This window comes from Halichoerus grypus, chromosome 11 (assembly GCF_964656455.1).
Source record: "Halichoerus grypus chromosome 11, mHalGry1.hap1.1, whole genome shotgun sequence".
Taxonomy (NCBI): Eukaryota; Metazoa; Chordata; class Mammalia; order Carnivora; family Phocidae; genus Halichoerus; species Halichoerus grypus.
This window is the reverse complement of record NC_135722.1, coordinates 28,707,141-28,779,229: the sequence shown is the minus strand read 5'-3', so window position 1 is coordinate 28,779,229 and position 72,089 is coordinate 28,707,141. Positions and strand designations below refer to the sequence as shown.

At 38.6% G+C, this 72,089-nt stretch overlaps 1 protein-coding gene across 4 annotated transcripts; it reads left to right on the top strand.

Annotated features, from left to right (window-relative positions):
• The first annotated feature begins 32,726 nt into the window (after positions 1 to 32,726).
• ARL14EP (ARF like GTPase 14 effector protein) lies at positions 32,727 to 69,350 on the top strand. Of its 4 annotated transcripts, none has more exons than XM_078058278.1 (5): positions 32,727 to 32,851; positions 44,517 to 45,020; positions 46,667 to 46,794; positions 48,031 to 48,265; positions 69,332 to 69,350. In XM_078058278.1, exons 2-4 carry the CDS (start codon positions 44,598 to 44,600, stop codon positions 48,257 to 48,259), a joined length of 780 nt encoding a protein of 259 aa, XP_077914404.1. In that variant the 5' UTR covers positions 32,727 to 32,851; positions 44,517 to 44,597; the 3' UTR covers positions 48,260 to 48,265; positions 69,332 to 69,350. The 4 variants fall into 4 exon arrangements, with proteins under 4 accessions (XP_077914404.1, XP_077914403.1, XP_035932688.1 ...); XM_078058277.1 differs by lacking the exon at positions 69,332 to 69,350 and adding an exon at positions 57,694 to 58,035; XM_036076795.2 differs by lacking the exon at positions 69,332 to 69,350 and having other exon boundaries at positions 48,031 to 51,808.
• The last annotated feature ends 2,739 nt before the right edge of the window (positions 69,351 to 72,089 follow it).

Sequence of the window (72,089 nt, the reverse complement as noted above, 5' to 3'; positions counted from 1 at the left end):
AGACATTAAATCGCTCAGCAATTTAGAAGAAAAGGCATACAACTGCTCTTGAATTTTAAAATATATTTCTCTGAAAAATTACCTCTGAGTTGGAGGAGACCCTGAGGCTATTGTGATGTACCCCTTCATGTGTGCTGTAAGTGATGGTAGCGTTCCCCAGGCTTTCCAGGGTTGAGAAAGACAGCACTCCTGTTGTTCAAAATATTTAAAGTGAGTGATTAATCATGAGCTCTGTCATAGGCATATGAAGCAATGAAGATGGAAACACTGAAAAACCAAGTGGCTTTGTGGAGGAGGTGTAATCAACCCTTGATTAATTCTGCTAATGGAAAGAAGTGTTGTGGATAACACAAACATCATTAAATGCCAAATGACTACCAGCCTGAGTTTGTCCCAAAAATATAAGTTGAAATTTTAAGATATGAAACACATTCTTCTCCCATGGAACTGTTACCCGTGGGGACGGATCTAAAATTTAATACAAACATTACCTTCAAAACAATAATGCTTGCAGTGTTAAAGAAGTTAGAGTAACAACATTTGACAAAGGGAAATACATTCCAGATACCTTGCTTCTAGAATAAGCATAGTTTTCTATATATTGCCCCAATGCGTATATTCCCTAGCCTTAACATAGAGGGACTAAAAATATAAAGATGAAAACTGTTGGAAAATAAAAATCCTGCTGAAGTTTCCAAAAGTCAGGGAGGATAGTTGGGTCTGATAAACACAGAGCTAAGTAATCCAAGGTTATTAAAGATTTTTCTTTTACACGTATACAAACAGGGCTACACTGCATATACACTCAACACAGGGAGAACAGGCCTCTATTCACCAGCCATTTTTATCCAGCCTTGCAGAATGAAATGTTCATTCAAGCTTTCAACAAATAACATTCAGCAGGCATTATGTCCCAAGCAGTGTTCTAGATATGGAGGATGGATGGGTCAACAAAACAAACCTTGTCACTGCCCTCATGGACTAAAGCACCCAACAACTCTTACCATATAAATTCACAATAAATATAACTATTGTTTTCCTTTCCCCTCAGCTTCTCTTAGCTTGTTTACTCTTCTGCTAAATGGGAATAATGATATATACCTTAGAGCATTAGTAAGATTAAGAGTTCTAATAAAATTCCAAAAAATGTTGATTGATTCTGAAATCTCCCTGGGCTGAGCAGCCAGCTGCTAAAATATCAATTTATATTAAAAAGGAGGGTGAGGGGGCGCCTGGTGGCTCAGATGGTTAAGCGTCTGCCTTCGGCTCAGGTCATGATCCCAGGGTCCTGGGATCGAGTCCCACATCGGGCTCCCTGCTAGGCGGAGAGCCTGCTTCTCCCTCTGCCTCTGCCTCTCTCTCTCTCTCTCTCTCTCTGACTCTCATGAATAAATAAATAAAACATTTTAATAAAAAAAAAAAAAGGAGGGTGAGGTATAAGCATTTAGGGCAACATGCTAGCTGTCACTTCCTCTACAATGGGAAGTGCAAATAAAAGAAATCAAATCTAGTATAAAATCCATGGGGAAAGATAGGATTTTAGGAGTTTAACTAATGGTTGTCAATATTTAAGAACATGAAAGAAGTGAAGTGAAAGGGCATCAGATTCCCAAGGAGATTGTTCTAAGTTTAGTGCCAACACAGAAGAATCCACAAAAGGTTGCAAAAATGTCAAAGAAACACAAAATTAAAAATGATACTTGATGACACCAAGTGAACTTTGAGATTTGGGAAAGAATGCAGGAAAATGCCCAGTCAGTGAATCAGAGATTATTCTCAATTATTTTTACTGGATCCCTTATTATTCATATTTATTGGTAGGTTTTTATCACTGTGGAAATAAGAATCACAAGGTTTTGACAACCTACACACAAACATCCAAGCCTCTAGAATTCTACGTGGAGAATTTTGTTATTTCTTATTTGGGACCATGTATATGGAAAATGAATTGCCCAGATTTCCACCCCACTTGTCTTTCTGAGCATACAAATCAGTTATATTCTCACTGATCTAGTACCCAGTTGAAATAAACACATATATAGTTGTTACGTTCATGTGTAAAAAAACACAGGCGAGGACAAGAAAAGATTTCTTTAGCCTCCTCTTTGTATACATGAATTAAAGTCCAACTGGAGGGCACCTGGGTGGCTCAGATGGTTAAGCATCTGCCTTCGGCTCAGGTCATGATCCCAGAGTCCTGGGATTGAGTCCTGCATCGGGCTCCTTGCTCCTTGGGAGCTGGCTTCTCCCTCTGCCTCTCTCTCTCTCTCTCTCTCTCTCTCTCTCTCTGTCTCTCATGAATAAATAAATAAAATCTTTAATTAATAAATAAATAAATAAATAAATAAATAAATAAATAAATAAATAAAGCAAGCCCAACTGGAAAAAGGAACATATACCAAAAGCCAGAAATATTCTGAAAAAGAAAATGAGAAAGTTTAAGCTCACCCTGATAGACATGGTAAAAAGCTAAATTAGTTTGGGACTGAAGAAAAAACATAAACATCAATAGAATGTAAGAGAGAATTCAAAATTGGATGTGAATCCATTTGATAAATAAGTATTTCAAATAAATCATCAAAAGAACAGATTATTCAATAAATCACGTCGAGGCAACTAGATAACCAATTAAGAAAATGAAAGAAGACAAAACCAGAGAGGGAGACAAACCATAAGAGACTCTTAATCTCAGGAAACAAACTGAGGGTTGCTGGAAGAGAGGGGGATGGAGGGATGGGGTGGCTGGGTGATAGACACTGGGGAGGGTATGTGTTGTGGTGAGCCCTGTGTACTGTGTAAGACTGATGAATCACAGACCTGTACCCCTGAAACAAACAATACATTATATGTTAATAAAAAAAAGAACAAAAAAGAAAAGAAAGTCAGATCCGTATCTAATTTGTAGCAATTAAATAATTTCCAGAAAGATCTAAGATTTAAACACTTAAAAAAATAAATCCATGTGGTCCCAATAGTTTATTTTTGCTTTTGTTTCCCTTGTCTGAGAAGACATACCTAGAAAAATGTTGGTATGGCTGATGTCAGAGAAATTACTGTGAGTGCTCTCTTCTAGGATTTTTATGGTTTCAAGGTCTCACATTTAGGTCCTTAATCCATTTTGAGCTTATTTTTTATGTACGGTGTAAGAAGGTGGTCCAGATTCATTCTTTTGCATGGAGCTCCAGTTTTCCAAAAACCATTTGTTGAAGAGATGGTCTTTTTCCCACTGCACATTCTTTCCTGCTCTGTCAAAGGTTAACTGACCATATAATTGTAGGTTTATGTCTGGGCTGCCTATTCTGTTCTATTGATCTATGTGTCTATTTTTGTGCCAGTACCATACTGTTTTGATTACTATAGCTTTGTAATATAACTTAAGTCTGGAACTGTGATACCTCCAATTTTGTTTTTCTTTTTCAATATTGCTTTGGCTATTCAGGGTCTTCTGTGGTTCCATACAAATTTTAGGATTATTTGTTCTAGTTCTGTAAAAAATGCTGTTGGTATTTTGATAGGGATTGCAGGAATAAATCTATAGATTGCTTCGGGTAGTATAGACATTTTAACAATATTTGTTCTTCCAATCCATGAGTATGCAATGTCTTTCCATTTGTTTGTGTTGTCTTTAATTTCTTTCATCAATGTTGGGGTTTTTTTTCAATATTTTATTTATTTATTTAGACAGAGAGCATGAGCAGAGGGAGGGGCAGAGGGAGAGAGAGAATCTCAAGAGATTCTGCACCCAGCACAGAGCCCGAAGGGGGGCTCAATCTCACAACCCTGAGATCCCGACCTGAGCCGAAATCAAGTCCAACAATTAATATACTGAGCTACCCAGGTGCCCCTCATCAGTGTTTTATAGTTTTCAGAGTACAGGTCTTTCAAAGTACAACTTTTTCAAAATAAAAAGCTTCTACACAGCAAAGGAAACAACCAAAAAATAAAAGACAACCCACTGAGTGGGAGAAGATATCTGCAAATGACATATCCAATAAAGGGTTAGTATCCAAACTATATAAAAAACTGATACAACTCACACCAAATAAACAAATGACCCAACTAAAAAATGGGCAGAAGACACAAACAGACATTTCTCCAAAGAAGACATATAGATGGTCAACAGATATATGAAAAGATGCTCAACATCGGTCATCATAAGGGAAATGCTAATCAAAACTGCACTGAGATATCACCTCACACCTGTCAGGAAAGCTAAAATCAAAAACACAAGAAACAACAAGTGTTGGTGTCTTGGCATTTGCAACAATGGATAGATCTAGTGAGTATAATCCTAAGAAAAATAAGCCAGTCAGAGAAAAACAAGTATCATATGATTTCACTTATATGTGGAATGTAAGAAACAAAACAAACAAAACGGGGGGAAAAGACACAAACCAAAAAACAGACTCTTAACTATAGAAAACACATGGTTATCAGAAGGGAGTTGGTGGGGCTGGGGGGCCGGGGGGGGGGGCAGGCGTTGAAATAGGTGAAGGGGATTAAGAGTACCCTTACCTTGATGTAATCAAGATTACCCCTGAGTAACATTTGGAACGTTGAATCACTATATTATGCACCTGAAACTAATATAGTAATGTATGTTAACTACACTGGAATTAAAATAAAAAATATAAAAATATATAAATAAACCCCTGAGGGTTCTAGAAGAAAGAATCAATAAATGCATTCAAAATCTTAGACTGGAAAAGACCTTTCTAAGCAAGATACAATTTAGAAGTCATATGACAACATCAAAAAATATTCATTAAAAAAATAATATTCAAAAAAATAAAAAATAAAAAATAATACTCAAGACTGAGGGAAATATTTATAATACATATGTGAAAGGAGTAATTTCTTTAACATAGAAGTTACATGAATCAAGTTTAAGACAATCTAATAAAAATAAGCAAAGGATATGAACATATAATTTTTTAAAAATAAAAACAAATGGTCAGTAGGCATGGAAAAATTCATAATTCATAATTCAAGAAATGCAAACCAAAACTAGATGTTATTTCTACCTAGAAGATGAGCAAAAATTTTTAAAGTTTAACCATGACCAACACTGACACTGTTGGTAGAAGTGTAAATTTATGCAACATTTTGAAAGCAATTTGAAAACACCTAAAATTTAAAGTGTACGTAAGCTTGGACCTAGTGAGCCACTGGAATTTATCTACAGCCATGCTTGCAAAAGTTAACCAAGATGGATATATAGGGTTTTTACTGTAGCTGAAAATGGAAACACATGTTTCAGCATTATAGTTCTTACTAAATAAAATACGACAGACCCAGACTATGAAATACCATACAGCCCATAATACAAGGATGGAGATCTATATTAGCTGTTAATGGAAAGATTGCTAAGCCATATCGTTGAGTTACAAAAGCAAGTGCAGAATAATGTATAAAGCATGATCCCTTTTTGTGACTAAAAAATAGAAAAATTTCTATATGCTGGTGAATGCATAACTTCTTCTCTGGAAGGAAGGATGAAAAACTACTAATAGTACCTGTGGACAAATGACTGGAAGTCATTTAGAATCTTTCTATACTATCTGGGCTTACTGTAAGCAGGTCAAACCTCATTTTTTATGTCAGAGCATTATGGGCAATTTCCTAAAATATATTTCACCATAACTTTAAAAATAAACAATGTTATTTAACATTAAGATATGTCAGTTATTTGGAACTCAATAAATCATCCACCTAGCAGGATAAGGCTAAGAAACCTCTATCTAGTCATACATGTGGCTGCATGTTCCCAGTTCCTATTTTCAGCTGACCATGAGGAAAAAAGGAACATAGATAGGATTTTTTTTTGTTAATAAGGAAACTGGTAATATATACCCACACTTTAATTAAGATATCTGAAAATACAATCATATACCTATGAGTTTGCCTATAGAATTTCCTTAATAAAAAATTCTACTGAGATCTAAGGAAGTCCTAAATCTAGAGTCCAGAAAGGTCTCTGCACAAAGGCAGTTGTGTGAGTTATGCTTAGGCTGAAAAACTGGCCCACTATAATAGCAAGAGTGAGTGAACAGTAAGTATTTAAAGTCTGAGTGGAGCAAAAAATTAAAAAATAAAATGGCATTTTCTTTAACAAATGAATTGCAACAAGGAAAATAAAGATGGAGGGGAAACCAATAGATTAAAAGAGACTTACATGATATATTCACTGCAATAGACTAATAAAAAATTACCCTCTTCTTCACCCACCCTATGCAATTTAACTTTGTAGTCCTTTCCAATCTGACACTGTGACTTGGCAATGTTACTTGCTTTGGCCAAAAGAATGAGACAGAAATGATGGTATGCCACATCTAAGCCCAAACTTCAAGAGACTTGCATGCTACTGTTTGTCTCACTCCTTTGCCATTGCTATGGGAACATGCCTGGGATAGCTTACTGGATGGTGACAGCATATGGATTAGGGCCAAATCATCCAAATCACCCCAGGTAGGGCCGGTCCACATAGCCAACAGCCAGCCAAACCCAGATATGCAAATGAGCCCAGACAAGATCAACAGAGTTGCCAAACTGACATAGATGTGTTGTGTTAAAAATAAACAGACCCCAAATGGAGTCACTTTTGCTAAGCTCCACCAGGACTTAATACCTGACTTACCTGAAGTTTCCGCCTCCCCCAGTTGTGGAATTTTAAACCAGTCAGTCTGAAATTTCTTAATCAGCACTAATGAGGTAATATGCATGATAAGATCCCCGGCCTTCTCCTAAGGGAAGGTAACCTTGCCTGAAATAATCCACTCTTCTAACTTTCTCGTCCTATCCTCCTCCTGCCTATAAAAACCTTCCATTTTGTACAATTCAGATCTTCTCTTTGCTAGATGAGATGCTGCCTGATTACTGAATCGAATAAAACCAATTAGATCTTTACATTTACTCAGTTGCAATTTGTTTTTTTAACAATTAGCAATAACTTCTTGTTTGTTTTTACCTCAGAAGTATTGTGGGTTTTGTTATAAAGCACTACTGAATGGGCGCCTGGGTGGCTCAGTTGGTTAAGCACTACTGAAGAAAAAAACAAAATAAAATAAAATAAAGCACTACTGAAGTAATAAATGATATATCCACCAAATTGCAATATAGAGATCTTACGTTTTGATTTGAACAAACTGTTAAAATAAACCTGAGTCAACTGAGAAACCTCAAACAGTGACTGGGTATTTGCTGACATTATGGAAATATTCCCTTTTTTTCCTCCCATGCTGACATTACTGAGTTGCAACTCACTTTTTTGCAGTATGATAATAGTATTGTAACTATATATCTTAAGAGTCCTAATCTCTTAAACATACATACTAAAATGATATGATGCCTTGGATTTGCTTGAAAATAATTTGTGGACCGGGTGATGATAAGGATGGGGAAATGATGTCTCCTAAGTTGATAATCATCAAAGATGGGTGATGGCTATTTGGGGCTTAATACCATTTTCTCTACTTTGATGTGTCTGCAATTTTCCATAATTGAGAAGACATGCAAAAACAGGCTTGCACCAAAAGCAAACAACCAATACAACAGTACATCAGGAGAAAAAATATATAGGTTAGTTGAAATCAAACTGGTTTGCATTAAATATACCATTTATTCATTTTATTATTTTTTTTAAGATTTTATTTATTTATTTGACAGAGAGACACAGCGAGAGAGGGAACACAAGCAGGGGGAGTGGGAGAGGGAGAAGCAGGCTTCCTGCTGAGCAGGGAGCCTGATGTGGGGCTCGATCCCAGGACCCTGGGATCATCACCTGAGCCGGAGGCAGACGCTTAAGGACTGAGCCACCCAGGCGCCCCTCTAAAAAAAATATATGTGTGCCTAGTATTTGTCAAGTACTGAAATATAAGAATGAACAATACAGACAAAATACTTGCTCATAAACGAACTTACATTTTAATGGGGAAACAGATAATAAATAAATAAGTAAATACATTATATATCAGACAGTGATCAGTGCTATGGAGAAAAATAACGTGGGGAAGTGGTATTGGGGATGCGAGGAGTCAGGAGAAAGTAGTTTTCAGTCTTAAAGAGGGTGGCAAAGAAGGGGCTGGCCAATAATGTAGCACTTGAGTAAAGATGAGAGGGAAAGTAAATGCCTGGTAATTTACAAAATAGAAGGATAATAAATTTCCCATACACTTAGAAACACAAGCATTGGCCTCTCATAGGCTGCAATGCACCCTTCAAAGATTTTCATACTTCAGTCTGGGCAATAGGGATCTTTTATTTTATTTTATTTTTTTTCGCTTGCTTCATTCTCTTACTGGCCATATTTCAAATATTTTAAACTCCTCAGGAAACCTTGTTGTAGCTCTTTATGTTCTATATTCATTTATAAAGATATTTGAATAACCCTAATAAGTTGCATTTTATAGAGAATGCAAACCTAAACATGGAACTGCACACTCTGTCTATATCAAGAATGTAATTAGTATCCTTCATTTCAATTGCTACTACACAAGACCAAATTACTGTCCATACTGAATTACTGTAACAGCCTCCCAACAAGACACCCTGCTTCCACCCTTTCCTAGAGTCTATTCCCAAAACAAGAGACAGAATGAACTCTCTTAAAAAAAAAAAAAAAAAAGATTTTATTTATTTATTTTAGAGAGATAGAGAGCATGAGCAGGGGGAGGGGCAGAGGGAGGAGAGAGAGAATCCCAAGCAGATTCCTCACTTGGCGCAAGCCCAACACAGGGTTCAATCTCACGACCCTGATATCATGACCTGAGCTGAAATCAAGAGTGACATGCTTAACCAGCTGAGCCACCCAGACACCCCCAGAATGAACTTTCTAAAATATAAGTCAGTTTCATCACTCTTCTTTTCAAAACTTTCTAATACCTCCCTATTTTAGAGAAACATTCAGAGTCCTGACGACGTCCTAAGAGGCACTACTAACACTGTATCCCCCATCATTCACCTCTAGCCAGTTCCTACTACCCTTATCCTCACTCACTCTGTTCTAGATGCACGGACATCCCTCACATTTCTCACTCATCCCAGACATGCCTCCAACTTGGGTATTTTGTACCTCTGCCTGGAGAACTTTTCACCAGATAGCCATATGGTTAACTCCCTCTTCAAGTTTTTGCTCAAATAATATCTTCTCAGTAAAACAGTACCCTTTCTCCTCTTCTACAAACTTGACCTTGGGTTAACATTTTCCCACCGTTCCCTTGAAATCTGATAAAGGTGTAAGAAGAGCTGTGCTACTAAGCAACTGTTCTTATGGTAAAAACAACTCCTGATTGGTAAATAGCATCTGGATTGAAAGTTATGTATATGAACTATAAATTCCTGTTTGGAATCTATGGCTTCTGATGTCCCTGAAAGGGTTAACTTTTGTAAGTAAGCATACCTCTTGAAGGAACATGTTCTCATTCTCTCATGTAACATGTGAGATACCGGTCATATTTGGAACCCAAGGCTTCTAAGCCAGAGTGAATATTGTACTTACCCAATTAAATCTCCCCTCCTCATACCTGAGCTAAAACTTGGGTCGGGGTGCAAAAAGACTGGCTCCTGGATGACCATACAGATTGTTTCAAGAACTACTCCCACTGAAGAGAATACATTTGACTTCTTTGCTGGCATGCTATTTTTCCTGACCAATATCTCCACAAAAGAAGCTTATTTTAAGTCTGGCCGATGGTAGTTTAGTTGAACCTAAGGCTTCCAAGGGGTAATCACACCCAGAGCTGAAGAATAAACAGGCTGGAAATCAACCATGAAGCAGACAGACAGGAATGTGGAAGAACTAAAGAGGCCCTGAGAGAGATATATGGGCATGTGGACAGCCCAGAAATGAAAGACTAAAGCTCAGGAGCTAAAGTCTGCAGGCACTAAAAGGAGCAACTGAGAGTAAGCTCATCTGCACAGCTACCCTCCTGTTACCCACCCACAACTAGGATGTCTGCATTCTGCTTCCTGGCCTTTGGAGCAAACTTTTAAACTCCCTACTACTGCTTCCTGCACCTGCTGGTGGAATTGACAATTGTCTGCACCTGGCTGGAGTGGAGGCCATAGCCAATCAGCAGCAATTCCTGGGCACATCCTGAAAAAATATAGTGGCTGAGTCAGCCTTAAACCAAGCCAGAGCACATCATACCAATGCAACTCTAGCAACAGGTGGATCATGTGAGAAACTGTGGCTCTAGGTCCAGAATGTTGGGTCTGGGGACTCAAGATCTAGCTCTCAGAATTCCACCTCCTCCTCCCCTGCTTTCTTTTCTGGCCCGATCCCTCATCACCCACCCTCCATCCAGAGATTCTCTGGCCACCATAAAGCGGGGGTGATGTTCTGATATGTTTTTGGCTTAATGTCTCAATTTGTATGAAGGGAATTTTTGAAATTGGATGGAAAAACAATATTTCTGACTATATTTTGAAGGCAAAGGCAAAAGCCAACCTGTAAAATCTCTCTAGCATTAGCCCCTGTGGTTATATTTCTATTTTCACTAGGAAGAAGTTTATAATATTCAGGAATGTTTTGGAGGGTTTGGTTTCTTAATCAGCCAATATGGGGCATGCCAGCAAGGGAATATCCCATTTCCATAGACCCTTCACAGTATGACTCCCATCTGCTTCTCTAGCCTCATCAACCTCCACTCCAGAATCATCCTGTCCTGCCTACTCCTGACATGCTGCACTTCTCACCATTGGTTCAATACATTACCCTTTTCACACCTCTCTGCTTTGTTAAATATTATTTTCTCTGCCTGGCATGAATTTTCCATCTCACTTTCTCTATTTGACTTGGAAAAGGTCCCTGTAGGCTAGCTGAGTCTCTTGACCTAAAGTCATCTTTGCTGTAGGTGGCCCTCTCTCTAGCAAGTGCTTCTTCCTCTTTGCCTTCAGACCTGCCCACATCTTCATTACATGTTCCTTGAATTATTCAATTTTTGTGCATTCCAACTTTTTCTACTGGGACTCTGACCAACAACATTTACAAAAATCTATTGAACATTTTTACTTGTCAGTTTTTTTACAAAGATTATACTTGCCTCAAAAGTGAAGACTTAATTATTTTATCTATTTGTTCAGTAGTTTAACAAGTATTTACAAGTTCCTCCACTATTTCAGGGATTGTGCTAAAACCCCAGGGATAAAGTGACAAGCAAGAAAGAGCATGCCCTCATGGAATTTATTGTCTACTAGGGTTCATTAAAAAACTTTCTTGGGATTTCTTAATTTGGAAATATCACATCAAATATTTTTAAATGTACCAGTAAAAGTTATGAAAGTAGTCCTACAAATTTGTGTTGGACATTATTGGACACAAGTAGTACATGTAACTCATAAATTGTTATGATTTTATAGCAATTATGCTTATTGAGGACTTTAAAATTAGGAAACAAACTTTTCAAATGTAATGAAATGTTTATGAATACCCAACTTAATAATGAAGTCAACATTTAATTATTTATTAATTTGGATTTTATTTTTAAATTTCAGATATATTAATTTGAATTTCTAAATGTGGATTTTCAGTTTTATTTTCACATTTTGGAATTTTTGGTAGACATAATAATAGTCACCAACATCTGGCCCTCCTTGCCTCTGGGCAAATAGAAAGCTGTACTTAGCAGTCCCTACAGTTGAGCAAAGCCATGTGATTAATTAGTCCTGCCCAAATGAAAGGTGAGTGACAAGGCTGAGAAAAACCTGTGCCAAGTTCAAGCTCTCTCGCTCTACCTTGGCAATCAGGCAGCCTATGTTTTCTACATAATGCAATGTAAGAGATGGTGGAGGTCCTATCAGCCTGGGTTCTCAAAGGAATTTGTGTAGCACAGAATGCCCTTTCTCTCATCATTAGCCAGCAATGAACACGTAACATATGCTAGAAATAAAGTCTTGTGCATTAATGCACTAAGACTTGGGAAATAATGGTTACTGCAGCACAATCTAATCAACGCTGACTAGTACAAAGCCCCATTTTGGTTTTTTGGCTTTTTACAGGTCTTTTATGCCCTGCCTTCAGGCCTTAGACACTCTACCAACAATACCTAATAAAGGAAACAACCCTAAGTCTAGGAGGGGAAACAGGAGATCAAAAGAGAAGTGAACATAAAGTTTAATAAATGCAATTCATTCTACAAAGAGTTATTGAGCTCATACTATATGGAATGAAGATGAGGTCAACTTCCCCTAAGTCTCCTGGGTGGCATGAGAGTGTTAGGGGATACTGGGACAGATTCAGAGTTTACTAAGTTGGAGAAAGAAGGATGGATGCTCTATAGATAAACATCAGTGTCCACCACAGGGCAGCAAGTTCAAAGCTATAATGGCTTCTTTTACCAATGGTCCCAAATAAAATACAGATAAGACACTTCTGATACTAAAGAAATGATTATTTCTCTAGGAAGATAAACGGAGACACTGCACTGGTTGTTTTAGTCTCCAGGCTATTAAGAGAGGTTGAGGAGGATGGGCTCCTATAAGGAAAAAGAGGTCATTCCATTAAATAGAGGAGAGCCCTTTCTCTTCAAGTGGGGTTTGAGAGAGAAAGAACCTGGCTACTTGAGAGATGACACTAACCAGGAAAAAAACAAGAGAAAGAACACAAGAAAAAAGTGCTTAAAGCTTCTGGCCTATTCTGTCTCTCTTTGGCTGCTACTGATTCTATAGTTAAAACATTACCTCGCATAATGTTCCCTGAGAAGCTGAAAGAATGAGGCTCAGGCTCTTTTTTTCCGTTGATATTTGTACTTTAAAAAATACAGTTATTTATATATTGCAACAAAAGCAGGCAACAATCATTTTTTAATTGGCTCAGCTGAGGTCAATTTACCATAAAATTCACCAATTTTAAGTTTATAATTTAAAGAGTTTTAAAGGCATAAAAGTTGTGTAACCAGCACTATCATCAAGATACAAAACATTTAAATCACCCAAAAGAGTTCCCTATTTTCCCTTTGATATGGACTTTCTTTCAAATGTGGCCTTAAAAATGTTTGCCATCCTCAACTCCTCGAGTAGACTCTCATTAGACTGCGTCAAAGACAGTAATTGCATACCCATTGCTAGTGATTGGTTTGGGAACAAATATGAAAATCTAATTAATTCTGGCCTAGGACAGGACTGCTGTAGACTTCTAGGAAAGAATGGCCATCCTCTTCTGGTCCTAATGCAGTAACTGATACTAAACGAGACATCTCATAATAAAAATATGGAAAACTGGACAAAATTTATGAAAGAACAGTTTTCAGACTTTAGACAACAGGTACTACAGGACTGTGATCTCTTATGTTTACCCCCAATTTCTACCCAAAGGAACTGTCCAGACTACAAAGCAAGGAGGTATAAGCCATGCAGAGAAGGCTAATCTACAGAACTGAGAGACAGAAACCAGAGTTTGAGAGGCTGAGCAGCTGAAATCTGTGAGGCAAAGAACCAGAGAAAAGGGAACAGAACTAAGCAGAGAAAAAAATGCCAGAAATCTGCATCAGGATCTCGAGTCTTGGTTGATTCTAAGATGTCACACAGCTGATCAAAAAGCAACTACAATGAAAAGAGCAAATATCATGTTGCTATAAGCTATCTACTGAGAACATCTGAATTATGACCAGTCACAGTAGAAACTTCATCAACACCTGAGACATTCAATAGAGACACCAGAAAATCCACATCTTAGTCTATTTTTCTTAGCTTCCCTTTACGGCCTTCCAACTTAATTACTACAGGACATGTTTTAGTTTTCCTTGCCAGAGAAATGAGCAGTTTTCTTCAGCATCAACATTGTTTTATCCACCCTTAGATAACAAGAATAAATTCCTTGAATGGCAACAAATTCCAAAACCAACAGAGAAAGGAAAAGAAATCTTAAATAGACATAATTATTAACAAAATTTCTATTGTAATTAGAAACGTTCCTACAAAAAAAAATGCGCGTCCATTTTCTTCTTCACTCAGATGGAGAATTCCATCAAACATTTAAGAAAGATACAACACCAATTTTTCACAAACTCTCATGAAACAGAAGAAGACAGAACACTTCCCAAGTCATCTCATAAGGCCAATATAACCCTGAAACCAAAACCTGCCAGACATTATAAGAGAAGAAAAGTACAGACCAATAACCCTCAAAAATATAGATGCAAAAGTTGTTAACAAAATATTAACAAATTGAATATATCAATACAGGAAAAGAATACTATATTACAGTTTACCTCAGGAATGGAAAGTTGGTTTAACATTTTTAAATCAATCAGTATAATTCACCACATTAAGATAATTTAAGATTTTATTTATTTATTGGGGGGCACAAGAGGGGAGGAAGAGCAGAGGGAGAGGGAGAAGCAGACTCCCCACTGAGCAGGAGCCCACACAGGGCTGGATCCTGGGACCTGGAGATTATGACCTGAGCCAAAGGCAGATGCTTAACTGACTGAGCCACCCAGGAGCCCCCACATTAACATAATTAAAGAGAATAATATGATCATCTCAATAAATGCATTAAATGAATTGAATAAAAACTAATATCCATTCATAATACAAACTCTCAGAGAGGTACTTGGGTGGCTCAGTTGGTTAAGCATCTACCTACCTCCCCAGGTCCTGGGATCAAGCCCCACACTGACCTCCCAGCTCATGAGGGAGTCTCCTTCTCCCTCTCCCTCTGCCATTCCCCCTGCTTGTGCGCACGCACTCTCTCTCTCTCTTTGCCAAATAAATTAATTTAAAAAAATCTTTATAAAAAAGAAAAACTCCCAGAAAACTAGAAATAGAAAGAAACACATCCTGATAAAGAACATTTACCAAAAAAACAAAACAAAAAAACCCTACTGCTATGTAATTCTTAATAGAGAATAAATAAACATGCTGCCACTAAATCAGAAAAAAACTAAGTCACCTTCTGTACAACATTTAATAAATGTTCTAGCCAGTACAATTAGTCAAGAAAATAACTGCCAGAAAAGAAATATACAGTTGTTAGTTACAGATGACACTATTATGTAAATAGAAAATTCCACACTTTTACTTATTCCTTCCCTTAGTGGTGACCACCTTGGTTGCCTTTGAATGACAATGGTGATGAATATCCTTAGATGCACATGTACAAAAATTTCTGGGTGATATGTACCCAGAAATGGGATTGCTGGTTCTTAGGGTACAGTCATATTATTAATTTAATGTCCAGAAATATTGCACCGGTTTCCATTCCAACCAGCACTGAATCATGTATTTTGAATTTAAAGTTATTTAAAATGTATTCTGCCATTTAAAGTGGTAGAATAATCAATTGAAATATAATTTTTTTGTTTGTTTCTGGCTACTCTCCAGCTACACTCATAAGGAAGAAAGGAAGGATGTCATCTCCACCCCCCAGGGAGAGGATCAGGACTTGATTTCTCAGGCTGGGCCAGAACTAAGGAAGAATAAATAATCATGTTGTGTGTCAAAGACCGAAGGAGAAGTTACCAGGCAGGCAGGAATCCACTACCAAGAAGATAGCCCCTACAAGTGATGTAATGCATGATGACTAACATAACATAATAAAATAAAACTAAAAAAAAAAAAAAAGATAGCCCCTAAAAAGGGTTTTATGCTTCAAAGGTCTGGATCCATTTAGAGAATGAAAGAAGCTTTGGAAAGGAGAGCAGAATAGGTTTTAAGGAGTGTTATCTGGCAGGCTGATAGTTGTTGATTTTCTAGGACTGCAAATTTGCCCTGGGTGTCAGGACTGACCTGCCTAAAATGTCTGTATAGTGCAAGGACTATAGAAGGCTCTGATTAGGTAAGAAGTGCTACACTCCTGGGAGTCTAGGTGAGGGTCTCTCTGGTTAAACACAGTACAGTGGAAATGAAGCACACACTGGAGCAATTAACCTTCGATAGACTCTCGTGTTGGCCTTTAAGGACCTTATAAGTCCCCAGGGTTCTTGTAAAAGTCAAGTGAGGGAAAGAAATCTGTGAAATAAAATGCCTGATAATGAACTTTCAAGCAGTCTTAACAGATGGAACCAGATTTAGCCTCATTTTGACCCCTACCTCCCAAAAAAGGAAGTCCACCAAGGCGTAGTCTAAGAATCTCTTTTCATATCTCTGCACCTTCCTTCCCTTATTGATCTCACAGATTTCTACAGCTTTAAATGTCATCTATATGTGGATGACTTCTATTTTTATATCCAATTAGTGAATGCACACACTCACACTGCATGTATTCCCTACAACCATATCTTCTTTTTCTTTATTGCATTTCTCATTGTTTGTTTTAACATGTTTGCTCTCTATCTTCCCAACTAGGTTGTGTATTAAGCAAAGCAGGAACCACATGTATTTTATTTATCAAATACATACCTTTTTTTCCCTAACCCAATGCCTGATACAGAGTACACGATTAATAAACACAATAAATGGATGTGTTGTTTCCCTAGAGTTATACACCAATCCATCTTTGAACACTTCTTAAAATCTTTTCCTATATGTCATGCCATGCCTACTCTCTTTATTAATAATCCTGGAACAGAGGGGTCTCTGTGACCTTTACCCCATCACTTTCCACTCTTATCTCTGATGCACAGAGGGTGACCTCCTCCCATAAAAATGCAACAATGTTAATGCTCTAGGACTGACTTACCATTCAAAAGATTTTCTTTTGCCTTATAAGTGGTCCATTTAAGGAAATAAAGGTTCACCATTGCTATTCAAATACAGAGTCAAATAGGTTTCCTGGGGCAGCAAAATTTACCAGAACCCAGCAGAGTGTGAAGAAGGGAGAGAACAGAAGCAATGAAAGGACAAAGGTCAAGACGCTGAAAAAGAAGATATTTCTTGGTCCTTATCTGATGATTATTTTTTTTTTCCATTTTTAAATCATTTTACTGTTTATACCATAATCACATTAAAATTGGCAGAACCCCCATGACAGACAGGACAGAGACCTGTCATGCAAGGAAAAGTAGTGAAGGTTTCGTAAAGCTTGAGAGAAGTACCCTGGTACTTCACAGAGACCTCAGACAACACAGTGCCACGGTGTAGGAACAGGTGGGAACACAGGCTGCTACACCAACTGCTGGCCTGAGGCCACTGCTGTTTCCTAAGGGGGATTTCCTAATATGCTTAGTAAGCAGATCACTACTGCTTCTGCCGAATAAATTCTACAGGTTCCTGGACAGTTTGGACTGAAAGGGAACCCAATGGCAACAAGAAAGAAATGATTAGGAGTATTCTCTCAACTATGAATCTGTTTCTAATAACCATTCATAAGATTAGATTCTTTTTTCATAATACCTAGACTCCTCCATTTCCAAATGTTTCTAGACAGAGTTATAGCCTAAAATGAATCCTCTGGTTCTCAATCAATTAGAATCATTCCCCAACTATCACTTTGCTAACATCTGACTTAGGAACTACAGGGTACCCACAACCATAATTTGATTTCCCATCATTCTATTTCAGATTAGAATAAAACATCACAAAGAATAGGATTAATAAGAGCACTAGGAGGCTAGGGAATAAGAAGACCAGTGATGGGTAGTCTGGAATCTGCATGGAAGTAAGGATCTGGGGAGAAGTTTTCAGGTCCTGTTTTCAGGGTCATAGAACTATCTTCCAAGCCACCAGGTAAAACAAAAGTTAATGCCCAGCATCTTCTACTTGGCTCTGCATGGTACTCTCAGCTTAAAATAGCTACGATAGATAATAAATGCCATGGCATTGCTAATGTATTTAATAAAAAGAGTCCTCATCTGTGATTTGCCCATCTATGTCCAGCCAACTAAACTTTGCCTGAAGCAGAGAACATGCTGGTGGTTATTAGACTGTTACTAATCCTTGTAGGCTTAGCTCATTAAAAATGATTTTGGAGCCTCTCCGTACAACAAGCATGACCTGTTGTCACTATTTCTATTTTTACTGCTTTGGGATATCACCTAGCAAGGCTGGATTGAATTATAGCAAGTGACTACAGCTAAGTGTGAGGGGATGTGAAGAACAGAGTCTTCCTAGGCTTTTGCTACATTCTCAAGAATAAGTGGGAAATGATGCTGAGGCCTTTAAAGTCAGACCTGGATTTTCCAAAGGAAGTTATTTAACCATTTTGAGCCCTGGTTCTCTTATTAGTAAAGTTGTAACAATATTACATATGTTGCAGAATTGTTAATTAGAAGAAACATATCTCTAACACACAAGGCATTTGATAGGTGATTGATAAATGGCACTTGTTATAGCTCTCAGAAGCTTGCCAAAAAAATTAAATCCTCATTAAATCATATGAGTTTTTCCAATACACCCCCAATATTTCATTAAGGGCTTACAGATACAAGCACAGTAGCAGTCATTTTGATACCATAGAAAGAGACATAACTATATGGAAATAATGGTAATAATAAAGTGAGTCTCCTATGAATATTAGTAAAGCTTGCACCAGAATCAACCATGACTGCAAGTGAAGTGGAAGGAATTCTATTTCCATCTATAGTAGCATAGCCTGTGGCAAACCAGTGAATGCTCACATGAAGAAAAAGTAGGAAAAAAAGATAAAAAAAAATCTCTGAAAACTGCTGAGGCAACCAGGACTTAAGGGACCAAGATCCTAAAGAAAGGTGATACAGAGAGAGAGAAGAGTGAGCAAGTTTCTCTTGGGGAATTTCCAAATTCTTAGTTCCGGGTAGAAGGCTAAGAATCCGGTCAGGGTGTAGTTGCTAAGAGGCAGAATAGCTGGAAGAGTTTTTGGTAATCTCACAGGACAGAAAAGACAAACACATAGATTCCAGGATCACCGATATAGCAAGAACGGGAGAGGCACGAAGCAGGCCTGAGCCACAGTCAAATTTTTCAAGATACACAAAGCAAATGGTTTAAAACCTAAGTAGAATGCCACTTAAAAATACGGTGTTTTCAATAGTCTGACAGTGCCAGGAAGACAAAAGTAAGAGTATATGACCCAGCAAAAAGGAGGGGTCCTATTGAACACCCCAGCCTCTCAGTTAAAATCCTTGGAGGGTTATATCCCCAAGAGTGGTGACAAACCAGTTGTATATTAATCTTTTTTTTTTTTTTTAAGATTTTATTTATTTGAGAGAGAGAGAGCACATGAGAGGGGGGAGGGTCAGAGGGAGAAGCAGACTCTCTGCTGAGCAGGGAGCCCGATGCGGGACTCGATCCTGGGACTCCAGGATCATGACCTGAGCCGAAGGCAGTCACTTAACCAACTGAGCCACCCAGGCGCCCAGTTGTATATTAATCTTAATAAAAATTGCAACACAGATGATTCGTGGCAATTCAGTTGTTGATCAAATGAAGACGACCTGACCCTAGCTTCCTAAGAGGGAAGAGAGTGAACCCTTTCTGAGGTTAGATAAAAGCGTCTGGAAACTTTGCAATTTTTCATATACAACAGGTTTTTTTTTTTAATTTTTAATTGTTTTTAAAGTAAGTTCCACACCCAACATGGGGCTTCAACTCACCACCCTGAGATTAAGAGTCACATGCTCTACCAACTGAGCCAGCCAGGCACCCCACAATCAGATTCGTTTAATGAAAGATGACAAGACATACCAAGAAACAAGACAAACAGAAAGCCCAGATGATATAAACAGACCTTTGGATTATCTAGATCAGTACTATCCAATAGAACTTTCTGCAATGATGGAAACGTTCTATATGTGAGCTGTCCAATACTGCACACATACGGCTATTGGGTACCTGACCTGAAGAACTGAAATTTTAAATTTTGTCACTAATTTACATTCACATTTAAATTTAAATAGCCATATGTACCTAATAACTACTCTATTGGACATCACAACTTTAACCACTAATAGAATGCATAATTCTAATGAATGCATGTATTAGATGCACTAATAGAATGCATAATTCTAATCCATGCTTTAAAGAGAAAGGATAATAAAAATATTTGATTAATCCAGCAAAGGAGAAAAAAGCAACATAGAACAAATGAGGCAAACATAGAGTATAATAGTATACACCCAAGTAGATCAGTAACTGTTAATTACAAAAAGAATCTACACTTTAATAGAAAAACAAAGATTGTCAAACAGAAAAAAAAAATTACTATGTGCTATTTAGGACCATCACACTTTCAATTATAGGAAGTTCTTTAACTACCACCTCTCCTATCCACTCTCCCTTCTTTCCCTCTAGAACGCTCATTATGTTAAACAAATGCTCACCCCATCAGTTTATCCTCTATGTCTTAACTTTCTTTTCCCTAGTTTTCATTTTATTTATCTTCACTGCATTTTGGTTTTCTCAACTCTTTCCCCGAGTTCAGTAATTCTCATTTTTACTATGACCCACCACTTAACCCTTCCATCAAATTTTTAATTTCAATAATTTTATTTCTAAGAGTTATTTTCAATTATTTCTCAAATTCATGCATTCTAATATCAAATACCCTATTCTTTCCTTTTGATTTTTACTCCTCCTTTTGTCAATAATATTAAGCATAGTTACTGTATAGTATTTCTCAGACTGTTGTATTTTCTCAAGTTCTTAAAGATCTGATTTTCTTCTTCACTATGTCTAATTCATGGTGAATTATTTTCTCCTATGATTTATAAGTTTTAGTCACTAACTCTTCTTGAGAGTCCCTTATTGCCCTGGACTGTTGGAAGGATTGCTACAAAGAGTTTTACTGCTACTGGACATCCTAGGATTTCATTGGTGTGAAAGATAAGCATTCATACCAAAATCCTAGGAAGAATGTCAAATGAGACTTCACATCTGTATATGGAAAAATCTTGGAGCTTTGATTTATCAGGGGAACTTTCATTAGTTTCCAGTTTTAGTGCTTAGTTGTTCTAATTCCCTTTTCGCTGAAAGAGAGCATTCCAAGTTCCTGACTTTATGCAGGGACTTCAGTTCTAACTTTCTGCCTCACACAAGCCAAAGCCTTGTCTTCTGTCCCCAGGAAATCTTTGACACTATAGCCTTTAGTTCCTAGGTGCTGTATTCAGTCAGCAGCTCCCCTCCTCCAAGATACCAGAGCAGCAGCTGGTAAGTTTATTGCTCTAGCTTTAACTTTCCTTTTCTTGAACCCAGTGACATATTACAAAAAAGTCTAGGTTTGCTTTTTAACCCACAATTTCTTTTTGGTTATTGAGAACACATATCTCTGCTTTGACTCAGCCCACCAGGCTCCCAGAACTACCTTCATGATTTCTGCAGTATGCTTTCTCCTCTCTCTGCCTCTACTCCTGAATTTGTTCACATCAGCTTGCTCCTATGTCATCTCAGATCTAGAAGCTTCATTAGCTTACACAATATTTCCATTCATACCAATCTTATCTACATTTTTATAAATTTCTAAGGGAGAAAGAGAATCTCATTATAGTGTGCATTGCTATCTAGGTTGTTTTGTTTTGTTTTGGGTTCCCAGTAATTCTTTCCTAGTGTAGAGAGATACAATTAACTTTCTATATTGATGTGTTTTTTTGTTGTTTTTTTTTAAAGATTTTATTTATTTGACAGAGAGAGCACAAGCAGAGGGAGAGGGAGAAGCAGGCTCCCCACTGAGCAGGGAGCCCGATGTGGGACTCGATCTCAGGACCCTGAGATCATGACCTGAGCCGAAGGCAGACGCTTAACGACTGAGCCACCCAGGCGTCCCCTATATTGATGTTTTGAGCCTTTGCTTAACTTATTAATTCTTGTAGTGATTTTACAGAATCTGTAGGATTTTCTACATGGGTAAACACATTGTCCGAAAATAAAGTTTTACTTCTTCCTTTCCAATCTGTATGTCTTATTTTCTTCCTTTATTGCACTGGTTACAACCCCCAGTACAGTGATGAATAGAAAAGGCAAGCACCCTACTACCAAAGTAGCTTATCAGCTTCTCATGCCTTCTTATGTCTTCTAGATTTTCAAGGTGGGAGTCAAGCATTAGTTCATTATTTACTCTATTAAGCTCTCTAAATAATCTTTGAGAGCACTCACCCATGTAAGTTTCTGGTGTAGGTCAAAGTATTACTGACCCGTCCACCTTGTGAATATAATGGAGCAGAGAAGCAGCTTTCTCCCAAGAAATATCTTCCCTAATCCTCACCAGTTTATTTTGATCCTTTTATATTTATAAGTGACAGTTTCTTCTTTTCTTATTAATAGCCATGCAACTAGTTTTGGGTTATTTCTTTTGAGAATCTGAATATGGTTAATATCCCATCTCTTTTTTTTTTTTTTTTTATCTAATAGCTATCTCTTTACACTTTAGTCCAAACTTCTGAAGTAATATCCTTTAAAGTGCTATTATATCAGCATCCTTGATTCATTTGTACAACTGTCCAACCACAATTGACCCAGTAAAATTTAAACGGTGGATCAATGTGATGGTCTGTCTTTACTCCTCAGTCAACTAGAAAGCTGAACACTGAGAAGAATACTCAAAACCGTACTAATTGTTACCCTTATCAAATGTGATCTCTCACCTTGGCTGAACTCTCATTTAGAGTTTCAATCCTTTACTCATCTTCAATCAGTCTGCAATCCCATACCAAATAATGACTATTCTATACTTTCTTCTAAAGCTCCTACTCAAAGCTTCCCGTTAAATCAAGAGAATCAAGCCCATCAACCATGTTTCTCAAAATTCCCCTTCCATGCACACATTCACATATATCTCCACTTACTTTCTTTTAAGCTCCGAAGTTCAATGTCCCAACTCCTAAAGGTGAACTCCTCCATCTATAAGCTTTATCTTATTCCCTCTCTCCTTTGTGAGTCATTTTCTCCAATATCCTCTCCTGGATACCTTCAATCTCTCCACAGGCTTCTTTCCCACAGCTGGTAAAGATCCTCAATTATGTCTCTCTTCCTAAAAATAAAAATGTCTCTTTTCTCTCAGAGTCTTCATCTAACTAATGTCTGACCTCTTTCTTCTCCTCACTGAAGACATTTGAAAATATTATTTATTCTTCTTGGCTGTACTTTCCAATCATTTTTCAACCATATGTAGTCTGGCTTCTACCATTTTATTTTATATTATTTTATTAATATTGTTTTTTTCGATCAACAATAAACTCCTGGCTGTCAAATCCAATGGACAGTATACATTTCACAGGAACTCTCTGCTGCAATAGACACTATAGATTGTTCCCTCCTTCCTATTTCCTTCTTCCTAAATTCCCTATTTCCCTTTTTCCCCATGGCACCGTACTCTCAGGGTTCTCTAGTCTTGATCAATCACTCTGGTGTCTCCTATGTAATATTTCCCAAGGTCTGGCTTCTACCCAGTACTCATCTTAAACAGCATACTTTCCTTGTTAGACCTCACCTAATATCTTTATCTAACTGAAACTTAATGAACCATGAATCCAATTCTTCAGCAATAGAGTTTTAAAACTCATACATTAACTTGCAGCTGGACATTGTCTTGTAGTCATCCCACAGGCCTCATTCTCTTTATGTCCCATATCAAATTCATCATCTCCACTGGAAGTACCCCTACTCTGTATTCTCTGCTTCAGCTGGAGACACCATCATTCATCTATGATAGAAAGCTGGGAATCATTCTTCACTCCCTCCCCTTCACATCCATGTATAATATAGTATGGTAATTTAGAGATTAGTACTGAATAGGTCTCTGCTCATAATGCATTACCTATACCAGCAAGTTATTAGATGGCAAATTCATATGGTTCTACCTAGTTCTCAGTCTCTTTAAGGTTCTTTTTTTCCTCCATCTGTAAAATGGGGGAAAGTGTGATACACATTACACAGAGAATTGTTATGAAGATTAAATAAGGTAATGTATGCAAAACCCTCAGCCTCCTGCTTAATGTATAAGTGCTCAATATATATAGCTAGTTTTATCAAACTCATCAAGCCCTATTTCCAATATATATCATGAATTTATTTCCTCTATCTCATCACAATTTACTCATTTATTGACTTAGCAAATTTTTATTATATAACCATGTGTTCCAGGTACTAAGATGGAAATTACCTCATTTACTTATTTTGAGAATTCATGATGAACAAAGTAGATATGGCCCCTACTCTAGTGGTACTTTCAGAATGGAGGGGAAGACACACTGTTACAAAGTAATTCAGTGAAGTCATAAAAAGTCAGCACATCATAGGCCCGGAGAGGAGAGAAATGTTGAAGAAACTCCTGGCAGAGTAAGCCATCTAAACCACAGACCTCAAAATGTCACTGTGCAAACTATTCTATGGCTCTTCATTGCCTTCAGGGTAAAGTTAAATTCCCTAAAATGACAGATTTCCCACTTCATCTGTTAGCACTCTTTCTCTCTTTCATTTATGTCTTAACAATACTGAACTATTTATATTTCTCTATACAAGCCATGCTTTTTAATGTTTCTATGTCTTTGCTCCTGCAGCCCCTGAAATGTCCTTCACCCTCTCTCTGCCTTGGTAACTCTTTATACCAGCTGGGATTCAAAGAAAAGAAAGTCAACTCATACTAGTTTAAGAAAAAAGAGAAACTTATATGGATACTGGGGTGTCTCATGAAACAGAACAGGAAAATAGCTGTACATAAACTGTGGGCAACAAGAGAGCCAGAGGCTTGAATGCTGGGAGGATGCACTCTCTCCAGAGTTTGTCTGCGCCTCAACTTATGTGTGTCAATGCAATGTCAAAGTTATTATGTTGTTTTCCTCTAACAAAAGGCAGAAAACAAAGTAGCTGAGAGTTCTCCAGTTTCACTGGGTCCGGTGTTGAAAAATCCTAGGGAGGGACACTGATCGACCCAGCATGTTTACGGTGACCACTTGTGAATCAAAAATGTTTAGCCTAGGGGCGCCTGGGTGGCTCAGTTGGTTAAGCGACTGCCTTCGGCTCAGGTCGTGATCCTGGAGTCCTGGGATCGAGTCCCACATCGGGCTCCCTGCTCCGCAGGGAGTCTGCTTCTCCCTCTGACCCTCCCCCTCTCATGCTCTCTGTCTCCCATTCTCTCTCTCAGATAAATAAATAAAACCTTTAAAAAAAAAAAAAAAATGTTTAGCCTAGGAATGCAGAGTAATAGTTTACTGAATGGCTGCTCTCAACATAACCATGTGGATATGGGAGGGAAGATTAAAAAATGCATTGAAACAGAATACATTCCTACTCTTCCTTTATGACTTAGCTCAGGTGGCCCTCCTCCAGGACTCACTCCAGATCTCCTTATTGGGTTGGATGCTTGCATTCCATGCACTCTTACTGCCCCACCCGTATGCCTCATTGTCTCATACTGTCATTAAAGTTTTCAATGATCTGTTTCTGTGTTGATCTCCCATGAACTCAGTGAGGACAAGTGTGTATCACCTTCAGTTTTATGCCCCAAACTCTGAAGACACAAAAACAAAGCAATAATGAAGGTATAAATTTACTGGAGATTTCTGGAAAAAAGAGTAGATGATTACTTCAACTGACATGTGGACTTTATTTCTAAAACTCTAGATATAAAAAGTCATCATTTCAAACTTTCTCTGGATTCAATTTACATTCATCCTTTTACAGAGCAAAATCAAGTGACTAATTAGAGAATTCCAAATCTTATTACACTGTTAGTTTCTCTTAGAAGTAATTATTAAAAGATAATCTATATATTTGATTACGTATATTTAAAATCACCTAAGTTACCCAATATTATGCAGAAAAGCATGTGAAAGCCACACAAATAAATTCCTAATATGCTTAAGGACTTTCCAAACGCAGCTCATTTGATAGCCTGTTGAAAAATAAGTTAAATAAAACCCCAATTCACTGATAGAGGCATTCTCTATCCTCCCCCGAAAAGCAGGAAAAGGTAGTATTTTTCTCATCACCATCACGGAATATATCAAATTTGTGCAAAAAAATGAACAAAAGGTAAAACAGCAAGGAGGAACTTGGTAAAAATTGGCAAAACAATGTTCTGCTCTCCCTCTGCTGGCTTCTAGGCAGTATTGCTCTTCAAAGATCTGCCCGAAGGCCTAATGAGGGTTCTCTCATATAATCCCTAAAAATATTTAGAACTGTTCATATTGTTCATCTAAATAAGCCCCCTCTCAGGCCAAAACATCCCCACCAAAACCATCAGTACCCACTTCTCTCATTAATAATGGCCAATATAGAAAACATGTAGACTCGAATGGCTTGACTCCTAATTTTCCAAGAGAGTAATTCAAAAGAGAGTTATATGTAATATTATATTTTCTGGTTTTCTAAGAATATGATTCTTACTCATAGATTGTGGTGTAGGCTGATAAAGCAGGGGAAACACTGCATTTTGAGTTAGATGACATGGGTAGGAGTCTTGGCTTTCCCTATCACTTACTGGTTGTGTAACCTTTACTAATTGTCACTTATATATTGGTTGTATAATATCACTATTTCTGGAGCTGAGTTTTATCAACCTCTAAATAAAGAAGCTGTGCAACAGGATTGTTGGATCCTTTTCCAGTTCTAATATTTTATGATTCCAAGTGCTGTTGAATGACAAAATTTTAATGATTTATTTCTGCTTTTTCTTTATACCATTTGGGTCATTCTCAGACATAAGCAAAATGGTCGAAACTGTTTCTGTGATCATCAGCTTCCTTCCTTGATGTAGTGCCAAACACACTGTGGACATGCAAACGAATCTTAATTGATACAATAATGATTATGATGGCAATGAAGAGCCCAGGGATTTTAATTTGAGCCAAATTCTCTCCTGGTTATATGGCTAGTATTTTGAGTAGCAGCTGTGAACAGATCTGCATTTCCTTCTCCCACACCACCCCCACAACAGTCTGAAATCTTTGCTTCAAATGAGAAAAATCAGAAGCTAAAAATTCAGCTTCAATCTGTCCTACTGTCCAGTCGTTAAATTCCCTATATCGCATTTCTTTAAATCAAACGACTCTTAAATATCGTTGCAAGGAAAGATGGTACAAAGTGGTGAGAGGGAAGTCAGAAGATAGAAGTTCAAATAACAACAAATAATAACTCAGGTTAATATCCATCTTTCAAGATTAGAACATAGCATGTCACGAATGATAGAACATATGTGAGCTGATCACTCCAGTGTTTCCAGATATAATGAGAGGTTCATAAATAGTAGCAAGAGTAATTATAGCTACCAGTTACTGAGAGCTTACTGTGTGCCAGGTACTTTCTATATGTGTGTGTGTGTGTGTGTGAGTGTGTGTGTATTAATAAGATATATACATATATATGTGAAGGGTACTGTGATATTGTGATACTGTAATCTGTAACAAGAAATTTATATTTGGTCTTGGTCTCTTTTCCTACCAGGAATTTAAAACCCTTGGAATTTCCTAAGTGGTCAGTGTGATAAAAGTGTCTTTTGTGATTCATAACAAGCCCCTTAAACCACACCATAGTTTATGTTAATGAAGGGACTATTGAAAAGCCACAAAGGTTGGGAGGGAAATGGGGCTGGAGATTAAGCTAATCACCGGTGGCCAATGATTTAATCAATCATATCTACTTAATGAAGCCTCCCTAAAGACCCAAAAGCACAAGGTTCAGAAAATTTCCCAGGTTGGTGAATAGATGTAAGGTTCTAGGAAAGTGGTGTACCCCAGAGAGGGCATGGAAGTTCTCTGTGCCTCTTCCTACATACCCTGACCTATGCATCTCTTATCTGGTGGTTCCTGTTATACCGTTTTCTAATAAACTGGCATCTATTAAGTAAAATGTTTTCCTGAGTTCTGTGAGCTACTCTAGCAAATTAATCAAACCTGATTTACAGCCAGTGGATCAGAAACACTTATGATTAGCATCTGAAGTGGGGAAGGGGCAGTCTTGTAGGACTGAACCCTTAACCAGTGGGACCTGACATTATCTCCCAGCTGGTGTCACAGAATTGCTGTAATTATTAGTACTGTTGCAGTATTAATTGTGTCTACAATACCTCAAACTTAGTCACCAACAGAAATCACAGATTTTTTGTATCAAATTAAAGTTGTAACAGATATCTTGAAATATTATTTATATTCATAACTACTTTGAAATGATGGTCGTTATTAGATTTGGACTAGACTATGATATTTTATGCAGTTTTTAAACATATCTGCTAATTTTTTTATATTCCTCCCATCAAGAGGTAGGAGCTATGTTCCCACCTCTTGAATCTGAACCAAGCTCAATGACTTGCATATAACCAACAGAATGAGGCGGAAGTGACAATTCATGACCCCAGGGGATAAGTCATAAAAGGCTACACAGCTTTCACCTTGCTGGGACACAAGCACTGGGAGCTCTGAGCCATGTAATAAATCCAGGTACCCTATGGTTACTATGCTATGAGGAAGACCAAACAAGCCTAAGCAGAGAGACCTGAAAGACAGAGCGAGCGAGCAAGTTGACCAGGCTCCAACTATTCTTGTTTTGATTGGTAGAAATGTGTGTATTACAGTCTCTCTACTCTGGCAGATGGGAACACAAACTATTCCCAGCCCTGTGCAAGCATCAGAAAGGGTTTGGCCTACTGCTTTTTGGTGCCAGGTCTCATGGAGTTTCAGTCTTCATTGCACGGATCAATACTCAGCCAAAGGACAAGGGGAAAGCTACACCTGGACAGACCTCTCTCGGTGCCACTTCCTCCTCTCTGATATCTTCTCAATGGCTTCCCTCAATTCCCATCTGTCTTCTCCATTCAGTGAAACCACTGGTCTCTGTTTAAATTCCGTCCCTGTTCTGCCCTCCAGGCAGTAAGCTGGAGTCATTGTAGGACTTACCTTATTTCTCTTCTCTCAAGGATCACAATTCTGTATTGTCTGTTGTCCGATGTCTGAAAACAGTCACTTCATATATTATGCCCAATTTTCTAGTTGTATCCAGGGGGAAGGCAATTCTGCGCAAGCAGAAGTTCAAATATAACTGTTAAACCTTACATAAAAAACTGAATTATGCTATCTGATCTTAAATTCATACTCAAAAGTACAAAAAAAAAGCCCCTCATACTATATTATTAATAGCAAATATTCTCAAAAATATTCTCTATGGTGGCTCTTATCATCTCTAACTTCCCATTCTTTACCTGGGCATATTCTGGCTTCTTCACTGAAAGAGTTCTTATCACACTATCTATGATCACCGTTATTACTATAGCTAAAGATTACACTTAAGTTCTTTTCTTAGTTGACCTTCTACAGCTGTGCTATCCAATATGGTAGCCACTAGCCCCATGTAGCTACTGAGTACCTGAATTGTAGCTAGTTCAAATTAAGAGGTGCTAGAGGTATGAAAGGCACACCAGCTTTCTCGGACTTTGTATGAAAAAAGAATATAACATAACTTATTAATTTTATATGAATTATATGTTTAAATGTTTTAGATATAATGGGTTAAACAAAATAGAGTTCTAAAATTAATTTCACCTGCTTCTTTTTACCTTCGTGGTACTGCAACTAGAAAACGTGACTCGCATTATACTTCTAATGACCAGTACTGCTTTATAGCAACCTCTTGTACTAATAAAACCCCTGCTTTCAACTCTCTCCTTCCACGGTTTTTGGGACTCTGCTCTTCCCTAGTTTTCCGGCTACCTCACTGTCTGCTTCTCAGACCTCTCTTCTGAGACCTGAAACTATTGTTCGCAAATTTTGGCATGCTGCAAGATCACCTAATTGCTTGCCAAAAATGCAGATTCTTAGAGCTTATCTGTAGAGATTCTAATCTAATCTGGTACAAATATTTCTTATTAAGATTCTCAATTTTGTTCTCATCTCCTGTTTTTTTCCAACTGCTTACTACACATCTTGGGGATGTCTCAAACTTAACATGTGTAACATTTAATTCTTTGTCTCTATTTTCCCTAACCCTTTGTCCTCCTAGTTATCCGAGCTAGAACCCTAAAATCATTCTCTCCTTCTACCTCACATCTATATCTAATCAGTTATAAAATCCAACTAAATCTAATTGCTTAACCTCTATCCTCTTTATGCTTCCTTAAATCCCTTACTTCAGGGTTTCTCAATCTTGGCACTACTAATATCACAACGGTTCTTTGTTGTGAAGGATTGTCTTGTGCTTTGTAGGATGTTTAGAAGTTTCCCTATCCTTACCCCAGTAGTTATCAGTAGCACCCCCTACTTTGAACAACCAAAATTCTCTCCAAACATTACCAAATGTCTTGGGGGGGGATCACCTCTAACCCCATAGAGCCACTGCATTAGTTGACGGAGGTCCTCATTATTAATCACCTGCATTAGGGCAAGAGATTCCACCTGGCCCTCCTGCCCAGGAGTGGACCTCTTCCCTATTTTCCACTCTCCTTATAGTTTTACAGTTTTCTTCAGTATAAAATCTAGTATTTTTTTCACTTTTAAAAATTTTTTAATTCCAATATAGTTAACATACTGTGTCATATTAGTTTCAGGTGTACAATTAGTGATTCAACAATTCTGTACATTACTCAGTGCTCCTCTTGATAAGTGTGCTCTTAATCTCCTTTACCTATTTCACCCATCCCCCCACCCACCTCCCCTCTGGTAACCCTGTTTGTTTGTTTTTTTTCGTTTTTTTCTTTAATTTTTTATGCCCCAAAAAAGGTACTATCTGTCTACTTACCTCTCCAGCTTCCCACTCCAACTATACTGAATTCCTTGCAGTTTCCTTAAGGATGGAAGAAAGTCAGAAGTGTTAGTCAGAAGAAGTGTTAAGTACACTAGTAGCTTATGAGATAAATGCAAAACTCCTAGGATGTTTTATATATAGAGTATGAGTAACTATGTACTTTGTGAAACATAGGCAGAATTGTGTTAAATATACATAGTAAGTTAGTAAACTATAAGGCATGCCAAAGTTAAATAAAAAATATGATGGAAGAGGGTCATTTATAGTCAAAAAGGGATAGAAGAAATAAGGTATGAATAACTGCCATCTCTGGGCTGAAAGTTTTGTCAGCCCTAAATTAGCTACCCATGACCCCTAATATAGTCTCATATGTATGTGCTCCATCCAAGAAATGCAAATAAAATCAGTGGTCTGTTCATCAAACTAACTAGTAGGCTCTGGTTGTGGCGGGGCATGTTTCCCTGCATAGCCAACAGAGCAGGGTGTGCCACTGGCCCAAAGCACTTTCCACCTGTGGGTCTCCTTGCTATAAGCTCAACTCTAGTCCTTATAAGCATATCATCAGTGGAAAACGCTGATGTGGCAGACAGAACATATGAATATTACATAACTCATGATTTAGGTGATGTTGTCCTTCCACTTGCTTGCACCCTATCCTAAGAGTATCACCTTACTCCAATTATTTCCCTTGCTTCTCACTGGGTATTTAAATTGACTCAATAAACCAGGTTATTCAAGCATCTTAATTTGGTCTGTGAGCCTTCTGTTTCATTACCTCTCGGATAGCTTAACTAGTAGTATACTTGGAGGCCACCAGTGTATCCAGTTATTTTTCCATATGACAGCTCAATTCAAGCATTAATCTCCCCCCTGAATGCCCCTGCCTTCATGCCTCTCATTTTATCCTGCTCATATCCTTGTGTTTCTATTATGGCATTTATCACACCACACTGTTTACTCCTCTGTCTCTCACTAGTCTGTGAATTCTTTCAAAGCAGGGGTAAATTTTATTCTTTTTGTTTTATTATTTCTTAGCAAAGTACCAACCACAAAGTAACAAAAGAACGACTGAATGTGACCTCCTGCAGACACAGCTGAGGGGATTGTCCCTTGTTTTTGCCTTTCTCCCATTCCCTAGTTCTAAGACTGACTTGATTTTAGTGAGCAGCAAAAGCCTGCCTGGTTGCAGAGCAGAATGGAAGTGGCAAGAAGGACTATAGATAGGCTCACTGCATTAAAACAACCTACAGTGGTGTGTTTCATATTACTATCAAGCTGGGGTGTTGGTATGCCTTATTTCCCCATCTCACATTTTTCACTTGGCTGGTCAAAAAAACCATAGTTTAGGTGTCCCCCACACACACCTGAAAATCGTTGAAGGCTGAGACCCTTCAGTCTAAGAGATCACAAGCTCTCAAAGACTCTAGATGAATGAAATCCACTTTAAAAACTGAGCTCCTAAACTGTGGCAGAAAATAAGGGTACAAGAGGGGCGCCTGGGTGGCTCAGTCGTTAAGCGTCTGCCTTCAGCTCAGGTCATGATCCCAGGGTCCTGGGATCGAGTCCCGCATCGGGCTCCCTGCTCGGCAGGAAGCCTGCTTCTCCCTCTCCCACTCCCCCTGCTTGTGTTCCTGCTCTCGCTGTGTCTCTCTCTGTCAAATAAATAAATAAAATCTTTAAAAAAAAAAAAAGAAAATAAGGGTACAAGAAATACACTGTTTCTTCCCTCAGAAAATTTACAAGCATCTTCCTGGAGCCTACATTTTACTTGAAGTAATAAACATAGCTATTTTTATAGTTTAAAATAAAAGAGATGCATTTTGGAATATATTTCGCTTGAACAAAAGAAATCACATAAAACGTGAGACCATAAATAAACAGTCTGTTCCAGAGCTTTTTGTAACTCATTCACTTCTCCAGGGATTAGAGGAGTGGGGTGCAAAAATTTAGCCTCACGCACAGGCGCAGAGATTTGCGAACACAATCTAAGTCAGCTGAACCTGTATCTTGTAAGAAATGGTCCCAGGGAGCTCCCAATTCCCTAACCTCAGAGAACAGACAGCAAAATTGAGCTAGCTTCTGAAACAACCATTGCCTCACGTTGCATCGTCCGCCAATTAACGCCGCCCCCCCCTTTCGGCCCGGGAGGCCGGCCAGGTTTAGATCGCTCTAGGCTTCTCCTGGACGTCTCTTTATGGTAACGCTGAGCCTCTCTAGCCGTCATCCGCCGTCCTCTCAGTGGTAGCCCGGGGAGGAGAGGAAACGCTGGCAGTCAAGTCTGCCGTACGTGGATGCGGGTGCAGCCCAAACTCCGCAGAGGAGAGCGCGAGCTAAGGTGGGAGGGACCGGGGGGAGGCTCTGGGAAGGGCGCGAGTGTGGAGACAGGCCTTTGGGTGAGAGGGGGAGCCAGGACCGGTTCACGGAGGTCTCTAAGGAGAGGTGGGAGAGGAGGCCCAGACACGTGAGAGGGACTTCCAGTTGCTGGCTGGGGCCTCCAGCAGCCTGCCACCCCGCAGTCCCCGGCCTCCCCCAGTTCATCTGCGGGCCCCCTGTCTCAGGACCCAGCGTAGTTTCTGTCGCATCTGTGTTCTCCTTGGGTTGTCGCCTCTTTTCGGGAGACCTGCAGCCCTCACAGCTATGATTTAGGCTTGTACTGTTTACAAGAGGGTGATGATGGCCTTGAACCTAGTCCGTAGCCTATATCCCTCCAGTTTCGTTTTTTTATTTTTTAATGAGCATCCTCCCAGCCCTAGCTGTTTGGTTGAGGCCGGAGGCCGATCAGTATTCATTTTTTCCATCCCAGTAGGATGAACATAGTAAATGATCCTTGGACGTAGCTGGTAGCTTGAAACGTTACTATGTGGCTGTCAGCTAGGGGCGTTATGCTTGTGACCACCATGCTGTTGGGGTGGGAATAATTGCAGCATCCTGTGGACCTAGTCACCTTGATTTGGAGAGATTCATCCTCCTTGGTGTGAGATTGTGGCAGTTTCCGAACGTATATTCAAAACACGTTGTTCACAAAGTGCTAGTATTGAAGCTAGAGAAGCCACAACTGTAAAACAGGAACTAGGTGGTTTCTTGTCCTCACAGAGCTTAATATATTACTGAAAAACTAACAAGAACAAAAAAAACCTGTGATGGTACTATGAAAAGGGAAGTCCCTGAAGTTCCTCTTTTGCCTTAGGTGATGCAGAAAATAAAACCATATAGCTCCTGCTTTCCCACAGCTGAGAATAGAGAAAAAATTTTAATGCACTGTTAAATTGTTCTGCAGACCCAGAGGAAGAAGGACCTATAATAATAGTATCTGGGTAAGGCACACCAGATAGGTGAAGACACTGAAAAATAGCATTGCCTGGCACAGAAAGGGCATGGGCTTTCCAAGCAGGAGGACAATATAAAGGCTTAAAGTGTAAAAGGCCTTTGCAGGGTGTGTAGTTTGGCCTGGAGTATGTGGCATTTGAACAAGTAATGCCATGTTAGAGAGTCCAGACTCTGTTTTTTAGGAAGAGATGAAAGTATTTTCAACAGAATGATATAGAGTTCAGTTTCACAATCACTTAACAACTATAGTGTTAAGTATTGTTTGACAGTTTGGGCCACATCCAGAATCAGGTAGAATAAAGAGAACTTTGCTCATTCTTCTTGGTCTGGAAACAGTCTCTCCAGTTGTTGAAATCCCACTTCAGTTCTCTTTGGCCTTTAAGGACTAGAGGACTGGAGATAAATTGCAAATTTGGAAGCCTGAAGGGTTTGCTAAATTGTTCCCCAAATGATCTAAAAGTATGCTAGACAAAGCATTAAAGAATCTGAGGGGAGTACATTAGGTAAACCTAGAGTAAATCATTAGGGCCTAATTAAGAGGGATTCTTCATATGAAGTAAAATTAGTTTTTGTGGTTTTTTTTTTTCTCCATTAAGCAAGAACTTGAATGTTGTAACAGGCTCTGTGCTAGGCTTGGTAACTAGAGCTCTAAGTTTCAGTTTCATCATCTGTAAATGGGGTGATAATACTTCACTGTTGTCAAGGTTAATGAGATGATGTTTGTTCTTAGTACTGTACCTGGCACTTACTAACTACAGGCACTTTAACCAAATATTTTAAATGGTACTATTGACTGTTTTGGTTTTAAGTTCTTTACTTTTCCTGTTGGGCCTGACTTAAGGATTAAAGACTATCTCATTTGGCTCTTTAATCCTCCTGTTACTGTCCATTCACTTGTAGTGTGAGTAGTTAGTATTTGAAGATAATGGGTACAAAAAGTTGACAGTTGCAAGAGGCATGACTTGTATGCCTATGACCAAAACTGCTGATTTATAAAGTGCAGATGATTTTTTTTCATTAAATAAGAGATAATCTGGGAAAATGCCTTGTAAATTTCTAAGACCCCCCCCTCCCCCCCAAAAGAAAAAAGGCATTTGTCATGAAAGGGAAAGACTCTTAACCTAAAAATTCAGTAAATTTCTTGTTTGGCTAAATTTCCTCCTAATGCTACTTTTTCCCACTGATTAGTAGACTGGAAAAGCTGTATTAAGGGAAACCAACATATTGGAAAATATTTCGGGAAATTTCCCTCTAAATTTTAGAAAGAAAAAAAAATTCTCTTTGTGTAATCCCTACCTTCTCTGCTATTTTGTTAGTGGCAGTGATGGCTGTGATGTCCTGCTTTAATTCCTGTAGGAGCCCTGCGGTAATGTCCTAGACCTTGTGTTACTAGGAAAGCTTGCTCAGCTACATCTAGCCTGCCTACCTTAGAGTTTGATAATGGATAGCAAGTGATAATGCTTAAAAGCTTATTCCATAGAATCTAAATGTATAAATTTTTTTAAGATTTTTATTTATTTATATGAGAGAGTGAGAAAGAGTGCACAAGCGAGGGGAGGGGCAGAGGGAGAGGGAGAAGCAGACTCCTCTCTGAGCAGGGAGCCTGACGCTGGGCTCAATCCCAGGACCCTGAGATCATGACCTGAGCCCAAGGCAGACGCTTAACCCACTGAGCTACCCAGGTGCCCCTACATGTATAAATTTTAAATAATTAAAAAATTCATAGATACAGAGAACAGATTGGTGGTTGCCAGAGGTGGGGGGATGGACAAAATGGCAGAAAGGGGTCAAAAGGTACAACCTTCCAGTTATAAAATAAGTAATGCGGATGTAATGTACAGCATGGTGACAATAGTTAATAACACTGTTGCATATTTGAAAGTTGCTAAGGAAGTAAATCTTAAAAGTTCTCATCACAAGAAAAAATTGTAACCATGTGGTGATGGATGTTAACTAGACTCATTGTGGTGATCTTTCACAATATATACGAATGTCGAATCATTACCTTGTACACCTGAAACTAATGTTATATGTAAATTATACCTCAATTAAAAAAACTTGTTTCTTGAGCTTGCAGTGTTCAAATCATACAAGGAGCAAATAATTTTGTTTACTGCCTAAGGTGATAGAAGGAAAAGAAGGGGTCTAATCTATCTACACTTATTTCATTGTCTTTTGACTCTTCTAGTAGTGCTATAAGAATATTAAACGTTAATTTTAGAATCACAAAATGTACTATATGTAGGCACTGAATAAAATGTTGGCAACCCTAAAGCAAAAGAAAGCCCAAGATGCCAAAAATTTTTAGGGATTTTTCAAATAAAAAAATCCAGGGTTAGTAAAGAGAGACTTTATTTGAAAGGGTTATGGCAATAAGGGAAAAGGAACTATTGCAATGGAGAGAATTCTCTGACCAAAAGATCTACCAGCATCTCAAGGGAGGAGTAAAGGATGCTAGAACAGACTCCTTGATTTGATTGTATATTCCAGAGTGTTTTACCCTGAGGCCAGCCTGTTCTCTGGAGGAGTTGTGGGCTCTGGCTGAGGGTGGGCCAAAGTTCTGGAACCTGGGGGAAGGAGAGAAACTTAAAATATAGCTAACAGACATTTTTGTTCCAGTTGGTCACTTTTGACCATGCAGTTAAGATTCACAAATTTATAGGGGTGCCTTGGTGGCTCAGTCGGTTGAGCTACAGACTCTTGGTTTCTGCTCAGGTCATGATCTCTGGGTTGTGAGATTGAGGCTGGAGCTCCACGTTGGCCTCCCCGCTCAGCGGGGAGTCAGCTTCCCCACTCCCTCTGTTCCTACCCCCACTGGCCTGTGTATGTTTACCTGCGTGCGCTAGCGCTCTATCTCCCTATCTCCCTCTCCTTTCTTTCTCTCTGAAATAAATGAGTAAATCTTTAAGAAAGATTCACAAATTTATAAGTGAGGCAAAGAATAGGAATTTGGAGAGCCTTTATCTTTCCTAGTCATAGGTAAACAAGGGGGTATCCTCAGAGTCTTGTAGAAGCCATTAGGAGAGGAATGGGAGGATTTTTTTAACCATGACTCTCAAAGAATCAGGAAAAATTCAACTTCTCAAAAGGCATTTTTGCTATTTGAAATGGAAAATAAGTTTACAAATAAAATTCATCCAGACCTCTACAGGAAGGCCTTAGGAGACTCAGTGACCCTTCAGAAATTGTTAGTATTTGTAAATCCTTCACTAGGTATAGTTTAAAAGTACTTGAAGACCTGGATCTCATTTGTATCATAGTAAAATCTTCCCAAAGGTGGGGCAAAAGAACTAACTCAGGTCTAAATGAACACATTTAAGGTTTTTCATTTGTTACTGGTTTTCTTCTTATCCATTTGAAAGCAGTACTTTTTTTTTTCTTCCACGATGAATACTAGATATACTGGTTAAAGTGATTGGCTAGAGCAAATAATCTCTTCCTATGTCTAAAAGAATATTCCACACTCATACACAAAGTTCCACAAAAAAAGGGGGCGGAATTAAAATGACTGTCACACAGATATAAGATTATGAACACACAGTTTTTGTTTCCCTTACTAATGAGGGAACTGGTAAGATGTTATAACCAGTTCAAATGACAAAAGAACAAAACATATTTATTGATCAGGAATATTAAAATAAATGAGCACATGGAGGCAAAATGGTCTTCTACAGTAGGCCAGGGAGTCCACTGAACCTCCACTAGACAGAAGTTACAAGAATATAGACAAGAATTGTATTTGCATTGCTAACCATTATCTACAGTTGTCAGCTGTAAACTAGCAGTGGAAGACACAGAACTCTCATAATCAGAAGTGAAAACCTTGACAGCTGTGCTTTCAACAATGCATAGTGCTGTATACATCTGTTTATCAAATTTATGACTCCCCTCCCCTCATAATCTTCCCTAAATGTCAGACTTCCTGGAAGGCAAGTTCATGTTTGAGTGTATTTTCCTTTTTTTTAATATGCTTTATAAATATATAAGATGCTTGGTTAATGTTCTCTTAATTGAATTACCTAAAGCAGTGGATCTCAAACTAATATGCTTACATATCACCTGGAGATCTTTTTTAAAAATGTGGATCCTGATTCAATAGGTCTAGGGTCCTTACTGAGATTCCTCTTTTCTAACAAGTTCCCAGCTGACGCCAGTACTGGTTCGTGGACAGGGAATAGTAGGGCATTTCTGACTGTGTTAATTAAGGAAGGTGCTAGATTAATCATTACATCATTGCATGGAGAACATTGCATCATGTAGGTGAAGGGAGCAACATGAAGCTACTGGACTGTCACTTGAAGAAAAAAAATATTAATCGTGGGCCACATTGCCAGAACACAGACCAAAGCTAGCAAAAGAAACAGTTGCTGGGAAACAGATCCAAAGAGCTCTACAGTAGAACTTTAGGGAAGGAAGACGGAAATAAGGACATTGAGTAATAAAACAGGGGAGGAGCAACCAGAGGCTGTAATTTTTAGAAGGCAGGCAGTAACCACTTAAGATCACTGGCTGAAATTTTGTGCTCCTTGAGCTAGCCTGACTTTTTGTTAGCCCTGCATTAGCCGTGCATGAACAAACTGCGTAATAGTAGATCAGGAAACAAACTCATGTAAGACTTTAAGCAATAAAACTTCATTAACACAGGTGTATACATTTTTACTATGACAGTTTTAAATGATTTGGTACCGTTGTGCCATTGAGTTTTAATCAATGTGTAAAATTTATTTTTCTACTGTAACTGGCAGGCAGTTTATCTTCTGTTAGGACATTTTAATTTTAAACAGAGCAGGTCCTATAATTTATTAATGGGGAGTTCAGCTTTCTTTTAGCGACAAGTAAGAAGTGGGGCATAATGTGAAGCTGGTACCAAAGAAAGATCTCTACTTACTGGAAGATGCAAAAAATGCATAGTAAATGAGATTGCCAAATTTAGCAAATAAAAATACAGGATGCCCAGTTAAATTTGAATTTCAGACAAATAACAGATTACTTTTTAGCAGTATTTGGGACAGTTAAAATATATGCATTATCTAAGATTCATATTTAACTAAGCCTACTGTATTTTATCTGGCAACTCTAATAGTAAATCTGCCCTAACAGTGACACCTGAGGGATGGCTGCTTACAAATGGTATTGTGCAGCAGTTTAATTCCTTCAAGTGTTCGTCCAAAAATTACAGTACTCAAAAGTGTGCCAGGAGCTCAAAATAGTTGGAAGCACCTGTTTGCCAGAAGATGTTTTCAAGGACTAATAGGATCATGGCTAAGTTAAATTAAAAACACATTTAACACTATACTCTCCAACTAGGAGTTCAGGTTCATAGTGGTTTAAGGTTAATAAAAGAATTTATGGTATTATGGAAGATGTCCAAGCAAATACTATCAGAAAAAAGTGATTTAATAGGAGTTTAATCATATTTCCAAGCTCCTAAGGGAGATCACCTAAGTACACTGGCACAACTTAGAGTGTTGCTAATAAACTCTCATGAACTATGTAGTAATTTAGATAAGATACAGGGAAAGTAAACACGTGAACAATTGCTTACTTGGTCTTTAGAGATTGAACTAAGTATTCCAGTGATATTCCACTATACATTCACTGGAGTATTTTTTTTTTTAAAAGATTATTTATTTATTTATTTGACAGAGACACAGCGAGAGAGGGAACACAAGCCGGGGGAGTGGGAGAGGGAGAAGCAGGTTCCCTGCTGAGCAGGGAGCCCTATGCAGGGCTCAGTCCCAGAACCCTGGGATCGTGACCTGAGCTGAAGGCAAACCCTTAATGACTGAGCCACCCAGGTGCCCCTGTAATACTTGTTTTTTATGTTTTTTTATTTTCATTTTGTTATTTAAATTTTAGTGAACTTAGAGTGCAGTATCAGTTTCTGGAGTAGAATTCAGTGCTTCATCACTTACAACACCCAGTGTTCGTCACAACAAGTGCCCTCCTTAATACCCATCACCCATCTAGCCCATCCCCCACCCACCTCCTTCCATCAACCCTCAGCTTGTTCTCTACCATTAAGAATCTCTTCTGGCTTGTTTCCCTCTCCCTTTTTCTTCTTTTCCCCCTTCCCATATGTTCATCTGTTTTCTTAAATTCCACATATGAGTGAGATCATATGATATTTGTCTTTCTCTGACTTATTTCACTTAGCATAATACACTCTAGCTCCATCCATGTCGTTGCAAATGGCAAGATTTCATTCTTTTTAACGGCTGTCAATTGTTTATCATGTATTGTCTATTGTTTATTGTCTGTATCTTGCTTTTTGAAATGTCTGCTTAAGTCTTTTGCTAGTGTTAATGGTTTGTCTTTCTATTGGTGAGTTGTAGTTTTTTTTAATAATCTGGATGAAAGGATTTGGCTGATAAATACTGTTTGCATATTTTCTCTCAGTATGTGGCTTTGCTATTAATATTTGAAATTTTGACTTATGATGAATAAAAATAGTCTTTATGAAACCTAATTATCATCATTTTTTCTGTATGGTAATTGCTGTGTCCTGAGAAATCTTTGCCTACACAACATCATAAATATGGTCTCCAGTGTTTTCTCCAAAAGTCTTTAGTTTAGCTTTAGTGTTGAAGACTATGAACTATCTTGATTTTCATCTATAGTGTATGGTACTGGCCAGCATTCATTTTTCTCATATGGATATCCACCTACTTCAAAACCACTTGTCAAAAAAACTTCCTTTTCCCATAGGATTGGCTTTGTACCTTTACTAGAAATGACTTGTGCGTATAAATGGGGGTATAGCTCTTGGGTTTATATTTAATTCCATACCATCCTGATTAGAGTAAGTCCATTCTGATTGGAATGGAAGGCCTTCTAGCTTTGTTCTTTTCTGTGATTGTTTTGGATATAGGAAGTCCCTTTGCATTTCTATGTAATTTTTAGGTAAAGCTTATTAATTTATGATTACGATTGCATTGAATCTATAAATTTAAGGAGAACATTTAACCAATTTTGTGTCTTCCGATATATGAACATCGGGTATCTCCCCATTTATTTTGGTCTTTTAAAATATCAACAAATTTTGTAGATTTTAGTGTACAGATCTTCCATGTTTTGTTAAAATTATTCCTAAGTATTTCATATTTCTTTAATGACACTTCAATGGTTGTGATTTTTTTATATGTATTGCTGGATTCTGTGTACTAAATTATTTTTATGAATTTTTGCCTATGTTCACGAGGAATTTTTTTTCCCTGTTTTGGAATGTCCTTGGTTTTGTATCAAGGTAATGCTTGCCTTAAATAAGTTGAGAATGAAAAAAAAAGAAAGTTAAAAGGTAAGTAAGGAACAGATGCCCCAGTAGCCAAGGAAAAGAATTCCCTAATGGGTAAAAATATTAATTCTATGGACAGACAATTTCTAAAACGAATTTTCTAAGTTCCAAAATACTTCTCCTATTAAATATGGTCAGGGTAGTCCAAGTCTTTGAATGCTTAGAAATAATTTTATGTTCAGAAAATCACTGATTAGTGGCTACAAATTTTGTAATAGTTACCTACAAATATAAAGAATCAAGCATCAATGAGAGAATAAGCATTAGCAATTTCTATAATGTGCTGAGGAGGTTGTTGATCAAGTTTCTTTCCTGTGTTGACTGTTAAGAAAAGTCAGAGCCAGATTTGTGTCCCATATCTGTTAAAGTACAGTACAGCATAATTTGTTGTTTTATGACTCTATCTCTGGCTTCCTTTTTCCATTTCTTCATTTATTTTAACTCACATTTCTGTTAAAAAAAAAAAAAAAATCTAATTTGTATAATACAAGCCATTTTAGCTGATGCACTTGGCACCATTACTGGGAAGTTAAATTTTAACAGTTGGTTGAAATAGAATAAAAATATATAAATATGCTCCATCATAATTAGCTTTTAAACATTTTAAGTTAAAATGTTCAGTGACATTTTAAACTTTAGATTGTATTCTATTAAACTTTTTAAATTTAGTATTTTAACTGAAAACAGATATGTATTTATTCACAATTTTTTGTTACATGAGACCAGTCATCTTGTATATTTTTATATGATTTTATATGATTCTGGTTTTTCTCTGAAGAAAACATTGGGAAGTATCTAAGCTTTCTAACCAGTTTTTTTTTTTTAATATGGAGGAAAGTTTATAAAAACACTTGCAAAGTTGCACAATCCTAGATATTTCAACATTCTGCCACCACCCAGATTTCAGTGGTTCACATATATTTTCAACACTTTTTTTTCTAGTGACTTTTATTTGTTGACTCTTTCCTTAAGAATTCAACCAAGTTTTTGTATTTGCTTTGAAAAAATATTTATGAAAATTTTCAAATGGAAAGTACAGTAATAAAACACTTGTGTTCATGCCTTCAATTTAATCTCCCATAAATCTCTTTTTAAAAAGTTTCCTTCCCCCTTAGAAGTATGTATGCCACAAATTTGGTATTTCTTACTCATGTATATTTTAGCATGATTCATATTTTCATCTCTAAACCATGTACACTATTTTGTGCGTTTATTTATTTTTTTAAGATTTTGTTTATTTATTTGACAGAGAGAGGGAACACAAGTAGGGGGAGTGGGAGAGGGAGAAGCAGGCTTCCCACGGAGCAGGGAGCCCGATGTGGGGGGTCCTGGGATCATGACCTGAGCCAAAGGCAGACGCTTAAGCTTAACCGACTGAGCCACCCAGGTGCCCCTAGTTTGTGTGTTTAAAATTTTACATAAATGTATCCTTTTACAACTTTTTCTCTTAAGATTAAGATTTGTCCGTGGTGATTCATATAATTTGTGTGGTTAACTGTCCTATAGGAGTGCCTGCTGAGTAACCCTTGGTTTCTCATCCTTAAAATTAGATAATTTCCAACTTTTCACTGTCAAAGACAGTAAATGCTCGAAGTCCTTTATATATATAATGCACAAAAATCCTTGTGCTCTTTTCAGACATATTTTTTTTTGGCAAATACCTAGAGCTGAAAGTGCAAGGTCCTGGGATGTGGACTTGTTTAACTTTGTGAGAAATTGCCAAAAACACCCTAAAGCAGTTGCAGTTTACATTCCTACCAATGTATAAGGAGCATGTAAGAGTTGGCCACATTTTAACCAACCGTAGGTTATCAGATTTTTAAAATTTTGCTAAGCAAATGTTTGAGAAATGGTATTTAGTTTGCCTTTTTTTTTGATAACTATAAAGGTTGAACATCTTTGCATGCGTTTATTGGCTATTTTGTTCTCTTCCTCTGTGAATTGCCTATCTATATTTAATTAGTTGTTTTTTTGTTTTTGTTTTTTTTTAGATTTTATTTATCTATTTGAGAGAGAGCATGAGCAGGGGGAGGGGCAGAGGGAGAGGGAGAAGCAGACTCCCCACTGAGAGGGAGCCCAATGCAAGACTGGATCCCAGGACCCTGGGATCATGAGACCTGAGCGGAAGGCAGCCATTAATCAATTGAGCCACCCAGGTGCCCCTATTTGCTTAGTTTTCTAATGGGTTCTTTGTCATTTTCTAATTGATTTGTAGATGTCAGAATTCTTTATGTATATTTGGGATAATAATCGTAACCATACCTTTCAAGTGTGGCTGTTTTTCCTCCTTTAGAGTTATAAGGATATGTTTAATTTTGACATACAATGTGCCCATCTTTTCCTTTGATATGTGCTTTCTTGTTTGAGAAATTCTTCTCTTTCCCAATGTTGCAGAGCCTTCTAGGTTTTCTTATAAACATTAGTACAGTTTTTCTTTTCTTGTTTAATTCTTTAATCCATCTGGAGTTGATTTGTGTTTGTGAGAAAGAGATCTTAGTCTTTTTCGATGTAGTTAGCTAGTTATCCCCTAATCTTTTATTAAATCTTTTCCCCATTAATGTGCACTACCCATTGATTTTATAAAATCACATGTCCTATACTGCACCAAGCCCTCATCTTTTCTTGGATCTATACTATACTATATTTGTCTATACTACTGTACTAAATACCACACTGTTTTAATTACAACAGCTTTATAGCAAATATCTTACTTTGTTTTCCTTCAAGACTATCTTGACTTTCATGGATTTTTACTCTTCCATGTAAACTAAATGCTAAATTCCAAGGGGGAGTGGGTGGAATACCTGCTGGGATTTGATTGGAATAGTACTGAATTTATAGATAAATTCCCAGAGAATTTATATACCGCGGTAAGATTTCCCATGATTAATTTCTACATTTATTTAGGATACCTTTTTTGTATTTCTGTTTGATGATTTTCTCCATAAAAGTCTTGCATGTCTTTTGTAGGATTTATTTTGTAAGGTCTCTTAATGTTTTAGGTTTCTAGCATCATTGTTGAATTATCTTACTAGTTTTAAAAGTCTGTCTGCTGAACCTTTTGTATTTTCTGTGTAGATATTTATATCATCTTTGAGTAATACTTCTCAATCCCTGTACCTTTTAATACAGTATTAAGTGGAAGCTTTACTATAGTGTTAAATGGCAAGTATTCGTTTGTAGTTCTAACTTTACAGGGAATGCTTCTAATGTTTTATGATTAAATAATGTTTATTGTAAGCTTTTGGTAAATGTCTTTCTACTCCTCGCATGCTAAGAGTTTCTTTCTTTTAAATAGATATTGAAGTTTATAAAATGCTTTTTCAGTTTCCCAGATAAAAAGTTTGCGGCACAAATCTGACTTCAGTGTCTTCTCTAGGGCGATCAGCACGTGACCTACTAGAGAGAGAGAGATCCCTAGGCAAAATCAAACAAGGGAAATTTGCTGGAATCTAGAGTGATGGATCCATGTTCAGTTGGAGTCCAGCTTCGTACCACAAATGAGTGCCATAAAACCTACTACACTCGTCACACTGGTTTCAAGACTTTGCAAGAATTGTCATCAAATGATATGCTTTTACTTCAACTTAGAACTGGAATGACACTTTCTGGGAACAATACCATTTGCTTCCATCATGCAAAAATTTACATTGACAGATTTGAGGATTTGCAGAAGTCATGTTGTGACCCATTTAACATACACAAAAAACTAGCCAAAAAAAATTTGCATGTAATTGACTTAGATGATGCCACTTTTCTGAGTGCAAAATTTGGAAGACAGCTTGTACCTGGTTGGAAACTTTGCCCAAAATGTACACAGATAATCAATGGAAGTGTGGATGTTGATTCTGAAGACCGGCAGAGAAGAAAACCTGATTCAGATGTATGTATAGCAGTCATTTTTTTCTTCTGTGTACTTCTACAATGTGAGGTTTTGTTGAACTATAAAGAAATATTTACGTTATCATTTATTATACTAATTGTGAATTAAAGTTGGGGAGGTGAAAATAGTGTTTCTAAATATTTTTGTATACCCAGACTGGATGATAAAGTATGCTTGAGAAAGGAATAACATACTATGTCCAAGACTCAAGCTGCAACTCCTAGGGCTATGATGTTGGGAGTGGCTTTCAGAACATTCTGGTAAAGCCAGGACTTAATTGTTATCTTAGTTTCTTTTCTAATACCAAAGTAACTCCGTGAGACCTGCCCACCAGTGAGGATCTTTATAGCAAAATGAATTCCCCTTTCTTATGAAGGACTTAAAAATGACTGCTTTAAAATGAACACCAGAGAAATGACTTGCAATAATTGTTTCTTCAGCCTTTCTTTCTCCTTTGTCACTAATAACATTCTTGTTTGGGTTTTTTAGATGCTTGTGAGTTTCCTTTGCTTCTAGCTCTGAGTTCTTATTTGGTATGATCCAGCTAATTTAAGAACTCCCTGTGGTCAAAAAGCATACATATTTACATTGTAAATACTAAATATTTATAACTCCCTTATTCACATGCCTACATTCAGATTATTTAACTATATCAGAAAAACATTGAGATTTCATAAAGCTGTCTTTGGTGTAGAACAAAGACAAGTATATCAAAGGAGCACTTCTCAAAATTTCTATTTATAACCAATTTATCATTCTTGCTGCTGGGATATTTTCCTCAATTTCTTCCTTTTCATTATATTAATAAACCAAATTAAAAGATAATTAAAATTTTAAATTATATTTAGTGCTTCCCTTTTGTTCTCCCCTTAGAGGCATATCTCCAGGATCCACTGTTCTCTTGCAGTTCATACTAGGTACTTGCTGCTGTCACTTAGATGTTTTCTCCATTTCATTTATTTGTTGCTCTCGTGGAATATATCACATAAACTGCTTTTTCCCCAGATAATGAACTTAAATCCTTAATCATCGAAATTTTGTTTTACCAAAGCTTTTTAAAAAGATGATAATACTATTTCAGAACTTAAAACCATATTACCTCCCTGCTTTTAAAAATATATATAATAGAACCTTTCCTCAGGACTTAAGATCATATTAGAAACATCAGTTTTGTTTTTGTTTTTGTTTTTAAAGATTTAATATTTTTTTAAGTAATCTCCACACCCAACATAGGGCTCGAACTCATAACCCCAAGATCATGAGTCACAGACTCCACCACCAGGCGCCCCAGGAATCTCAGCGTTATGCCGTTGTTATACAACTGTTATACAACAGTTTTTCTGCCTTTTCTGCCATCTTAGCAGCAGCTGTTGCATTTTTACCATGCTTGTTGCCCCTCCTGATATGCCAGAGACTAAAATTAGGTAATGAAAATATTACAACTAAATTAACCCATAAACTTTGGATATTGTCTAGGGCTGTGTAAATGTTGTTGCACTTGGGCTCTAAAACCTTTTTCTTCTTTTTTGTGAATTCCAGACCATCCTTCAGGTTAAGGAATAATCTGGATTAACATTAAGTTAAATATTAATCTGTTCATGGTCTGTTGTCAAGATTTGAGTTGATAATTTGTTACCTTTATTCAGGGAAGAACTGCTAAAGCTTTGAGGTCGTTGCAATTTACAAACCCAGGAAAGCAAACTGAATTTGCTCCAGAAACTGGTAAAAGAGAAAAAAGAAGGCTCACAAAAAATGCAACCGCTGGTTCTGACAGGTAGGCTGTGTGTTCACTTAAGACTTGTATTAACTTGCTGCTTCACATCTGTATTGTTTTCACAATCTTAAGTTTTGAATTTTCTGGGTATATTAAATTGGATGATCTGGAATTAGTAAGAATCTCCAAAGACTGCATATAAAATGAAGGCATTCCTTTCAACTCTAAAAATTTCTTTTTTTTTTTTTTTTTTAAAGATTTTATTTATTTATTTGACAGAGAGAGAACAAGTAGGCAGAGAGGCAGGCAGAGGGAGAGGGAGAAGCAGGCTCCCCGCCGAGCAGGGAGCCCGATGCGGGGCTTGATCCCAAGGCCCTGGGATCATGACCTGAGCCAAAGGCAGTGGCTTAACCGACTGAGCCTCCCAGGTGCCCCTAAAAATTTATTTCTAAGAAAGTGTCAATGAAGTGAACAGGTTAACATTTTTGGCATGAGAATTAAAATTTAAGCATTATACTTAAAACAATTCTTTAAAAACATTGGTATTATATAATTGGTATGTCATTCCTCTATGGGTGGCATCCAAAAAGTCAATCTTACAAGAATTCAGGGTTGCTTTTTATCTTTTTACATGTCTGAAGTAGAAACAGTTATGGTACAGTCAACAGAATGAATGAGAAAACTAAATTGTTTAGAATATGACTTTTTAAATTGAACATTTCTTAAGCACAGGTTGACAAAGAAATGTTAGTATAATCATTCAGAATTATTTTCTACATATGCCATTTATTCCATCTGTTAAGGTTTCCATTGGGTCATTTAATTGTTTTTAAGCCAGATTTGCTAGAGTCCATTAAAGAACAAGAAACAGATTAATTGCAGTATAAAAACCAATAGGGTAGTAGAAAGAGATCGGTAACCAACAAAATGTACCACTATTAAGCTGCTGTTCTCTGTCGTTGCTGTTAAGGTAAGGGGAAAATATTTTAAACAGAAATATATTTTTTGGAAATAGTAAAGGAATGGACTGAGTTGACTTTTAAATGGACTTCTAGAGGCATATTCAGGCTTTTTGGATTTGTCTCCACACTTTAGAATGAGTCTCTTCTTCTCACAGAGCTCATTTACTGCTAATTAGGCTTGAGTCTGGTAAGTTATGTACCAGTTTTGCAGGATGTCATCCCTAATTCAAAATATTACACCTCCTTAAATTTGTTTTCATTGCCTTATTTTCAATAACCTATTCAAAAATAACGTGTTTGTGAGGTGTAATTCGTCTTGTGTTTTATTTTACAGACAAGTGATACCAGCAAAGAGTAAGGTCTATGATAGCCAGGGTCTCCTGATTTTCAGTGGAATGGACCTTTGTGACTGCCTTGATGAAGACTGTTTAGGATGTTTCTATGCTTGTCCTGCCTGTGGTTCCACCAAATGCGGAGCTGAATGCCGCTGTGACCGCAAGTGGCTGTATGAGCAAATCGAAATCGAAGGAGGAGAAATCATTCATAACAAACACGCTGGATAATTTATGGTATCAGATTATGGGCTCTTTAAATATCCCTTCTCTATTTCTAAAACTCTGTCACCCTAAGATACATTTTAAAGTTGATTGCCAAATGACAAGAATTTGAAAACCACCTCAGCATGCACTCACTCTGCACTAATGTTGCCATTTAGGGTGCTTTAAGATTCATTATCTGATGTAAATTTAGATGAGCTGTTCCTCAGCAGTCAGCTTTGAGCCTGTCCGGGTCAATGTCAACAAGTAGGCAAAGGCAGTCCTCCATTAGCACAGCGCAAATTTCAGTTACCATGGTCTATACTGTGAGCAGTTAGGTAAAGTACAAACTTCCCTGCTAGCCCTTTGGTCCACAAATCATTATGTAGCAGACGTGCTTCATCGTCACGGACCAATCACAGTACTTCTCTCAGATTCTGCTAGTGATTGGTTACTGCACATCTGTCATTCAGTTCACTCCCAGACAGCAAAGCATGTGGTTGTATTGTCTCCTTGTCACCCATGTGACATTTTACAAAAGTAGATCATCAAAAGAACTGGCCAACAAAGATAAAAGTGAATGAAGAAAGGAAAAACGGTAATGCTAGATGTGAGATTTGAACTGAATGTAAGTGGAGTTGTGGAGGAAATCCCCGATGGGAATGTTGGTGCTGCCGCGAGCCTCAGTACACAGCTAGGGGAGCCTTGTGGAGGCAAGCGTAAGGGAAACTGGTTGTGACGAGAAGGTTGAGTAGGTCCCAGAGAAAGTGATGGTAAAAACTTCACACTAAAGGCAATTAGAGTTATTTTACAACATTGAAAGTATGAATGATAAAATTGTGGAAGCTGAATCCAAACTTGAGTATGACAGTTTGCTATGGCATAGAGTAGATGCTTACTTAGTATCCTAAGTTAACAAAAAGTCAAGCACTGTTCAAACCCCTTATGGTTAGCTTTTACAGTGGAATAACACTTTCGCCGTGTTTCTAATGTTTTAAATTACAGTGTACTAACATACTTTTTTACAATGTTTTCGTTTTCTTTTGTTTATAACACCAAGTTTTTAATATTTTGACAGATTTTTAAAGGTCACAGAACATTTTCCCCCATTGATTATTAAGATTGCTTTGAATGGCCATTTTTTATGGTCCTACATTACTGTGCCAGCCAAGGACTGTAGCTGAGTACAGTGCCCACCTACTTCAGGAAAAATTAATTTTGATAAAACTAGGTAGTTGAGTGTTAAAAGTATTTTGGAAATAATCTGCGTATCTAAATGCTAAAATTCATCTGGCGATTTACCCTTAAAGTTTTAGTATTGTAAACCTTTCATTGTTTAGACCATACATTCTTGGTGAAAATTTGTTTTTGATGGCAAAAATCTCATTCTTTGTATAAAGCATGGATATACATATAATACATAAACAGGGATACATTGTGTCTGTGGTATTAAAGTTTTATGGGTGGTGATTAGGATTAAGAAGCCTAAAAAAGGCTTTAAGGGAGTAATAATGAGAAAAAAACATTAGAGAAACACTGGTTGAGAGAGAGTATAAATTGTTTGGAAATTGAATCTTGTACAGGTTTTTATGGAATTTGTATGGGTGCTGTTTGGAGGATGAGAGTGGGTGATAACTGCTCTTTTTTTAAGCAGCTACCTATTTGTCTAAAATTGTTCATCTAGGACATTGCCACTAAACTAGGTTTTTGCTTGGTTTTCCCTAAATTAGAGTACTTTGGTTTAATCAGATGAGCTTTTAGCAGTTTGAAATACTTTTTAGCTATTGAAACGAAATTTATACAACCAGTTTGATTAAATTAACCAATAGAGGTTTATTTTTACTCCTGTATACTTCTGGTACCCGTTTAACAGGTTTTACTTTGATGGAATGCCATTTTGAACCATGGAATTGTCATTAAATTACATTTGTCACTGACCTAGTTATCAGAAGTATGGTTAGTATCATACTTTTTTTTTTTTTTTGAAGATTTATTTATTTATTTGACAGAGAGAGCAGGAACAGAAGCAGGGGGAGTGGCAGAGGGAGAAGCAGGCTTCCAGCCGAGCAGGGAGCCCGATGCGGGGCTCGATCCCAGGACCCTGGGATCATGACCTGAGCTGAAGGCAGACGCTTAATGACTGAGCCACCCAGGCACCCCAGTATCAGTTATTTAATTCACATTTCAACAGAGCACTGGCAAAAAGAATATTTTGGCTTTATACACTTAAAATCAGATGCTAGATTTTTTTTTTTCTGAATTAAGGAAATAATGTGTTATAGAGGATACACAGACTCCCAATTTTATCTGAACTTCTGGGTTCATTAGACATTAGTTGCATTACTGCCAATGTTTTTGTTGGTTCTAAGTAAGTATGATTTAGTATATTGCTTAAGCTATTCGTAGGGACAAATTTAAGTCTTAGTTTTTTTTTGTTTAAAACAGGAATAGATTTTCAAAAGAATAAATGACTTTAAAATTCAAATTGTTTATATTTCAGCATTCCTTAGTGGAACATTTCTGTGTTTTTTTTCAAAGATGGTAATAGTTAATTTAAGTTTCAAGGGTAAATTTCTTGAACAGTTTTGCTTATATTTGTTCATTATACCTGTTTCCTAAATAGGAAGCACTCACTTTTCATGAGCATGCACAATGTTTACAGAGAGAGGTATGTCTAATTTAGAGTATGCTGTAATAAAAGCTGTGTTTTGGGAAAATTACGTCATGAGTTCGCTTACTATTTTTTAATATAGAATCACAGAAATACAGAATACAATTAAATCATCTAGATTCTTTTTATATTTTGCATAAGTATGGTTCCAGGTGGCTAAATTATTTTAGGATACTATTAGTCTAACAAGCAGAAATAAAAGCAATATGAACACTTCTGCTATATATGGCTCCTGCTGGAGAAGTTAATGTAAGGCCATAAACATTGGTCTTACACAGTATTGGCCACAAACATTAAAATAAAAATGCATGTGTATATTTGAAGTAAATGGCATCCCATGTAATCTTTTTCCTATTTCTTTTACAAGTATAAGATGAAATATTATACTTGATTCTTCTATTTTTAAAATGTTATATCTACTTCTGTATAACAAGCTGTTCTACCACCTGACAAAATTCTCCAGAAAAATGCTTTCATGAGCTCTCAAATATTCCATGTTCAGAACCCCTAAACACATATTGCAGAGCCTAGGTAATATGAGTATTCTGTAAACAAACAAAAATGTTTGTTTTTTAATGGGGATGGCTGTCTGAAGTGTATAAAGCGTTGTAGGTGAGTTTCGTTGGACAAAATCTGGGCAGTTTAGTTCTTTGAAAGAGGTGTTGCTGCGCTGAAAAGGCAGATCCCACTGAGACCCCACCCCTCCCGGGTCAAGTAACAATGTATAAAACGGAGGGGTCTTAAAAGGACTGCACTTAGGTAATTCGAGATTTTCTGTTTACATTGCGGATACCCTGAAAGAAATAGCTTAAGGTCCTTGTACAAAGTCATGTGGCACGGCCTTAGTTTTTGCTGACATCTGCTGGTATTTTGATGTAAATAAACTCTCTGCTGCTACTCCTTAATGCTTAATCTCTTCACTTCTAAATTAAACTGTGAACACCGGTATTTACATTGAAGTGGGCTATTTTAAAGAACCCTGGTAAAGTAGAATGGTTTCTCTTTGTAACATTCTTAGGCCTCACCCAGCAGGACTCAACCAGGTTTGTTTTTTTTGGAATATGAGTGAGGATATGAAAATATGCAGGGGTACTTCTGGATTTCACTTATTTTTATAAAGTGTAGAAACTTGGAAAAATAATGCATTTATCTACTTAAAAATCATCAAACACTCCATTGAACACTTAGTTTGAAAGGCATAATTCCTGTAGAATATATACTCCTGACCTATAGATTATTTGTAATGGCATAGTTGTGAGGATTGACTAATTTTACCAAGATAATCTAACTTCCAGAAGATAAAGGAGATTTACCAGATAAAACATTAACTCAGTTGAGTTAGTAATACTGCATCTTTAAGTGCAGTTTGAAAGTATTTAATTACAGCCCTATCAATGGCACTTAAACTAAATGTATTAATTTTTTTTCCCCTTAAAGCCATGAGTGAAAAATTTCTTTGAGACACTTAATGATTTTAAAACTTCAATTTTCTCATTTCCTATCACTGCAAGCAAACAACTGTTTTATTAAAGAGTTGCCATAATCTTCAGCTATGGTTTTAAGATAAATGGACCTATTAAAAGTAAAATGCTTACAAATGCTGCTAAAATGGCCAAAACCTTCCAATACTCCCAACTCCATCACATAATGCATGAAAACACAAAAGTTTGGCTCATGATTTTCATTGTAAACATGCTGGATGATCCTTCTTTTACTCAGTTCTTTTCAGGGGGACATTTTGAGGTGAGGGCACATTTTTCTTTAATGAAATAATATAAAAACTAGACATGGGTCAGAGTTGCAGGATATTTGTCCTTTTGAGAGAATTTCTGTAAAACCAAGATAAAAGAATATGGCCTGTAAAAGGAGACCTGAAATGATTCAAAATGTAAATACTAGCTCTGTAAGTATCCCTTTGTTATCAACAACCAATCAGTTACATTAAACAACTTGATAAATACACATTAAGTTTTGGTTTTTTTTATTTTGTTGTATTCTGGTAGCCCAAGTTTATGATTTAGACTTCAAGGTAGAATTTACTTATTTTTTTTTAAATTGGTTATTTAGTGGCCTAAGATAAAGTAATAGTGGCAGCACTGGTACCATGTAAGTGGGTTCTACAAGGTTCTGGGTGAAGTACAAATTTAATTTTGGCATTGAGAGGTAAAACTATTCAGGAATGTTCAGTGAATTCTGGCATCATTAGGGTGACTTTTTTTTTTTTTAATAATTTATTTATTTCGACGGAGAGAGACAGCAAAAGAGGGAACACAAGCAGGGGGAGTGGGAGAGGGAGAAACAAGCTTCCCGCGGAGCAGGGAGCCCAATGCGGGGCTCAATCCCAGGACGTTGGGATCATGACCCGAGCCGAAGACAGACGCTTAATGACTGAGCCACCCAGGTGCCTCATTAAGGGTTTGTAAATAACAAACTCATGCCTTCCCCAGAGGTTAGTTAACCATTTTGAGATTTGGACTGAAGTTTCCCGTTTTTCAGTTCAGCTTAGTATAGTGAAATCAGATCAGGTCTCATTAAGATTTTATTTGAGAGAGAGAGCACGAGTGTAAGTCCTCCCACCAGCAGGGGGGCGCAGAGGGAGAGGGAAAGACAGAGACTCTCAAGCTGACTCTGAGCTGAACAAGGAGCCCCACGCAGGGCTCTATCTCATGACCCTGAGATCATGACCTGAGCCGAAATCAAGAGCCGGATGCATAACCTACTGAGCCACCCAAGCGCCCCCAGATCAGTTGTTAAAATGGAGCCTGGAGGGCCAATCTGTTGATCTGGAGAAAACTATCACTTGAGGGGTTTTTTGTTTGTTTGTTTTGTTTTTTTGGTAAATGAGGTTTTTAAAATTACCAACATGCTTTCGTCATTTATGCCTTAGTGAAGGAGACTATGCAAAGAGCACTCTGCATAAAATATAGGCCCTACAATCTGGTGCATGCAAATAAGATGATTTTCCAAAATAACATGGCTTATGGCTTTTCTAAACTTGGCCACAAGACTTCCCTATAGCAAATATTGAAAGGAAAACATTTCCAAAGTTTTTCTGTAAAAGTTTCCAACTCATCCCCAGAAGTTATAGTTGAATAAATGCTTAATTTGTCCTCGATGTCTTTTTGTATCAAAGAACTTCACATAGATTTAAGGGTCAGAGAACAGCTAAACATCCTTAACAGACCAAGTTTCCCACTGTGTGACATACCCACAGCCCATGTTAGGGCCCTCAGACCTTTAGGTAGGGAAATGGCCCTAGGAGATTCTTACTCTGCATTTTGTTTTCCCCTGGTCCCAACTGGTTGACTTTGGTAAGAGACCTGACCCAAGGGAAGCCAGTTTGGCCAGCAAAGCTTACAAGTTGGGCACATGTTAAGGAAACATCATCACCAAGTGATGAAAGAGATTGAGCCAATCAGATGCTCTCAAAACTTTAGATAGAGGAGAAAGAATTCGGTGGTTTGTATAAGGGGACATGAAAGGACAGAATGGCTAAGGCACGCTAGGGTTCTAGACCTACACACTTGGGAGGCAACAGCTCTCGGAGCTGTCAGTGAGTCCCCAGAGCTGCTGTCAGATTCGTACATCTGTTGTATCTCGAAAATGCCCACTCTCAATGCAAAGTCAAGATTCCATAATTTTCATTACATATCCTTGCAACAAACACTCGATTACTTAAGAAAACCTTAATGAGTTCTTTCACCCAAGGAGACTTACTAACAGACCTGCTCTTCTGATTAAGAGACTAGAGAGTGGAGGAGGTGTAGTGTTAACACTCCTGCACGTGTTAGCATTGTGTCATTGAAGAACTCTAGACCAGTGGTTCTCGAATTTGAGCAAGCATCAGAATCACCTGAGGGGCTTGTTAAACCCCAGCCTGCAGGGCTAGGGTTGAACCCACAGTTTCTGATTTAGTAGGTCTGGAGGAGGGACAGATAATTAGCATTTCTATCACCTTTGTAGGTAAGGTTTGTAGGTGAGGTTGAAGTGGCTAGTCTGGAAACCATCCTTGAAAAACTGCTCTACAACGGTGGTTCTCAACCTTGGAAGCACACTGGAGTAACCTGTGGAACATCAAAAAAATACCTTTATTTGGGCCTCACCCCCAGATACCTGGTTTAATTGGTCTGGGGTTTGGCTTGAGCACTGGGAAGGAAACTCCCTTCTGGCTCAGTGTGGAGATCACTCAGAATTCAAGTGGGTGACGGATGGTTGATTTTCTGTGGCACCTCGGTTAGACGATGCTATCCAGTTTTTCATCAGACATTACTCTAGATTTGCTATGAAGGTATTTTTTAGATGTGATTAACATATACATCAGTATACTTTTTTTTTTAATTTTTTTTTTTAAGGTTTATTTCTTTTACAGAGAGAAACACAGCGAGAGGGAACACAAGCAGGGGGAGTGGGAGAGGGAGAAGCAGGCTTTCCGCAGAGCAGGGAGCCTGATGTGGGGCTCTATCCCAGGACTCTGGGATCATGACCTGAGCCGAAGGCAGACGCTTAACAACTGAGCCACCCAGGCGCCGCCCTTCAGTAGACTTTTAATTAAGCAGATTACCTTCCATAATGTGAGTGGGCATCATCCAACCAATTGAAGGTTTTAAAAATATTGATGAACCCCAACAAAGAACGAATTCTGCCTCTCAACTACCTTTTCAGACTCGAGCTGCAGCATCAACTCTTCTTTACACGTTTTGGACTTAGCCCCACAATCATGTGAGCCAATTCCCTAAAAAATCTGTGTGTGTCTGTCTGTGTGTCTCTCTCCGTCTCTCTCAATCTATACACACACACCTTCTTTCATTTCTCTGGAGAACCCTGGCTAATACAATAACCCATTTAGTCTCTATTCCAGATTGTTTCCCAGAAAGATCCAGGCTCTAAATCAGAGTGTAATTTCTTCATTAGATTTTTTTTCTTTTTCTGTATCTCTGGCCTTCGGTGAGTCAGTGAATATGTAACTCAATCATTTTTACTCCTTTTTCCTATTCATGTTATCAAATCCATTTAGCTCCTCCTTGGAACATTCTTGAATCTGCTTTGGTTTTTTGTTGTTCATTTTTATTTTGTCTTCACCACCCTGGTTAAAGCTCAGTAGTGTTTTGCATACTTAGTATCAATCCCTCCTTTTGGTGTTAGCACCGAAATTTGCCTTTGAGCAACCACCCTCATACTCAGCCTGTGTTCAGGTGGTGTTGACCTCACTTTGTGATTCCTGGGGTGGGCACATCACCGAGTCCTGGCCTTTGAGAGTGCAGCATCTCCCCAAACTTAGTGAATGTCTCAAGGGTGAATACACGATTAGCTGATCCGATCAAAGCCAATAAACATCAGCATTGCTGGGCCCAGAGAAAAAGAGCTACTCATTTTTCAGTGAGAGTTTCTAATGTTACAGATTTAGGACTGGATCTATTGGTGTCTTATCCAGACACCACTTAAGAATCGGCCTTAGAATGAAAGCAACATACGTAAAAGCAGAAGCCACAGTCAGACAGACAGACAGACAGGATTTGGATACCCGGATCCGGCTATGTCTGAAGTCAATCCTGAACTATTCAGTCACATGAGCCAGTCATTTTCACTTTTTTTCCCGTGATTGGCCATTAAGTGAATACAAGGTAGTGACCAGATGAAGAGTTAACTCTATTCATCCAAGGATAAAAACCACCAGAGCTCAAGGGTAAAATGGCCTGTTTGAAACTCATGCCCTTGGAATGTACATGCATTTTTTTTCTTTTTTTTTAAAGATTTTATTTATTTATTTGACAGAGAGATAGCGAGAGCAGGAACACAAGCAGGGGGAGTGGGAGAGGAAGAAGCGGGCTTCCTGCCGAGCAGGGAGCCCGATGTGGGACTCGATCCCAGGACCCTGGGATCATGACCTGAGCTGAAGGCAGATGCTTAATGACTGAGCCACCCAGGCGCCCTGTATATGCATTTTAAAGAAGGAGCACAAGTAGCTGTGACCTACAGCCACATCTTTATTCCTCCTCCAAATTCTTGCAGAAGCTGCTCACTCTGTAGTTGTCGTGGACCTTAACTCAACCTCCTTTGAAGGATGAATGTAGCATGGACTGGGGTAATTTGCCACTAGGGTCTGAAATTCTATAATAAAAGATGAGAGACTTATTAAGGTATCAGTGTTTGGTGTTTTAGTTGGCATTGCTTGCTTTTAAAGCACTTAGAATGTTTGAGGTTTGTAAACCTGATGCATTTTCTCTATAACCCTATGTCTCATAGTTAGAACACATTCCTAGGTTAAATGATCAGATGTTTAATAGCTGAATCTGAGTTAATTAACTTGTCAAGCAATTAAAGGTATATCATTGCCTCAAATTAGTGATTCATAATACATTTCCAGCAAAGTGAAATTTAAGCATTAACAGCTCTGGTTCTTCGTCCCTTCTGTCCTTTCCAGGACACTTAATTCCGTATGTTGAAGTAGAGAATGTGAGGCAGTAGTTCTACCAGAGAAGAGTGAACAAGGCACAGTTCAGCATTTTCTGTATGTCACTTCCAATGATAATAGTGCCAAAAAACGAAACGTACAGGGACTTTCTGATACTTGATAGTATTTTAGAAGCTGGATATTCTAAATCACTTATGATAGGGATATTTGGATGCTTTCATTTTTTTTTATTTTCTATACTGATGTATTTTTAAAACTTTTTTTCAGTTTTGAAATTAAACGAAAAAAAGCATTGATTATTTTTGCCATGAATTTCACAGGTTGGCATATTTCTGAGGGTTTTTTTTTTTTAAGACTTTTTTTTTTTTTTTTTGACAGAGAGAGAGCACAAGCAGGGGGGAGCAGCAGAGGGAGAGGGAGAAGCAGGCTCCCCGCCTAGCAGGGAGCCCGACGTGGGACTTGATCCCAGGACCCTGAGATCATGACCTGAGCCGAAGGCAGACGCTTAACCGACTGAGCCACCCAGGCGCCCCTCTGAGGTTTTTTTGTTCCAAAACATCTTTGTAGGGCTATCATCTATTTCCTTGGAAAAATATATAGCTCTAACATTTGTATAATTTAGAGAAATATTTGGATTGTTAAACCTTTGCTATTAGCCAAAACTTTGGTAAAAATAAACACACTTTAAGGGGGAAAAAAAACAACCCTGTTTTTATACTTCTACTTTGTGGACTTTTGTGCTTCAAATTTAAAAGAACCGATTCTATACAATTAATAATTGGGACAGACCTAATAATATAGTACCATTTCACACATATTGAGTCTAACTCTTAGCAGCATGCTACCTTTGTTGGGTGTTCTCTCATTTCATCTTCCCACCTGTCCTACTTAGCTGCTACCTTTTCAGTTACACAGTACAGTATTAGCAATTATAGTCACCCTGTTTTACATTAGATCCTCAAACCTTATTCATCATATAGCTGAAAGTTTGTACCCTCTTACCAACCTCTCCGTATTTCCCTGGTAAACTGGTCCCCCTGCCCACCGCCCCCGCCCCCAGGCCCTGGCAACCACTTTTCTATGCTCTATTTCCAAGAGTTTTGACTTTTTGTTTGATTCCACGTTAAGTGTTACCATGCAATATTTGTCTTTGCCTGGCTTATTTCACTTAAGCTGCTACTTTTATAATTATGATTTAACAAATGAAGAAACTGAGGCTCAAATAATTTAATAACTTGCCTATGGTCACATAGCTTATAAATGAAAGAGAAGGGAATCAAATGGGGTCTATTTGACTCCGAAGTTCAAATGCTGACTTATAGTCACTGTATTCTTTTTCCATTCAGTTTATGAATGTGAACTTCTTCCTATTCAGGATTCACTGGAGCTATTTGATTCTGATGGTTTAGGAATTATTATGGCTTGTTATTATAATTACGATTCTAGTTAGGTATTACAGGTTCCTTAAGGTGTGTCCTGGAGTCCCCAGCGTTCAAACACCTCCAGAAAAATGGACAGAAAATTATTGCTTGGCCAGTTCCAAAATATCTTTCTGCTTCCATTCGGAGGAGTCACTTTGAAGAGTTAGATATACACCTGATAAATGATAACAACAGCCTTTCATTGTGTCATTGGGCACCTAACTGTACTTTCGTTCTGACGTTTAAATCCTTTGTATCCATCTCCGTTGTACGATACCCATATGCCCAGAAGAGGGCGATGTTTTACTACAAACTGCCTCCAACCTGCTTTGGACAAAGTGTACATTTAGAAACAAAATTTCTTAAGGTTAAATTGGAGTGCCATTTGCTTAAGCACCATTTGCTTAAGCCCTTTGGGAGGAAAATGTTTCTTCTAAATATTATATGGAGAAGAGAAAAGTTTTCTTTCTCAACCACTTCATTTTTATATAAGTCGTTCTTTCAACTGAAAATCAAATACTTTATTGAAGTAGATTGTAGTGGAATATTCTAGAACCAGTCCACACTTCAATTATAAGTATTTCTACAATCCAGAGAAAAGAGCATGGGCTTTGGTGTTAGAAAAACCTGAATTTGAGTACTGTCTCTATTCCTTCCTGGCTTTATGACTTCACACAAGTTACTTAGTTTCTAGAGACCTCAGATTTCTGAATAGTGGTACCCACAGGATAACAATGTTGTGAGGATTAAATGTGCCCGCTTCAGAACCTAACACAGATGCTCAGTAAATGGCAATGTTCTACATTTCTGAAAAAGCAGCCAAACAGAGCAAAGTTATATGAAATTTTCTTTTAAGATGAGCCTTGGTCATTTCCATCCTCTGTTGCATTAAGCAAAAACACTTGGCACATACTACACATTCAATCAATTTTGTTGAATAAATATTTTAAAATATAAAAAAAGTTACACTTTAGGAAAAGCAGGAAGCTGGAGATAAACTGGTAATGTAGTTTACTAGGTATATTTCTACCTTCTTCCCTTCCTTTCTTCTCCGTGCCCCCAATAAAAGAAGCTAGTCCCCTCTTTCTTTGAGTGAGGGAAGGGAGTTTGACCAAGTAAGAATAAGGTTTTAGAAATGAAGGGGAAAAGGAATAAAAGGAAGTGTTTTGTTTGCTGTCCTCTGTTTTGTCTTTGGTAGGTAAGAATCTGCTGCCGAAGGAAGGCAAAGGCTTGGGGGCCTCAGGAAGTGCAGAGCCCAGACCCTGGGCCCCAGGAGGCAAGAGCCACAGGTGCCAAAGGCAGGTGCCAAGGGGAGCTGGCTCTGTGGCAGGGGGTGGTGAGCTCTCAGAGGTGAATGCAGCCACACATGAGCTCTCCTTGCTCTCTCTACTCTGCTCATCCCTCCTTCTGGGAAACCCTTAACAAGCTGAGCCCAGAACAGCAAAAGGGGAGTCGCTGCGGGTTCTGCCACTTTGCGTGCTGTTGGCCTTTGGTCTGGGTACTCATGCCCCAGGCCCAGCTGTGTCTACTCCCAGCAGGTACAACGTGTCAGCTCCATTGACCCATGAAGGTCATCATGACTAAACAACCAGATGTAAGTGATGACACTTCTCACAGGAGGGAAATCACCTCTAAATGACAAACATGGCTGCCACCAGGGGCTTAAAAATAGAGATTTTGTACGATGATGCTCATCACACTTACAATAGCAAAATTTGCAAACTAATTTTCCAACTAGAGGAAAACTGTTGAATAAGTAATGGTATAATATTTATGTATCAACATAATGCAACCAAATAGGTTGGGTGGAAAAATTTTAATGACATGGGGCAATGGTCATGAGGTTAATTATTTTTTTTTAAGGCAGAGTACAAAACAAGGTAAACAGGACAACTCCAAATTGTTAAAAAGCAAAATAAAGCAGAAAAACAGGAACCTCAAAATGCTAAGAGAACTTATCTTTGGTTGGATGTTATTTTTCATTTTTTTCTATCATATGTTGTACAGTTTTCAAACTTCCTGTACTGAACACTCTAATCACAAAAATGCAGCATTACAAAAAGGTGGTGGAAGTTGTTGATGCCAATGGTTTGTATCCCCTCATATAGCAGATGAGGCATGGCTCTTGTGGACAAACGTTAAAGGACTTCGGCAAGTCTCTTGACAACTCTGACCCTCATTTTTTGTGTCCTTAAAATGGGAATAATTTAATAGAGTGGGGGTAGTGGGGAGGGACTTCATTCAGTTGTGATCATTAAGTGAGATGATATATGTAAACCTTTGCTCAGCTCACTGCTTGGTACAGAGGAAGCATCCAATCAACTATAATAACTATTAGCAGAACAGATGAGTTGTTACCAAATTCTAGCCCTGGCTGCTTCAAGCTTGCCTACCTGCCCTCCTTCCTTCTTCTCAAAAAACAGCTGATATTGGCAATTTCATAAGATTTGACCATGACAGGGCACCTGGGTGTCTCAGTCAGTAAAGCATCTGCCTTTGGCTCAGGTCTTGATCCTGGAGTCCCAGGATGGAGCCCCATGGAGTTCCCTGCTCAGCAGGGAGTCTGCTTCTCTCCCTTTGCCCCTCCCCCTCACCCCCCATCCCGCCTCCCACCCCCACCGGCTCGCGTCTGCACCTTCTCACTCGCTTGCTCACTCTCAAATAAATAAAATCTTAAAAAGACAAAAAAAAAAAAAAAGATTTGACTATGACTCTTGTTTCACCCCATCTCAAAAGTTTGAAGACAAGGAAATGGACACCAGACCCTTCTGGGGAATGGATTCCTAATGATAAAAAGACAAAGGAAGGAAAGTGTGATTCTTTGGGAATGGGAGGGAGGAACAGCTGCTTGGCTATCAGAGAAGGAGTGGTTCTGTGTCTGTGTACCAAGGAGATATGGGCCAGCACACGGGCCTGGGGTTGTGGTGCATCACACGGAGGCCCGAGAGAGAGCACAGGTACCCAGACCTGGGTAGAAGTGCATATCTCTCTGCTGGGCCATCCAACTCAACCCCCCACCACTGAGACCTGGAGTGCAAGAGGAAACAAAATGAATGTGAGCCACAATATCAGGGATTTAGGTTAAACGCTTCATCTGAAACTTTTTAATAGTGTTCTGAGCAGACAGAAACTCCAGAGGTAAAATAAGCTCAGCACAACCCCTTCCGTGTGAAACCGGAAGTGAGGAGCTCCTGGGAGTATCTAGGCCAAAGCCACCTTGCAAATTCTGACCATGGCTGGATTTGCCAAATGCACTTCTCCCCTCCCGTGGCCCCACCTCCTGCCACGATTCCCACCCACATGGCCTGAAGCACCAGAAACTATTTACTGTCAGGCCCCATCAAGGGAAACCCCTCAAAAATATTCTGAAAAACAGAATTTAGAGAGGCTTGAAATATAAACACATGAACAACCCTGAGATATTTTTTTCTAAAATCTAGACTCAAAGTAAAAGATTACTTTATTATTTTTTGCAGTGGTAAGTATGAGCCCGGTCCCACACTTGTGTTGTAACCCTTAAACAGCCATCGAAGATAGGTGCTTCAATTATTTCCATTTTGCAGACACATGAAAACTTGATGAGGTAGTTCTGTTTTGTTCACTCCTTTGTCTCAGTACCTACAACACTGGCTACCCTCTACATACTCAGGAAACATTTGTCGAATCAATGAATGGAGTTCAACAACACGCATAAGCCACACAGCTGGTAAGGGGTGAAGCTGGAGTCACACCCAGGCTGACCTAACTCCATAGACTGAGTTCTTAACCACTGCCCCTGTTTACCTTTTTCCCACTGACGACTTAAGTCTGGGAAAGAAGACAAGGGCCTTGCTGGTGGAGGTACTCGCCTCCATGACACTTAGAGTCGGCATGTCCGTGGATATGACTGGACATAGTGATTGCTCCAGGGTCAGTGCTTAGATGTTACTAACAGGATCCAGGGCTCCTCTGCTTTGGGAATATATTTACGTACCCGCTGGAAAAGCTGAACCCTTCTATGTAATATAATTCTCCAGGCTTTCTGTAATGCAGAATGATCAATTATGGGCTACTTACCAAAAAACGTCTAGAAACAGGCAAACACATTTCTATTATCATTTAGCAATTGCTTGAGGGCTTTGAAAGTGTCTGGAATACAGGCAGTTGAAGAAGTGTCCCCTAAGAAATTATCAAGATGAGGGCTTGGAAGTTAAATGCACTTCCTCTACCTTTTAGGCTCTATCTATTTGGAGGTGAACAGATTGAGTTGCATTTCTCTGTGTGATTAACATCAAGCACCCTGTGTTGGTTGAAAAGGTTCATTATCTGGAGAAGAACTTAAAAGGCAGGATGGACAACTTCAATTTAGATAATTGTTGGCTGTGATGGAGTGCTCTTCAAATGGGTCTGCGTGGGGTGGGGGCAAGGAGGAGTGCCATCCACTAAGCGCTGGAAAGGCTCTCAGAACCCACAGGCAGCAAATACCTAAGTAGAGGAAGCATGATATATGGGATCAGAAACCCTGAATTTCAGCTCCAGATCCATCACTTACTAGCTTGGTGGCCTTAAGCAAAATCAATCATCGTCTTTGAGGTCAGTTTTGCCATCTGTAAAAGCAGCAATGACCGGGCCTGACTTTCGGGTTGTTGGAAGGATCCAGTGACATGGCTGGGAATGCCTTGCAAATGCTCTGCATAAAAATTAAGTACATTGTCTTGGAAGGGGCTTTGTTGGCTTCACAGCAAATGCACTTCCACCTCCATGGGAAGTGTAATCGTGGTCAGGAACATGGATTCAAGGAGGTACGCTACCTGGGTTCAGATCCTGACTCAGCTGTGTGACCTTGGGCAAGTTCCTAAACCTCTGTGTGCCTCAGTTTTTCATCTGTAAACATTTTTCATCTGTACTGAGTATTAAATAACTTCAAATAGGCAGTGGTGTCAGCACATAGTAAATCTACATATTTGCCACCACCATTTTTTAAAAACTTTCTTTCAAGGATCTTTTCCCTGAAAGAATGGAATGGAACAAGTACAAATATTACTTAAGACAGAGTATAGTGAGTGCCATAAGGAAGTACCAACCATCAGTTCTGGGAGTCAGAGGAGGAGAGGACATTTCTATTTGGAGGAGTCAGGAAAGGTTTCACAGAGAATAACCAGGGAAGGTTGTGAAAGGGAGCACATTCCTCTGCCTGCAGGGGAGCCGTGGAGGGGAGACCCAGTTGGACATATTGGAGAACAAGGTCTATATTTGTAGACTAGAGAGAAAGTAGGAGATGGACCTGGAAAGGCAGATTTTAGCCATAGCGTGAGGGGCTTTAGGTGCCCAGATGCGGGGATGCAGGCAGTGGAGAGAGGATGAGAGCCTGTGGGCTTGAGGAAGATTAACCCAGCAGCATTCTGCAGGAGGGATGGAGTGGATTCGGTGCACTTCATCATCCTGGCAAGCAGTAACGAAGGTGACTGGGGTCCTCCTACATTAGCAACTCAGACAAGTTGGAATATGCCTCCAACAACATCGGGAAGGGCAATCATTTCTCTAATGTGTGAAACAAGAACCCCTAGTTTGTAGTTTTCCCATTCATATTAGTGGCTAAGTGGAGTTTCCCATTCTGTTACCTCAGTATGAAAGGGGGAGGGATGGAATTATTGCCCATCCCAGGCCAGGGCCTTCACTCATAGGCTCTGATGAAGGACCAAGAAGGGCTTCTCTGACATGGGCATATCCTTTCTCCCAGTGGAATTTTGCCATGCCCTCTCATGAAGATAAACATTTTTCAAGATTGCTTTCACTGCCACCTTTTGGGGGTATATTTCCTTGAGAAATGAAGTGCTTTCATGCAGCTGGATGGCAGTTAGCTTTCTCCCCAGGCCAGTGGGGCTATTGTGTAGGGCACTGTGTACAAGCTGAGTGACTGTGTGTGGCAGCCCAGCCACCCGGTCAGCCTCACTGCAGGGGACATTCAGAGGGTTGCTCCCAGGGGTTTCCACCCCTCTGGGAAAGGCAGCTTTGAGGTGTTCCCCTGGGGATTCTGCCTCCCCGGCCTCAGTTGGTCCACACGTGGGCACCTCTGCCCAGCCAATCAGCATCCTTCCCTGGAATGCTTAGAGCTGAAACTAAGGAGAGGATGTGCCTCATTTCGGTGGTGGAAGCAACAGAACTTGAAGAGTGGGAACACCCATCAGCCAGGTTCCCAGTCCAGGGAAGAAGACAGTCTACATAGCAGAGAAGGGCACTGCCCCAGGAGAAAAGTCAAGTCTTGGTTGAATTTGAGTCCTTTTCCAATTTTCCCTGAGGACTAAATCCACCCTCGTTCTACTCTAGATTGTGAGTAATGCCCATTCTTTTACCTAAACTATTCTGAATTGGACTTCTTTCACTTTTGATCTAAGGGTCATGATTCATATGCCTGTGCCCTCACCCTGTGCTCATCAATTAAAACTTACTCAACATTTAACATTCTTTTCCGTGTCCTAAGGATTGAACAGACTATCTCATCACTGCTAACAGTGAGAACAATGTGTTAGCCCTTAATGATCACAGGAAGCACTTACATACTACTATTACAAATTTCAAAATAATTTTTCAATCAGTATTTCACCTAATCCACAAAACATGCAGGAAGATAGGGTGGTTATGCTCTTCTTTACTTTACAGAAGAGAAAAGTCAGGCCTGGATTAATTAACTGCTGACTCACAAGAATTTTTGCCTAAATCCCCCCAGTTATTTCCTGCCAGAATCTAAATTTCAACCCATATCCTTTGTCTCCAAATCCAATATATTTTCCCCAATACCTTCTTACATGAGGAAGTGACCCAAAGCCAGTGAGGAAGATGATGTGATCAAGGAGACCTTCATAGGATCTTCAGAACTGGTTAGGGAACGTTCAACTCTGCCTACAAGAAAGGGGGTAGTGCTGTTGCCTATGTTTGGAGGGACCAAAGGAAATAACACTTGGGCCAAGACTAGGATGAAGCAAGTGAGGAGGGGAGGCAAGTAGGAGACACCTATATTCAGGGTCATGCAAGGGCTTGCCCTGGCCTTGTGATATCCTTAAGGTCATAGCTGGTCATGCAAGGGCTTGCCCTGGCCCTGTGATATCCTTAAGGTCATAGCTGCAAAATTCAGACTTCAGGTGTCTACGAATAAAGACCCCCTGAAATAAAGACACTGTTTCTACATGAAAGTAAGTGTTGGAAGTTACGTTGAATGAAGAATCAGATGACCAGAAGTAGGCACTGGTAGTCAACTCTGTCATGCCTGTCATTTAGACCTCATTGTTCTCATACCTTTGCTCAGTATTTTCACATATAATTGATTCACTTAGCTAGCCACCCTCTCAAGAAATGTATTTTTTGCACTCATCCTGACACATAAATGTCCTAGGTGAAGGAAAATTACAATCACATTCTGTTGGGAACCTAGCAAAACCCAAACAAATACTAAAAATCAGTATTTTTAAACCTAGAGTAGATCCTAGAGATAATCTATTTCAGGTGGATTTCTGTTACTTTTGACCAGAGTCCCAATTACTATACCCATGCTTTTAGGCTGCCATTACTGATCAAAACTTACCTGTTCTATTTCCCTTTCTCTCAGTGTCAGGAAGTTGAAAGTGATAGAGCATAAGTGGCTTTGTCAAGGTCTTGTAGCCATGCAGTGGAAAAGCCTGGATTAGAATCCAGGTCTACTGAGACATAGGCCTCATTCTACTATGCCACGAGTCCTACGTTGCATATTGGACTGAGAGGGTTATTGTCGAAAGTACCAGAAATTTTTAGTACTAATCATTTCAGATCTGTACAGTACTTAGAACTTTTCTAATTGCTTTTGCATTTGGTATTTCATTTCCAACTCACAAAAGTTTTGTGAGTAAATTATACCTATGATAAAGATAAGAAAGTTGAGGCACACAGTAAGGTTATGTGACTTATTTGAGGGAATATACTAAGAAAATAGCATAGTTGTTGTTTTCCTCCATCACTGTTCATGTTTTTCCCTACCAAATAACATGGCAAGCCAAACATATCTACAATTACTTATTTGTTTAATAACCATTCTCTCCTGCCCTATGTTAGTTATCTATTGCCGTATAACAAATTACCCTGAAACTTAGCAGCTTCAAATAACAAACACTTATTACCTCACAATTCCTGTGGATCAAGAATCCAGTTGTCACTCAATTGGATGCCTGTGACTTAAGGTCTCTCCAGAGATTGCAGTCAGGTGTCATCTGGGGCTGCAGGCTCATCTGAAAGCTCAACTGAGCAATGATTCACTTCCAAACTCTCAGCAAGACTGGGTTCCTCATGGGCTGTTGGATGAGGGCCTCCATTCCCTACTGGCTGTTGGCCAGAGACCTCTCTCGGTTACCACATGGCCTCTCCAGAGGGCAGGTCTCAACATGGCAGTTGGCTTCCCTCAGAGTGAGCACATGAGAGGGCAAAACAGAGAAGCCCAAGGCAGAAGCCACAGCACTTTGTGTAACCTAATCTTGGAAGTGACATCCCATTACTTTTGCCATGTTCTATTCATTAGAAGCAAGTCAAAAGGTCCAGACCACACTCAAAGGGAAAAGATTACAAAAGGGCAGGACTGTCAGGAGTCTAAAATCACTGGAGACTTTTTAGAAGCTGCCTATCACATGTTCCAAATTAAAATTACAGCCTCAAGAAGCCTAAGGTGAAATAGGTCTAGAGTTAGTTTATCATCCTTCAGTTTTTAAGGAAAAACATTTTTTTAATTATAAAACAGAAAGGATTATTCATCCAAAAATTGTAGCTGGTAGCTTGTTTGATATTTTGAAGCCATTGTGCAAAGTGGACACGTATCCCAAAGGGATAAATCTGTGATTCTGCCATCCATCTCTCCCTCTCCTCAGAGCATGCTAATTTCATAGCTTGATTTTTTTTCCATCTGAACCGAAAGTCTTGCCTTGCAGACAGCACGAGTGAATGACACTGCCTGCACGTCAGAAATTGCAACTGACATTTCAATTTTGCTTAATTTTTTTTCTTTCTTTGATAGTATTATGGAGAAAATTTACATTTGAATAAAAAGCAAATAGTGCATGTCAGAGTAAGCATCAGGGAATGTCAAATTGTTTTTTTCCAATTACAACTCTATTTCAAATAGGGTAATGCAATTAAAGGATAATTACTAGAAGCACAAAGCCAAGGTTATGATCAGAAATGGTTACCCTTTCACTTTAAGTCCTGTCTTGCTAAATAAAATATTCCTGAGGGGCAAGTTACTGTTTGAAAATAGAATACACTCATCCAGGAACAGCCAAACACTTGGCAGTGTTGACCAAAACATGTATTTGTGCATAAATACAAGTGTTTGAAAGAGTTGAAAAGATAAGAAAGGTGAGCCGCATTTTCCTTGGCTTTATCACTCTGATTAATAATGTGATAAATTAGCTGTAGGATGCAATATTAATTAACAGTATATTAGTTGCATTTTATTGCCAATAACATAACAAGCTCTGAAATAGTAGTCAGAATAAACTGCTGACGTGGGCTTTTCTGCAAACTGAGCTGTAGTTTGATTTCTCATTTGTCCAAGTGAAGCATCAGCAACTGAGTAAAACCAATTACCTCAAAACCCACCAAGCCCTCGGCAGCAACTTAGTGCATCTGAGCTTTGCCCAAATGTTATTACTTTCAAATTAGAGCCTGGTCTGAGATGGGGCACCGAAGAATTTCTACTGCTGAAAATAATTCAATATGGCAGTCTAGTTTTGTGATCCTTTGCAGAGCCAAATAGAAAGCAAAGACTCCTTCCAAGCTCGAGACATCTCCAATCCATAGCTGTCCCCTTCCAGAAGGCAAATATGTTGTAGAAGAATTCCCAGGTTGTAGTCTTCATTTCTGAGGTGAACTCCTGGATTTGGGTGGGGGACACTTTAGGAAAAAGGATGCAAGGCATAAGAAAGTTTGGATAAGGAGTTATGTCACCTCACTACATAGTGAGAAACTCTATAGCACAAAAATCCATCGGGTAAGGAGAGAAGTTATTGAGTTAGCACATGGTCAGAGGAATTAAAACAAGCTGGGAAAGGTGCATTATAGGTACTTGAAGAAACCTCTGCCCATTTATTCACTTATCTCCCCAGTACCCCCGCCCTTCTCTCTCTGACCACAGACACAGTCATTTTCTACCCCTTTTTCTTACTTAACTTCCTTCGCAGCACTTACCACTATCCTAAATTACATGTCAGATAGTTTACTCATTCATCACTCATGTATTTGTTTATTGCCTGTATCCCCACCAAACTGTAAGCTCCATGAGGTCAGGGAATGCGTTCTGTCTGTGCATGGCAGAGCCGTGGCTGATACAGAGCGGGCATGGAAATAGTTGAAGCGAAGAATGAACCCGTTCACCGAACTTCCATTTACCAAATGCCCAATGTCGAAACTCAAAGGATTCAAAGATGATGAAGTCATAACTGTCATTCACAGGAGTTTACTATGTGCCCTCAGTGAGCTAAAAAGCTTTGAGTGTAATGAGTAACAGCTTTACATACAGTATCTTACTTAATCTCACAACAACTCTGCAAAGCATGTGTTTCAATTACCTTTTTTTTTTTTTTCCTTTCTTTTCTATTTAGATAAAGACATAGCCGCTCACAGAGCCTGGCTCACTTAATGCCACACAACTAGAAGGAGGTAAAGGCATGAATTTAACGGGTTTCCCACTCTGACTCCGGGTATTGTATTCAAAGATGAATAAGATACAAACATTCTCTTTGAGAACCTCCCAGTCTCGTTTGGATTTGAAACATCGTTGTCTTAGAAGGTCATCTTTGCCCTGCCTGGCCAGAGGAAGAATCTAGCAATGAGTCCTAGAGAATGGGACATTTGCCATCGTGGGAATTTCAGGAATGTCCTCCTTCCTGGCAGGATCTAGTATCCCATGCTGTTTTGCCTTTGGGTGAGGTCAGATTCTATTAGAGGTTCGTGAGAGCAACATATATTCTCACATCCCTGGTTCCAGGTCTGTGTGTGAACTCAGTATCTGTCAGGGATCCTATTTACTTTTAATAAATCCAGCAATGAGTAATAAATAAGTGATGAGTCTTCTGCCTCAGAGAATCCAGCAAGGGTAGGACCCAGCCAGGTACATGGGGAGCCAAACTCTTTTCCAGCATTCACAGCTGAATTCTAAACAGCTGACACCAAACTCCACAGTCAGTTCAGACTGCAGAGTTTCTATATATTTTCTACGAACTATCCCTCTCTCTAGTCCCCTGGAATAAAAGAAAGTCCCTCAGCCTATTCATCCCACGAATTAAAAAAAAAAAAAAGAAAAAAAGAAAGGAAGATTTTAAAAAGGTCTCCCTCAGTTACAATGCTGTTCATGTCCTTTGACCAGAAAGAGTTAGAGAAAAACTTCAGGATTGATCTGAGGGATGCAGAGCCCAGGTTCCATTAAAGTGTATTAATGCCAAGGTCTGTGCAATTAGTGAAAAGTCAATTCCCATTACTAGTTAACACTATTGAATATCTGCTTTCTTTAATAAAAAGCCATGTCCAGTACAAAGAGAATAAATCAATAGGTTCGCTGCATTTAGATCCATTTTGCCTTCTTCTAAAATGCACAGAGAAACTCCCTGTCAGAACTCCACTGTCTGTCTGCCAAGCTCAGTCTGGGAGCTGGCAACCGGCCCTGATGTTTTTGCCTGGAATCTTTCATTTAGCACTCTCTTGCCTTAGCTCTCATTTCTCTAATCAGAAAATTCGAGTTTACCCCCATGCCTAAAAAGAGTTTACCCCTCTGTGTGAGCTCAATCTTGATCTGTCTCTGATTTGGACTTGTTTGGAAAACAAGCCGAGAAGCTGATATGGATCTACTTCTAAGCCCCAGCGCCGGCTAGCAGCAGCTCTCCCTCAGGCTAGGAGAGGGTGAGGTGGACACAATCTCTCACCAGAGCCCAAAGAATCCCTAGGGCATGAAAGAGTTTGCCCCTTTAGATATGCCCTTTCCATTCTTTTACAGCTGGTTAACCTTTTTTGCTGCCAGTTTTGGAGGCAGCCTGGAATGTTCCAGATCCTCAACTGTGAAGAGCAAAAAAAAAGGATACACCTGTCCCTTGATGTTTACAAACCCTCTTGGTTCCCAGCATTTTCTCAGAGGAAGGACACATTTACTTCCCTGCTTTGGAGGCTGCTTCTCTGTAGCTAAGCCAGGCTATTCATCTTCTTTGGTGTGGACCACAAGAAGGGGAAAGCTATTTAGACACTACTCTCATTATAATGCTTGGTTTACTACAGATTAAAAGGACATTTTGAACCCCACTGTCTCTCACGTACTTGATTATATGTGAGTTACTCTTAAATTGGAATATTGTATTTCCACTAAAGTGACTTGCATTTCCCCAAATCATTTCGTTTTATTTAGCAGAATGCTTAGTTTTTGATTGAAAAAGGAGGGTTGATATCATTTGGCTTTAGTCGGGTTTACTGCACAGAATTATTTGATATTCATTTTTTATCCTTTGGTCCTTATTTTTATCAGTCAGTCCTCATTCACTGACTCAATCTTGCATCTTCTCTCCCTTCCCAGAGTGTGTGTTTACCAGGGTGGGCAGGCTTGGTGGTGATAACAATTCGGGTCATGGTTTCAGTAGTAGAAAATATTTGAATTCCATTTTTTTTTTTTCTCTCAGGATTCAGCAAATTAGAATAGATTATTTTTTGATCTATACTAGTGGTATAGATTGTCTAATTATATAATTATACAAATAGTATAGATAGATTTTTCAATCGGTTCGAGTCTAATATTTCTGCACCCAAGAGGGTAAATCTATGTCATAAAGCAAGAGCTAGCTGAACCCATATCTGCATATTCCTGTTTCAGGGACCCTTTTATGCCACTTGCCACAACTCCATTCCTGGTCCTAAGGTCGGGTCTCCCACAGCAATGATCACAAACCAGGCCCTACACTATGAAGCGAAAGAATGGCCCCACTACTGTTTTGGATGCTTCCTGAAGCCACTGAAATCACCTGTTTTCCTGTCCCACTTCACAGAGCAGCACTGACACAAAGAGTAGACATTTCTACCTTTCTAATACAAGGGTGGGAACTGATCAGTTGGGAGGAAGCATTTACGGCTACACAAACAGCTAGCTTTTCTTCACATTCAAGGTTAAAGATTTTGATAAGGCAGGTTGATTAGTGCCAAGGAAAGACTTAAAAGTCACCAGACAGGCTGGCGGCACCCAATAGCTCAGGTGCCTCTGCCAAAGGGACACTAACTAAGGAACAGGTGACTGGATCAAGGGACCATATAGATCTTTGCCCTCCCAAGGAGATGAAAGCTGCCCTCTGGGCCAGAGGCAGTGACTCAATTCCCATTTTGGGATGG

Excerpts from the sequence above, each read along its gene's own strand:
- ARL14EP (XM_078058278.1), top strand. The coding sequence starts at position 44,598 with ATGGATCCATGTTCAGTTGGAGTCCAGCTTCGTACCACAAATGAGTGC. Across the intron at positions 45,021-46,666 it reads GAAGAAAACCTGATTCAGAT|GGAAGAACTGCTAAAGCTTT; the intron begins GTATGTATAGCA and ends ACCTTTATTCAG. Across the intron at positions 46,795-48,030 it reads GCAACCGCTGGTTCTGACAG|ACAAGTGATACCAGCAAAGA; the intron begins GTAGGCTGTGTG and ends TTTATTTTACAG.